The 72,089-nt window shown below is 41.4% G+C and overlaps 1 protein-coding gene and 1 non-coding gene across 2 annotated transcripts; both read left to right on the top strand.

Moving 5' to 3' along the window:
* The first annotated feature begins 22,033 nt into the window (after positions 1–22,033).
* On the top strand, positions 22,034–45,682 carry SERPINB5 (serpin family B member 5). The gene is made up of 7 exons (XM_057699535.1): positions 22,034–22,190; positions 28,998–29,172; positions 31,896–32,033; positions 34,173–34,290; positions 37,059–37,201; positions 41,427–41,594; positions 43,875–45,682. The coding sequence occupies exons 2-7, from the start codon at positions 29,005–29,007 to the stop codon at positions 44,265–44,267; spliced, it is 1,128 nt and encodes a 375-aa protein (XP_057555518.1). The 5' UTR covers positions 22,034–22,190; positions 28,998–29,004; the 3' UTR covers positions 44,268–45,682.
* Positions 39,646–39,718, top strand: TRNAK-UUU (transfer RNA lysine (anticodon UUU)). The gene has a single exon. It is a non-coding gene; the product is annotated as a tRNA-Lys (tRNA).
* Positions 45,683–72,089: the final 26,407 nt, after the last annotated feature.

Genomic DNA, 72,089 nt, shown 5'->3' on the forward strand with positions numbered 1-72,089 from the left:
AGACTGCCGTATCCCCTGTAGGGCTGCCATGACCTGGTAACCCCAGAGAGAACCTCTCTGTGGAGCTTGCTGTATCCCTGGGCCTCCGCCAGGATTTGAGGTCCAGGCCCTGCCTGATCCTGGATTCTGAAACTTCAAGGGAGACTTTATCTCCTTCCACCTCCAAACGACTTGCCAAGGGATAGACGGCTTGTGTGACTCCCACACCAAACATTACCTTCTTGCATCCTTTCCAGACCCTCTTCCTCCTTCCTCCCAAATGAGAGGGATTTAATTTTATTGGAGTAGGGGTGGGGCCTAAGGGAATGAGGTCTGTTCTATGATTTCTCTTTTCACATCTTTTCTGCCTTACTCCTTTCAACACCTTTGTTCTCTAGTTGAGGCCATGCTGGGGCTGGTGGGGGGGCCTGGGAGTGTACATGAAAGATGTACATGAGGGTGGGAGACACATGCAATATCTTACAAAGCTTCCGTCTGTGTTCACAAGAGAACAGAGATTCTGAAGTGGCCCTGCGTGGTAGGGTCGTGGGTGGAGCGACACGGGTTTTGGGGAGCAGTAGAGCTAGGTGGAGAAATAGGGGCAGAGGTTTGCACCATCAGTGATGGCAGGTGTTGGAACTGAGGGGAATTGAGTCAAGAGAAGTGTTGTGGTAGGAGGAATTCAGAGTGGACAGAACTTAACCTACATTTATGAGCTGTCTGCACCATTGCTCTAAAAGTTCATTTCTTCTTCTTCTCCTCCTTCTCCTTTTCCTTCTCCTTCTCCTTCTTCTTCTTCTTTTTTCATTTATTCAATTTAAAAGTGTTGTGGTTGGAAACAGATTGTTATTTCTTGGGCATTAAAACTTTCTTTTAACCCTGAGTAAATGCCTAGACACTTGAAAATGCAATAAATTAAAAGCAAGGGATAGCTTATAGAAATATTCTCTCTCCTCTCTCTCTCTCTCACACACACACACACACGTGCACACACCCCCAGTATGTCTGAGCGGTCAAGGTGAGGGAATGTCTCTTCAAAATGTGCTGCCTGAATGAGGCACTGATGATGTCACTCACTGGCAGTGAACTCACAGGGGCCATCATCAAGGCTGACAGGAAGTTAGAAAAACGAGTCCCTAGGGAAACACGGTGCTCTGCTTCTAGTTCCTTGAGATGTAAATATGTCTCCGGAAATGAATACATATATGCTCTGTTTCTCATCACCGCATAAAAATGTATCTCTGAGGTGGAGTGGATGCCCTCATGGATCTGTGCACTCAGCATTCCTTCCTCAAAGGCACAGTGCAGGAGTCTCATTCCTGGGGTGCCTGCGGACCAGAAATGTGATCTTTAAAAAAAATGTATCCCCAAATTCCTTCCCCGCCCTTCTTCAAAGTATGAGTTCATTGTGTTGAGCCAAGATTGAATAAAGACAGGGCTTGCCCCACGCCCTAATGAGACGTTCTTTTTAAATGTGTAACAGAAATGCATTCGTTCCTAGAAACTGGAATCCGGCAATGCTCTTGTAGGGGCTTGTTGGGACGATCCTTTATTGGAACAAACTTCACTGGGAACTGTGCCCAGTCCCTGGGCAGAGAAACCGCCGATCACATTTGCATCCCAAAGCCAAATATCTTGTCTTATCAGGAAATGAATGAGTTCTCCTAGGCTTTTTGTGGGAGCAGAAGAGGGGGTGGAATTGACTAAGATGAGAAAGAGGAAGGAAGACTTGGAGAAAGAGAGGAGCAGATCCTCATTAAAATGAGAACTTCTCTAAAGCTGAAAAGTTCTTGAAACTTGAGGGGTGTTCCGCTTTCCAATGGAACAATTTAAATTCAAAGGTCTGTAAGTATATACCCTATTGGTAACAGACTCAGATACGAGAAGTGCCAACTCATGTGGTAAGTGTAATTTTAGTGCTTGAAGAAACTACCAAACTACCTTCCAGAGTGGCTGTGCATTTGCAATATACGAGAGATCTACTTTTTCCCTGTCCTCATCAGCATTTGATGTTGTCACTATTTTTCTTTTCTTTTCTTTCCTTTCTTCCTTTCCTTTTCTTTTTCTTTCCTTTTTTAAATAAATTTATTTATTTATTGGCTGTTTTGGGTCTTCTTTGCTGCACACGGGCTTTCTCTAGTTGCAGTGAGCAGGGCTACTCTTCTTTGTGGTGTCAGGGCTCTTCATTTTGGTGGCTTCTCTTGCCGCACAGCATGGGCTCTAGGCACGTGGGCTTCAGTAGTTGCGGCACACCGGCTCAATAGTTGTGGCACATGGGCTAAGTTGCTCCTCGGCATGTGAGATCTTCCTGGAGGAGGGATCAAACTGGGTCCCCTGATTGGCAGGCAGATTCTTAACCACTGAGCCACCTAGGAGGCCCCACTATTTTTCTGTTTTTCTTTTAGTTGTTCTAACACATGTGCAGTTCCACTAAATTGTTAATAATGCAACAAAAACATTATCCTACTGAAAATAAAGTTGTCTTCAAGGCTTAATGTGGAAAGTGGGGAAATTTGACAAGTTCAGGAAAAAAAATCCACAAGAATGTAATGTGATAAATATCAATCTGTAAACGTGAAATGCAAGTATTTCAACAGAACCCCGCGTGCCTCCAAGGGGAGCACGTCCCTGAGATTTTCTTCTTTCTTCAGTGAATCTGGCACATCATATGTTTCATTTTTGAGTCTCTTTGGTCTCCTGCACTACGTCAACATTCCTCAGTCCTCTTTAATTTTCACGTTCTTGACACTTTTGAAGATGACAAGCCAGTTACTTGGTGGAATGTCTCTTAGCTTGGGTTTGTCTGATGATTCCTCATGATTTGATTCAGGTTTTTGTTTTTTGTTTTTGTTTGTGTGTTTGTTTTTCAGGAATATCACAGAAGTGATTCTGTGTTCTTGTTGCATCCCACGAAGTGATACATGGACTTCAATTTGTCCCATTACTGCTGATGTTAACTTTAACCCCTTGATTAGGCCCATTAAAAATAATATTCTTTTACAACAGTTTTCGTTTCACAGCAAAATTGAGAGGAAGGTGGAAGAAGTCCCACATACCCCTCTCCCCATACATGCACAGACTCCTTCATTATCAACACCCTTCACCTAAGTGGGATATTTGATATACTTGATGAACCTACGCTGACACAGCATAATCCCCCAAAGTCCAGACTTTTACCTTAGGGTTCACTCTTCGTGTTGTACATTCTGTGGGTCTGGACAAATGTATAATGTCATGCATCACTCATTATAATATCATACAGGGTATCTCCACTGTCCTAAAAATTCTCTGTGCTCTGCCTATTCTTTCATTCCTCCTCCATCTCCCCACCCCCTGGAAACCACTGATCCTTTTACTGTGTCCACACTTTTGCCTTTTCCAGAATATAATATAGTTAGAATCAAACTGTAGGAGGCATTACCTGTTAATCTGCATTTAATTTCCTTCATGTCTTCTTATGGTCTGATTGCTCATTTCTTTCTAGCACTGAATAATATTTCATTGTCCAGATGTACCACAGTGTATTTAGGCATTCACCTACTGAAGAACATCTTGGTTGCTTCCAAGTTTTGGCGATTGTGAATAAAGCCACTACAAACCTCTTGTGCAGATTTTTGTGTGGACATAAGTTTTCAGCTCCGTTGGGTAAATACCAAGAAGCACGATTGCTAGATTGTATGGTAAGAGTATGTTTAGTTTTGTCAGAAATTGGTCCGTAGTTTTCTTTTCTTGTAATATCTTTGGTTTTGGTATTAGGGTAATGTATTAAAATATTAAGGTATTACCTTAATTTGGTATTAAGGTAACTTCATAGAATGAGTTAGCAAGTATTCCTTCTACTTCTGTCTTCTGGAAGAGGTTGTAGAAACTTGGTATAATTTCTTTCTTAAATATTGGGTAGAGGGTGTGCAGAGGGTAATGACTTCTGCTGCTGGTGGGGAGAGGGAAGGGAGGAGACTGTTGGGTCAGGAACTGTAGGAAGAAGACTTCTCAGTTGAGTTAGACCTTAAAGATAGTTAGGTGTTCACTGGTGGAGGGAGGGGAAAGGAAATATTCCTGGTGTACTGAAGGAAATGGTGCAGAAGCAGGGAAATAAGCGTTCCTCTTGACCAGAAGAGGGGCTCCAGGTCTACTTGCTGAAAGCCAATACACTGCAGGATTAATTCCCTAAAGGACTATTCTTGAATAAATTCAATGAATATAGATATGTATGTATATATGAATGTATATGTATGTACATGTATATATGTGTGTGTGCATGTGTGTATACATGTAGATGAAATTCTAATGGATATATTGGTGAATATATTCTTTGTGAATAAATATATTACTTCTGTGTCTTTTCTCTCCTTGAGCTGGAGAGGAGGAAGACGTTCAGAAGAGGAGAGGGAAGGTGTGGGATCTCAGCATATTATTAACTCACATTCCTTCCCAACTGAATAGGCAGCTGTGTCTCCCACCTAGTCTTTCACGTTGAAATGTGACAGTTAAATTGGTGTAGGAATGTCCTCATCCTGAATACAGATTTTGGATCAAGTATCATTCAGTTGGTCCATTCTATCTGAATGATGGAAGTGGTGAAAGTCTACATGAGTGATCCCCAAACCTCAGAACACTTGAAAAGATATAACAACAGATGATTGAACTTGGTGTACCCCCCCAAAAATAATAAATAAATAAATAAAATTAAAAAAATAGAAAAACAAAGATATAACAAAAAATCATCTTTTCTAGGGGTGAAGCTCAGAGAACAGTTTTTTCAACTAGATTTGGGAAACATTGGTTACACTCCAACACTTTGGGTCTTGAATTTCAGTATACATTCTAATTAACTGAGGACGTTTTTAAAGATGGAGATTTGGGGACTCCTCCCAGAAATTCTGACTCAGAAGGCATAGGGTGGCCCCACCCTAGAATCCCCATTTTGCAGTCAACCCTGGTGATTCTGTTAAAACTGACTCCTAGCTCACAATTTGAGAAGTGATTCTCAACATTGGTTGCTACTTAGAATTGCCTGGGAACTTTAAAAAAATACTGATGCCGGGGCCCCACCTCTGGCTCAGTTACATCAGATTTTCCAGGGGTAGAGCTAGGAAGTTGTCTTTGTTAAACGCCCCCAGGGAATTCTAACATGTAGCTTGAACAAGGAGGATCCTAGCTAAACAAGGAATATCTAGGGTGAGGTTGGCATTTGATTGTGTACCCGGAGAGATTGGTATTTATTTACAATTTAAGATGTTTATTTATACCTCACAACAATTCTGAGTTCCCACTTTATAGGTGAAAAATCTGAGGCTCAGAAAAGTTGTATAATTAGTCTGAGGACATATATTTTATGAGTGTTGGAACCAGCACTGGATTCTGGGGCCAAAGATCTCTCATAATATATCTTGCTGCCTCCTTCCACTGAGAGATGCTATGGAAAAATGAGAATAAGTTTGTTTAATTCAGTTTTGAAATTAAAACTAATTGATGACCAAAATGTCTTTGTATAAGGCATATATTATGTTTTATAAGCTTAAGTGGGTCATGTGCCTGTAACGTGATGAACGACTAACTAATGGGACACAGTCTAGTCAGTTGCTGACTTACAGACATCTTAGCCATGTGAAAGAGGGTGAGGTCTGTCCCCCCAAGGCATGCCAGCGACTTTTGCTGGAGAACCCCTTCCATGAAGACCAGTCAGTTTCTCCCCGGCAGGGGCTACCTAGAACAATTACCACTTGCTCTCTCCAGTCCATAGCTGTTTTGAATCTCAGTGGAACATTAATTCATGCATAAAAATGGAGAGAATACTTAATCCCTTGTCCCATCCTTCGTGCTGTTTCACATCTCTGACACAACCTTTATGGGGGGGTGTGACCACAGCCGTCATCCCGTCCTCTACCTTGCCTGTGATGTCACTGGCTGCCAGACTAATGCGGCTTGGCCTTGACTTTGGGTAGATTCATGCTTACTCACCAAGAGCTCCCAGTAGCCTGGGGCTTTTTGGATACTGCCATTAACTGCCCTACCCAATGCTCCCTTAACTCACTTATTAGGGGAGGGACTCTCTGTATGGTGCTCCTTTCAATTAAATATAAGACATATATTTTATGCACTCACATAAGTTTTGATTAGGTGCATTTTTTCTTAGTGGATCACAACACAAAAACTTTGATTTTGAATGTAGACTTTGAGTTTGAAAGAGGGCCTAGGGTTATTCCAGGAGCTAGGAATATTCTAGATTTTAGATTTTTGAATAGTGCTCCAAATAACTGGAATGCTACTGAGAATTGCTATTTTTATATGATGGATAATCGCAACCCAAGCCACCCCGCAATGTACGTATGCCTGGTGGAAATTTCTCTTTCTTCCTTCCCATGGTCTGAAGTGACAACTGCAACCTGAGTGCTGAACAGCAGCTCCTGCTGCCCACAGGCTCCTCCCTTTCCATAGTGTAGTGATTGTCTCAGCATCACCGTGTCTCATTTCTTATCTTCTCTCCAGAGGCTCTGAAATAGCCGCCGATTCTATCAGGGAGTGTCCAGCAAAGCATGATCTCCCTTTAACCTGCAATTGGCTTACTACTACTATTTATATGTCACTTGGACTTTCCTTATAGAATTCTTTTTTTAAAAAAATTAATTAATTATTAATTTTATTGGCTGTGCTGGGTGTTTTTTGCTGTGCGCGGGCTTTCTTTTTAGTTGCAGTGAGTGGGGGCTACTCTTTGTTGTGGTGTGTGGGCTCCTCATTGCTGTGGCTTCTCTTGTTGTGGAGCACGGGCTCTAGGCGCGTGGGCTTCAGTAGCTGCAGCACATGGGCTCAATAGTTGTGGCTCACGGGCTCTAAAGCGCAGGCTCAATAGTTGTGGCGCAGGGGCTTAGTTGCTCTGTGGCATGTGGGATCTTCCTGGAGCAGGGATCGAATTGTGTTCCCTGCATTGGCAGGCAGATTCTCAACCACTATGCCACCTAGGAAGCCCCTAGAATTCTTTTTAAAAATAGTAGCATTATTGAGATATAATTCACATACTATAAATTTACTCTTTTAAAGTATACAATTCAGTGTATGTTTGTCTTTCAGTATATTCATAGAGTTGTGCAGCCATCACCACTACCTAATTTTAGAGAACATCATCACCACTTAGAGAAACCCTGTACCTCTCAACAGTCACTTCCCTATTCACCCCAATCTCCCCTCTCCTAGTCCTAGGCAACTGTTGATTGGTTTTCTGTCTCTACAGACTTGCTTATTCTGGGCACCTCATATACACAGAATCATACAATATGTGATCCTTTGTGATGGACTTCTTCCACTTAGCATGTTTTCAAAGTTCATCCATGTTGTAGCATGTATCAGTACTTCACTTCCCTTCATGGCTGAGTAATATTCCATTGAATGAACATACCACATCTGTTCCTCCATTCCTCAGTGGATGGACCTTGGGCTGTTTTCATTTTTGGTGTTTATTGTTAATGCTGCTATGGGCATTCATGGGTGAGTTTTTGTGCATATTTGGGGGGGGAGGGACGGTATATACTGAGGGCTGAAATTGCTAGGTCATACGTTTAACAATTTGAGGAACTGCCAGACTGTTTTCCAAAGCAGCTGTGTCATTTAGCATTCCAACTAGAAATGCATGAGGGTTCCCTCTTCAACACTTGTTGATTTTTCCTCCTTTCGATTATAGCCATCCTAGTGGGTGTGAAGTAGCATCATGTGGCTTTTGTTTGCATTTCCCTAATCACTAATGAGGTTGAGCATCTTTTCACATGCTTATTGGCCATTAGTATAACTTCCTTGGAGAAATATATTTTAAACCTTCAGCCCATTTTAAAAAATTGGGTAGTTTGTCTTTTTATTATTGAGAGACAAAAATTCTTTATATTTTATTATTGAGAGACAAAAATTCTTTATATATTCTGGATACAAACCCCTTATCTGATTTGAAAATATTTAGCCCCATTCTGTGGAGGATTTTTTTTTTTGTCTTTTTCACTTTCTTGATGGTGTTCTTTGTAGCACAAAATTGTTTACTTATTTTTCTTTCTTTGCTTGTGCTTTGGACGTCATAGCTAAGAAACCACTGCTTAATCCAAGGGCACAAAGATTCACTATTATGTTTTCTTCTAAGAGTTTTATAGTATTTGCTCTAATATTTAGGTCAATGAGCCATCTTGAGTTAATTTTTGTATACAGTGTGAAGTAGGGAGTCCAAATTTATTCTTTTGTATGTGGGTATATACCTCTCCCAACACCATTTGTTACAAAGACTATTCTTTATGCCACTGAATTATCTTAGTACCTGTATTAGTCAGCTTAGACTGCCCTAACAAAATAGCATAGACTGGGTGTTTTAAATAGCAGAAATGTATGTTTAACAATTCTGGAGGCTGAGAAGTTCAAGATGAAGGTGCCGTTCCATTTGGTGATATTGTGAAACAAGTTATGTGCCTCCAAAATATAATGGTGGAACAGGCATAGGCTAGACATTCCCATTTCAAAGGGGAGAAGTAGGAAAGAAGACAGGGTCCCAAGCAAGTCCAAAATCTAGCAAGGCAAATTCCATCAGATTTTAAGGCTTATAAACAATGGAAATTTCTCACTGGAGGCTGGAAGCCCAGGATCAAGGTGCTTGCAAATATGGTATTGGTGAGAGGGCCTGCCTTCTAGTTCATAGATGGCTGTCTTTTCACTGTGTCCTCACATGGTAGAAGGGGCCAGGGAGCTCTGGGGGACCTCCTTTATCTGAGAACTAATCCCACCCATGAGGGCTCCGCACTCATGACCTGAACATCTCCCAAGGGCCCCACCTCCCAATACAATCACATTGGGCATTAGGTTTCAACATTTTAGTTTTTGGAAAGGGGGGCATAAACATGCAGTCCATAGCAACTAGTTAATTCAAGTGCTTCTCTGTGCGGCAGCCAATTCTAACTGTATATTGATACATGTATCTGTACATAATATATAATGTTTCTATATATCTATGTGATGTTTTTCTTCAGGACCCTAAAATTTTCTTTCACACTTGAACATTTTCTAGTACTATGACTTAGTAAACATTTTGGCTATCGGTAAGATTATCCAAAGACACCCACACGCATTAGGTGAAAATACACAGCTTATACAAATTGGATTTTAGTGGTTGACAAATGTGTTCTAGATTGGAAAAGACACTGAGAATCTGCGAATAATCACTGTGGCCGCCTACATCTTTCCATACATATGTTTAAAATACAATTGATTTACGACATCAATAGCCCTGTCATAACTGTTAAACATTTTAACTACAGCATTGTAAAGACGTAAAGATGCGATCTAGATTTTGTTTCCCCATCGTGTTCAACCTCACATATAATCCTTTTTCTCAGAGAATTCTAGAAAAAACTTATTTTCATATGCGTAAAGGACTCCTATAAGTTTGTATTCTAGCTTTACACGATTTTTTCCATTGTTATAACACATCTAGGTATTATTTTGACTAAAACCACAATTAGTAATTATAACACATAAGTTTTTGTCTAGAATATCTTCTTGAAAGGCAAAAGCATTGGTTTCTCTTCTCATCACTTGTGCTGTGGGGGTCTTAAAAATTACAAAAATGATAAACATTAATTGAAATACTCGTACATTGGAAATATAAGAAACTGAAGAGAAAAACAAATATTCTATAAAGAGTGGCTACTCTTGACCTTCCTAAAATTATATTGCTTTGCTTACTCTTGTCTTTATCTTCACAGCCAGGTTCCAGAGCTTCCCTTTAGCCCTGCAGAGGGGTTAGGAGAGCAGGGATGGGGGATGGGAGGTTGGAGTAAGGGGCTTGATTCCTTCAGAGCTTGGCTTTGAATGGAAACCACCTGCCCCTGATTTGCCACACCCCACTCTTATTCATTGGAAGGGACAGTTCTTTAGACCCTGACCAGTGGCCCATCCTGGTTTCTTCTTGTCCAGCTGGAACCTCCTAATTCTGTCTAGGCCAGTCCTGGGGCTCTGCTTATTTGAATATTCCCAGTTTCACAATATTTGATTTATTTTCCCCAATTTAATTGCATTAGTGTATAAGTGAAATAAAGTCACTACCAAAATTTTAAATTTCCACCTATCTAAAGTTGCTCAAATAGATTGTTTTCAACCTTTTCAGACTCACAGAATCATTGCAATAATACTACAAAGAATTCCCTTTATGCTTCACCCAAGTTCTCCAAATGTTACCATTTTACCATGTTGCTTCATCATCTCTCTTTTCCACTTGAGAATAACTGCATACGTGTTGCCCCATTACCTCTAAATATTTCAGTGTATTTTCTCAAGGAGATTGTCTTATATATCCATAGTATGACTATTAATATCACGGAATTACTATTGATATAATACAGTTACCTAATCCATGGACCTCATACAAAAATTTCCCATTGTCCCAATGTCTCAGTAATGTCCTATAGAGCTCAAGAAAAAATATTTCCCACCTCCTCCCTTCTTCCTTCCTTGCTTCCTTCTTTCCCTCTACCATTCTTTCCTTCCTCTCTCTTTCCTTTCTTCCTTTTTCTGCTTCAGGATCCAATACAGAATCACACATCCCTTCAGTTAGCTGATTGGATTTTTGTATATAACCTTTATTGAGATATAATGTACATCTAATAAAACGTACCCACTTTTTAAAATGTACAGTTCAATAAATTTTGACAAATGTGTGCTTCTGAATATCCACCACTGCAATAAAGATACAGGACATTTCCATCACCCCAAAAGGTTCTCTTTGCCTCTTCCCATCAATCCTCTGCTCCTGGTCCCAGGCAACACGGATCTCTGTCATTATAGATTAGATTTATCTTCCCTATAGTTTTGTGAAAATGAAATTATACAGTATGTACACTTTGCATCTAGCTTCTTTGGCTCAGTATGTTTTGAGATTCATGCATGTTGCAGCATGTTTTCATTGTTCATTTTAAAAAATTGCTTAGTAGTATTCCTTTTATGACTATTCTAAAATTTGTTTGTTAATCTGCTGATGAATATTTGGGTTGTTTCCTTTTGGTTTTGCAGTGACAAATAAAGCTGTTACAATATTTTTGAACAAGTCTTCTGGAGACATAGGTTTTCATTTTTCTTGAGTGGAATTTCTGGGTCATATGCTAAGTGTGTATATATACATATATATATAATAGGAAAAAACCCAATTGCTTCCTAAAGTAATTTCACCTTCCCATCAGCACTGTATGAGAGTTTCAGTTCCTCCACATCCTTGACAACATTGATGTGTCCACTTATTTTAAGTTTAGCAATTCTAAGAGTGTATAGTGGAATCTCATGGTTTTGATTTATATTTCCCTTACCATCAGCTGATTAGATTTAAAAATCTGTAAATAATAACAACTTTTTTTTTTTCTTGGCACATGGGCTTCGTTGCTCCGCGGCATGTGGGATCTTCCTGGAGCTGGGATCGAACCCGTGACCTCTGCATTGGCAGGCGGATTCTTAACCACTGCGCCACCTAGGAAGCCCAAATAATAACAATTTTTATCATGCATCTACAATATGCTAAACTATGTTTGAGCACTTTACTTGTATTAATTCATTTCATCCTATGATGAAATAACCCTATGAGGTAGGTACTATTTTCATTTTTATTTATTTTACAGATGAAGAAACTGAGGCACAGAGAGGTTAAGCTTTTGGCCCAACTGCTTTTCTTGCACTCTGGTTTTCTCCCCCACCCCCACCCTGTCTCTGCTCCCACCTAGTTTTGAACACTCTTATGTTACTCATTCCTGAAATCTTTCCTTAGGCATAAAAATGGTCTGTCTTCAAAATTAACTCATTATAACTAGTAGTTTCCCCTGCTTCTTGTATCCAGATGCTGTATACTTCTTTCTCTTTTTACCTTTTAAATTCTTTCTTTCTCTTCCTTTTTCAACCTTAAGTATCTGTGTTCAAAACAGTTGGTTAGGAGAGTGTATTCTTTAAGACAGTAGAAGGATGCAACTATAGACTATGCTTGCTCATTTGCCAAGAATTAACCATACAAACTCTTTTAGTACAGTCTCATTTTTGGTTTTCCTGAAGAACACACCAATGCAAATGGAGAATTCACGTCTGCTGCCAGACAATGAGTGCAAAGAATAATGTGGTACTTTTCATCTTCAAAGCTTTTCAGGGCTAATTATTTCTCCCATCTCCCCAAAGAGTAGGTGTTATTAACTTCATTTTAAAGATAAGGAAATGAAGACTTGAAGAAGAGAGGAGAGCAACTTGCCCCAAGCTAAGAGGGTGTCACCATGAAAGTTGAGAGTATGATTTGTGGATGGCTTAATATAAATTTTCATGCCAAGGAAGAGAGGTACTGGGAGAGTCAGAGAAACCACTGACCACTGACTCAATTCTTTTTTTTTTTTTTCTGATGTGGACCATATTTTTAAAGTTTTTATTGAATTTGTTACAATATTGCTTCTGTTTTGTGTTTTTTTTGTTTTTTGTGTGTGTTTTTTTTTTTGGCCCCGAGGCATGTAGGATCTTAGCTCCCCAACCAGGGATTGAATCCACACCCCCTGCATTGAAAGGCGAAATCTTAACCACTGGATCACCAGGGAAGTCACAATTCTGACACCATAAGTGCTGCAGTGTGCAGAGACTGGAGGATAGTCTGGGCCATGGGGATTACCAATGAAACATTTGATGTTGTAAAGTCTGACGGATGGTAAGTGATGAGCAAATATTTGTCAGATGACTAAAAACAAATAATTTGTCACACTTTGTTACTATGAATATCACAAGCACAGAAAACTTTATGCTAGATTCCAGCTCCTCAATGATTGTACACCAGGCAGTTGGAAGATGATGGTGGCTTTTTTCCTCTAAGTTAGAAGTATTTAGTGTATGCTGAATACTTGTATGAAGCAAAGATAGTATTTGCATTAAACTTTGAATATGTTCCATTTGTGCTTGACAGATCACATGTAATTGTGAGACTCCATCAAATAAGAGATGATGTAATTCTCGGGATAGTCTTCTTAATGCCGGGGTTGGCACTCAGAGTTTTCACGGTAGAGATGTTGAAGTTAAAACAATGCCAGCACTTTGGAGCTGGAACATACAAAATTTGTGTTCTCCGCCCAGATTAATTGCTTAGACCCTGGGTAAGATCTCCTCATTAGCATAAACGCCGCTGTCTATGGCGGGAGAGTGAGGGGGAAGCAGCATAAGCAGTTTTCCAAAAGGAAGAAACCCAGAAGCCTCTTTCTGACGTTAGATTAGTCTTATTCGTCACCTCACAACACCTCCGAACCTAAAACCCATCTGATGAGCTTTATGATGACTTGGTAATTTATCTTCTCCTTGAAAAGAACTGCTAAAAAAGAAAAGAAAAGAAAAGAACTACTAATAACTTCTGTGTAGTGTATGTTTTTAATTCAGGAATCAGATGCTACAGGTTTGATCTATTGGGTAAGAAATCTCAGTTTAATTTGCACCTCATATTTCTTCTTTCTATTTAATTCTCAACCCATGTGCCAATTATCCTATTTATTGATTTTTCTTAAAAAAAAAAACTACATTCCTTTTTAGGTCTTTTTTTTTTTTTTTTTTTCCTAACTGAAAGCTAGCCTTGCTGTTATGGCTGCTCAGCTATTAAAGGCATCCTTGTAATCTTTTGGGCAGGTAAAGAGGAAGGATCTTGCCGCTCTCACATAACCTCCTTGTACTCCAAATTTGCTCAAAGGCTCCCTCCACTTTCCTCAGGCTCCTCCCTCCCTGGCTGCTGGTCTCCTGTGAAGTCATGACTGGTAACAGTAGGTAAATACTAGTACACTCATCAAATCCTGGAATACCAAGAGCTTGAAAAAAGGAGGTGTAACACTCCTATCAAGGGTGCATTATGTTACACAAGGAGAGTGAATATAGCATCTTTGTAATACTAAGACGTGGCTTAGATGACAATATAATTCAGTTTAAGGGTGTGCAAGAATCCTGACTCCATAATAGGGGGATGCGTGGGAGTCGCCGTCACAGAGCAGCCCTGACCCTCTGCCAATGAATGGCACTGAGCACAGGGGGCAGGATTGGGCTTGATTCTAACCCAGTGAGTCAGGATGGTGGTTCAGCTTGTGGTGAGTTGTCAGGCTTCCCCTTGAAAATCTCCTTTGAAAAGAAAACTGATAATAAACCTGTAAGGTATTTTCTTTGTTTCATTAATTTTTCTTCCATTCTTCTCCATATTTATTTAAAAAAATTTTTTTTAAGCATTGGAAGGTGGTGTGGGAATTGAACAGGCTCAGGGTTTGGAGTCTGAGATCTGGGTGTGAGAGGGACTCTATCTCCTACGACTTATTACTTAAATTTCTTGTTTTTGTATCTCTTCAGCCAGTCTGTGCCTTTTGGTTAGAGCATTTAATCCATTTACATTTAAATTTCTAATATCACTTTCCTCACTTGTCAAATTGGAATCATAATACATAACTGACTTCGAAAGAGATAACATACATAAACTTTCTGTCGGGGAAAAGGCTGGGTGTGCAATAAAAACCTATGAATTGCAAAACATCATATATAAGTCATCACAGTGATAGCAATGAAAGATATCCATTATTTAATATGAAATATTAAATATAGACTCCCCTCTTCCAGGTCTTCATCCTCCTCTCTCACTACTAGTAAATTCCACTTTTATTTTTGTTTTTCATATTTATTCCTTTGCTGTTGCTCTTTGCTGTTTACAAGACACCCAGACCTAAATGTCGAAAGCGGAAATTTCACATGAATTGTGTGTGTATGTATATGTGCGTGTGTTTGTATATGTGTATGTGTGTGTGCTTGTATGTGTGTGATACAGTCAATTCTTAATTTCTCTCAAGTTTTAAAGGCTATCAATTTTTCTTCCAATAAAAAAAATTTACCCTTTTTTCCTTATATTTACAATATGGGAAAATAATCTCTCTGAGATTTATAACTTCATTACAGCTTTTAGAGAGTAAAAATCATAATAGTTAATATTTATTGGACACTTGGTGGCAGGCACTATTCTAAGCACTTTATGTGTGTTATCTCATTTAATCCTCATGAGGAGTGGCTAATGTCACCCCCATTTTACTGACGAGGAGACTGAGGCAAAGTGAGGTTAGCACTTTGCTCAAGGCCATGGTGTCAGTAAATGGCAGAGCTGGGAACCAGGCAGTCTCAGGTCAGAATCAGCGCTACTGGGAATTCCCTGATGGTCCAGTGGTTAGGACTCAGCACTTCCTTTGCTGGGGGCTTGGGTTCAATCCCTGGTCAGGGAAGTAAGATCCTACAAGCTATGTGCTGCTCAATGCTCATAGATGGCTTCTGTTGGTATGGCATCTGCCAGAAGACTGTAATTTTGAAAACATGAGCTGTGAACAACCAGTTCTGAACCACTGGAAGGATTTCCGATTCTAGGGCCTAGACCCATCGAGTCACAATCTCCGGGGGTTTGGGTTGGGAACGTGCAGTCTGATTGTACTTCCTATCCTGATTTCCTCACTCCCTACCGCCACGTGATTCTGAGGCACAATGATGCTGAAGAACCAGTAGCAAAACTATTTTGATCTAACGGGATAAAAAAGAAAACTTTGATTTACCTACTATAATTTTTAATTCTTTATGTTCCAGAATATTCAAACAGCAACTTTCTTTCTTGGAAGTGGACACCATTTCCTTTCACAATGATCATTGTCTGCACCGTGACATTGTTACAAATAATTCACTGATTTCTTCTACTGGATATCCTCTCATGTGTCCTTTTTCAAATTTAAGGCATGTTTATTTAATGTTTAGTGTGCAAAGCACTGCATGAGTTCTAGGGGATATATAGATAAATAAAACGTGGTCCTGCTCTCCATGTGGCTTAAGGTCTAGGGAGGGATCAGGCTCAAGTGCACATAAGAAGTGGGTGTGAAAGAAGGGGTAGAAGTACAGAATGGGGCTCAGTGAAGACATATCTGGTCTCAAGTTTCTGCATTGAATGGTTTTGGAGCTATAAGAAGCATATCGCGGAGTCCTCCAAGTGTGGGGACAAGAGGACACTTGATGGAAGGAATCACCCTTAAATCCCATCTTAGGAGGTAGAGACCAGGACTTAACAGTTAGCATTGGAAGAGCCTGCCATGGTGCCTCACATACACAGTGTAGGTTGATTCATACATTTCTCCCTTTCCCCTCAAATTCCTTGGAAGAAGCCTCCTTGAGAATTTCCTCCCTTTGCATGTGAGGCTAGTTGACTTCATGCTTCTGAGACATGTGAATTCCCACATTCTCCTTCTCATTTAAGTGGTCCTGTCATCACAGAGAACTAATGCTTATTAGAGGAAGGATTATCTCATATTCCACATAATATAGCCCACATTCCACATTAAATGGGTACCTTTAATCTCAGATTAAACACAAGACTATGGTGTTTAATACAAGTGGATTGTGAACTTATTAAGCGCACTACCTGGATTTAAACCTGGTTCCACTATTTACTAATGTTGGGGCTTGGGGAAAGTTATTCAGCAGCTCTGTGCCTCTGCCTATTTTCCTTTTTAGTTATGAAATGGAATAAAAGCAGAATTTACATAAAATGGTTATGACAAGGCATGTAGTAAAAACTCTTACTCATACCACTTTAAAAAATGTGCACACAGGGACTTCCCTGGTGGTGCAGTGGTTACGAGTCTGCCTGCCAATGTAGGGGACGTGGGTTCGATCCCTGATCTGGGAAGATCCCACATGCTGCAGAGCAACTAAGCCCGTGAACCACAGCTACTGAGTCCTCGTGCTGCAACTACTGAAGCCTGCACGCCTAGAGCCCATGATCTGTAACAATAGAAGCCACCACAGTGAGAAGCCCTCCCACTGCAATGAAGAGTAGTCCCCACTCTCTGCAACTAGAGAAAGCTCGCTGGAAGGGACAAACACTCAATACAGCCAAAAATAAATAAATAAATAAATGTGCACACAAGACATTGTGGGCTTAGTTTTTGCCAGGTGGAGACAAGGGATTTGTTTGTTTATTTATAACAGCTGTATTGAGATATAGTTCACATACTGTACAATTCATCCATTTAAAGCATACAGTTTAGTGATTTTTAGTATATTCACAAAGTTGTGCAGTCATCATGATTAATTTTTACAACATTTTCATCATCCCAGAAAGAAACCTCATGCCCTTTAGCAACACTTCCTATTTCCCCCAGTCTCTACCCCGAGGGTAGGCAACTAATCTACCTTATATCTCCTTATAGATTTGCCCATTCTGGACATTTCCTTTAAAAAGCATATTATGCTTCTTTCACTTAGTACAGTATTTCCAAAGTTCGTCTACGTTGTGGCGTGTATCTATAATTCATTCCTTTCTGTGGCTGAAAAACATTCTATGGTTTGGATACACCACATTTTATGTATTTTTTCATCAGTTGATGGACATTTGAGTGAGACAAGGGACTTGGACGTGGTCTCGGCCAGGTTTCCTCCAGAGCGGAGCGCCGGGTCTCCTCTAACGCTCTATTGCATCAGGTAGCGAGGCAGAGATGGCGGTGGCAACTGAGTCAGCACGCGAGCTGGTGCTGCGGGGGAGGAGGAGGAGGAAGACGGAGGAGAAAGAGGGTCAGGCGTGTCCCCACTTGTGCTCCCCTCCTGGGGCGGGGATCCTCAGGGAGGGGCTCCTGTGCCCCAGGTCCTCTGGCTCCATCCTCCCTGGCCGGGCTCATCTCCAAGGGGTCGCGGGTTGCTTGCTGGTCTGGGGTGTGACACCAGCTTCTGCTGGGTCACTAAGCAGTCCTAGACCTCATCAAGGGAAACTCTGGAATTTCTAACTTCTTAAGAAGCACAATTAAAAAAAAAAAAAACACCTATGTATCCCTTTATTAACAACTAAAATAGAAGGTATCTGCTGTACAACACAATAGTAACTGACTGACAGGAGATTTATTATGCAAAGGCCCAGTTGTGGCAGACAGCTTTTGGGAAGTAACTTGTCAGGAAACATAAATTTTTAATCATAAGAAATGAGATATGATGACTGTAGGAAATTTGGAAGATACAGGAAACTATAGAAAGGAAATTAAAATTCTCTTTAATTTCATGAGACAGAAAAAACTGTTAAAATTATTTCATGCATTTTCTTTGTCTTTTAAGTTCATACACACACATAATTTCTTAATACAAATCATACAACCTAATTGCATTACAGGATGAAACAAAAGTTTCCAAATATATGTATTTAATATATATATATATATTTAACCTACTCTTAGGCAACCTAATTTTGTGAATATTACTCTTAGAAAACATTTATTTAGTTATTTTCTTACAGATGGACATTCATCTAGTTTCTAGTTTTTCTGTTATAAATAATCCTACCATGGCCATTTCTGCACATTAATCATTGACCTTATCTATAATTATTTCCTTTAGAAAGATTTCTAAGAGCTGTATTATTGGGTTGAAGGAGATGGTTACTAAAAAGGTAACATATGGCTAAATTATTTCCCAGAAGAGTTGAGCAATTTGCATTCCTACCAGTTGTACTGAAGTTTTTATTTCTACTGGATATTTTAGAAAGGTAGCATTTTGATTCTTACATTTGTTCCTTTTGTCCTATAAGAATTATACAAGGAAAGAAAATAATAAAATCTTTTATATACACAAATGTTTGAACAACTGAATGTGAAGTCACCAGATCACATAGCTCTGTCACCTAATGAATTAAAACCCAGTCATTTTGCAGAGGTAGCAAATGGACTTGAGGACACAGGGGGAGAAGGGGAAGCTGGGACAAAGTGAGAGAGTAGCACTGACGTATATACACTACCAAATGTAAAATGGATGGCTAGTGGGAACCTGCTGCACAGCACAGAGAAATGAACTCAATGCTTTGTGACGACCTAGAGGGGTGGGATAGGGAGGCTGTGAGGAACGCTTAAGAGGGACGGGATATGGGGATATATGTATACACATAGCTGATTCACTTTGTTGTACAGCAGGAACTAACACAATATTGCAAAGCAATTATACTCCAATAAAGATCTGAAAGAAATAACCCAGTCATTAATAAACTAGTATGCTTAATTTGTATTTCATTTTTACGTCACATCCAAATGTATTCCTTTCTGTCCATTTTCAAGAGTCATTGAGCTCTTTTTGGTTAGGTAAAGGCAGGCTTTCACTCTTTGACCTTTTACATCCAAAAGGAGCATAAGGACAATGGGTTCAACCCCTCCCTCCTTTTTACTGTGAAGGATTCTGAGGTCCAGAGAAGTTAAATTTTTTTTGCCGAGGAGTAATACCCAGTGAGCAGTGGCGGGGGCTCAGAATCAACTCCAAGATGGATTCTCTGTCCCACGCTGTCACCTCTTTTCTCTACAACCATCAACCAATTCTAAGTGATTTGAATTTTCTGCTTGGATTATGCCTTTACTCCCAGTATTAAGGATTTTAAAGGCACATCTGCCGCTTATGCCACCCAGTTATCTGTGGTTTATCTCTGGAATCCTGATCGTTACTTTTTTTCACTTAGTTTTTTTTCCCCTTAAGTTTGCCTCAGTAGAATTTCATGTAAATTCGTGTAAATTAGAATTCATATAAATAATTTTCCAAAACAGGTTGTCGTTTAATATAAAATTTCTTCTAGATGGAATTTTAGGCTTCTCAAACACTGGAAGATGATAAGACAGAAAGCATGAACGCATGTTAAGCTGTTGGATTCTCGAAATGAACATCGTTAGGGTTAAGAATTATAAATCTGGGGTTTTGGAAACTATTTTTCTATCTCAGTCAGAAACTCCAAGGTAAAGTTGCCTTATCTTTCCTGACTCAGTTTCTCCATGTGAAAAAGAAGATAATAGTCCTTAGTGACTGAGAGAGTCTATTGCGTGAGGTCTGTAAATTGTTGGAAACGTGTAAGATTCGGGTTATTCCTCTGCTGTACGGGAGAGCTGTCACAGGATGGGAATCAAACTGATTAGTGGGGAAAAAAAAACACTTGATGATTTGCAGGTATTTGCGGGGAATGCTCAAGAATTTGTGGCTGAAATTCATCTTCTTGGAAGAGAAGAGAGAGGGAGAAAATGATTCTAAGCATGCTGTAACAAAGCTCCTTTGAGTCGTTCCTGGGAGTGGCTGGGTGTGCCAAGCCACCCCCAGCCAGAATGCTGAGTAATCAAGTTGTAATATTTGCAGTGTTTTAACCTACAGGTAAGAAAAGGCATCAACAGAACAGTCTCCTAGGTTATTAAATATTTGAGCTGATGATTACCTTTCTTGAACTAGAGGAAATTATTGCTCGATAAAGTTGTACCATGAATGAATGGATAATTCATTTTTTGAACGGTATTTCTTCCCTTCGCCACACAAAATCTACTCTTTTAAATACAAAGTCAGTAACATGGGTTTCCTGGCAAATAGAAGAGAGAGAAGAAAATTTTAGATTATTTATTTTTGGAATTATAAAGCAAATGCTTCTTCCCATTAACAGGTATATCATTTCCCACTAAAGACTTTTAAAGAGACATTTATTTCTAAGAGTCAGAGTTATGTTTGAACTTCCTTGGATATTGCTGAATTCCTGTCTCTGGAAGTGTTTCTGCCCAGGTTAGACAAGCCCTGAACAGAAGTGCTGTAGAGGGAATTCAGACATCAAAAGGGAGAGTGGACAACAATTTCTGATTTAAGTGCAAGTCTCTTGAAATCCTTGGGTCACAGTAGCAAGCAGGCAGAAGGTGTTCAATAAATTATTGTAGTGAACTAAATGTGAGTATCTTGCACCAGCCTCTTGGCCAGTATAATTATTCCCTGATCCTGTGCCTGCCTGACGGACAGGCAAAGTGCTGATAATAACCACATGCTATGTGCCAGACGCTTTATATACATTGTCTCTTCGTGTATATATATGCCTCATTTTACAGATGAGGAAACTGAGGCTAGTGAGGTTAGCAGTTTCCCTAGGATTTCTCAAGCAATGAGTAGTAGAGTCAGTTTCTCAATTTATGATTCGGCCCTTAAACCCACATTTCCGCACTAGAGCTGGATAGTGTCATTTTCGAGCGGTATCCTGCCAATGTCGCCCTCTTACGACCTTGCCTCTTCTTGCTCCCCTGATGCCTGAAATTCTGCTTTCAGAGTTCAACTCATTTAGTTTATGACTTTGATCCTGGTTCATAATAAAATATCCAGGGCATAGAGAGAAGGGAAGCTATTAGTCACTCTTAGTTTAGCAAAATGAGTGGCTCTCATTCATTTAGCCTACAAACATTAATTGGCTGCATATTATCTATCAAGGCCATACCAAGTGTTGGCATTACAAAAGCGAATGAGGCTTGGTTCTTACCTTCAAGATTCTCCTAGTGAGATAAAGGAGATCGTACAATAAAAGAGGTTATTATGAGATAATGTGGTAAATGAACATTAAATGAGGGAATATTAAATGAGCACAGCAGATAAGTAATTGGCCCAGTTTCACGTCCTTTCCTGAGAACAGATTCAGTGGGAAGAGAGTAGGTCCCACTAAAAGAAGGAGGTGCAGGAAGGCAGGAACACTCTGGAAAATGCAAAGAGCAAGCTCTGCAAAGAGATTTCAGGGCAAAGCTGGGTAATCCTACTCACCATATTTTATTGGGAACCCCATCAACAATTTCTCCCATCAATTTGGTATTCCATATTCTGCCAAATATAACGTATTTAACTTATATATTCTTTTCTTTCTTTTGTGATCACTTTTCTGTTTAATAGCTACCACTTTGGCATCTAGCAGAATGAACTGTGGAGGTGAGGGTGCTTTCCGTGGCACCACCAATCTTGACAAGAATGTTACGGCCATCACATATTCCTTCTATTTTATTTAATATTTCACCTTCCGGTCCCACGTGGGCTACTAGAGTTGCCCTTGTGTTATGTATGCCTGCGCTCAGCCTAAGGTAGGATCCATCGACAGCTCTGTCCTGCCTGAGCATGTTGGAGACCTTTAGAAGCTGTGCAGACAACAGCAACTTCAGCTTGAATCATTTTTTTCAATCATGGACAGGCTGCCAAGAGGCATGAGTAAGAGCCTGTGCAGAAGTGGGTGGGACGGAGGGAGGGCAGGCTGGGCGTGGTCACAGTGGGCGTGGCCCCGGTCGGCGTTCAGGTGAGCTCGCCGGCTGCTTCTGCCCCACAGAGTTGCTTCCACGTCAAGGTCCTTCTGCAACTGGCTTTCCTTTTCCCTGGCCTTACGTTTCCCAGGATCGCTGTAACTTCAGGTAAGCAAAGAGCAGGTAGCAGGGCTGGTGATTTTCCTCTTTTTGGCAAGTCTTAAAAGAAAATAGTTCTTTGAGCTGATTTGGGATGGTGAACAAAGTGGACAGAATGGCTTATTTTCAAGGGTAGGCTGTCGGCTTCAGTACGGCTCTCACCCCCTACATGGGCAGCATTTCCAGTGCCCGGTCCTTTGGGAACGAGGCATGCCATATAGGGAGGGAAATCAGGTAACTGTACAAGGTAAGAATGTGAAGAAATAGTGTGGCCGGGAGGTTTTGGTGTTGGGAGGGCCCCAACAGTGATTCATGGAAGAGAAAGTATTTCTGAGGACATTTTCAGCCTTACCTTGGAACTCAGAATGAGTTTTGCAGTGCTAGTTTCAGAAAGGGTGTGGTACTCAAAGCCTGGAGAAAGTGGACTCTCACGGAAGTGTGTGGCTCACCTTCTTGGCTGGCACCATGGGGTGAGAGTCAGGCTTCGGAACCCTCTCCTGTCTGGCATGTTAAAGCATCCAGTTGACGTCCATTTACTTGCAATCGCATTCTTCCAGCCAGGAAGTAGGGTCCCTCCCTATCTGGGTTTCAAGATGCTTGAAGCAAATTGCAGATTTCAAACGTATGTTCTTGGGTGACTTTTCAAATAGGTTGGCTCATAGTTTCTTCCTCATAGAAGCTACTGTTTTGATGGCTTTCTTTAAGTGTGTCACACTAAAGAGCAGTTTAATACGCCAGGCTGTTCTGTAGGCTCGTAATCAGATTAGGCTGAGATTCACAGGGCTGAGGGATGTTATATATCCTTCAGCTCAGCTCCCCACCGGTTTGTGGATGAGGAGGGGAGGCTCATGGAGGAGAAGTGGCATCCAAAGTCCCCTGGTTTGTTCGGGGTGGGGTGAAGTGGAATCCAAACCTTCAAACTCACGGCTCATGGAGTTTTCCAGGTCATCAGGTGACCATGATGTAGGTCACCCCTGAAGAGGTTTTGAATAGAACAGGGTGTGTCCAAACCTCAGTCCCCACCTGTACATGCATGTCTTTGATGGGTTCCTGGGTGGGTGGAGAGATGGAAGCTTGTCAGAAGAAAGGATTCTCCATGTGAGTCAGCGGGTTTATGTCTTTACTTCCCAGCACCTGAATTCTGCCACTTCAGTCCCTCAGGTTGCGGGTTCACTTTGAGGGTATGAAGTCTCAGCAATCTTGGTCATCCTGGCGTGGCGAGTCTGGCTCTAGTTTACTGTTAGGCAGCAGTGGGATGGCTCAGCGGTCAAGATCAGGCTTCTTAACAGATGGGAGCAAGTATGATGGCTCAGAACATCTGAGTAAAGCAGAGGCTCCCCTGCCATCGGAAATTAAGCAATTGACCTTACTACTAACAGCTAAGTTGTCCTTTCCCGCTAACAAAGCACTTTTCACGTACATTTACTCATTTCATCACTTCATTAATCCTCATGCTATTCTTTCACATGGCATAAGCTGCAAGATCTCCTATTCTGTTATTCTGGCTCTGACTTTTTCCCTTGTGAGTTTAGAAAGCGAACAGCAGAGACTGTGTATTTAGACATTCCATTGTAGTTGTTGTAATAGGCAAAATTTCTCAAGGCATTGCCTAAGGACTGACTCTACCAAAGGGCCTTTATCTCACCCAGAAGGTCTACAGATGGAAAGTTTGAGGAATATTGGCTTAGATGCATTAAACAAGTTAGAAATCTTGGTGCAGGGGCCAGTGAGCAGCCGTGAGGCTAGAGCAGGGAGCTCCTCGCCCCTCCTCACACCCCAATGCATGATCTCCATTCATTTGGGGACTACTTGCCATCTCTGAACTGTCAGTTCTCTCTCGCACACATTTTTGCACGGCTAACTCCTTATTCTTCAGGACTCACTTGTAGTGTGACTTACTGGATATCGCTGTCTCTGAGGAGACCTCACTGAGATTTCTACTATGAGTACGCTGTCTCCCCTAAGGGCTGCATGATAACTTGTGCCCCCCCTCAAAACACCCGTCGCACCTACAGACACATCATGCCACTGGTGACAACTCCTTAGAGGCAGGAACCATGTTGTGTTTACCTTTGATTTGTTAATGTCTAGCTTGGTGCCCGACCGGCATTATTAGGTACTCAGTTAATCCTTATTAAATGGGGGCTTCCTAGGTGGTGCAGTGGTTAAGAATCCACCCGCCAATGCAGGGGGCATGGGTTCGATCCCTGCTCCAGGAAGAACCCACATGCCACAGAACAACTAAGCCCATGTGCCACAACTATTGAGCCTGTGCTTTAGAGCCCGTGAGCCACAACTATTGAGCCCATGTGCCGCAACTACTGAAACTTACGCGCCTAGAGCCTGTGCTCCGCAACAAGAGAAGCCATGGCAATGAGGAGCCCGTGCACCACAATGAAGAGTAGCCCCAGCTCACTGCAACTAAAGAAAGCCTGTGCATAGCAACAAAGACCGAACACAGGCATTAAATAAATAAATAAAAATCATTAAATGAAAGCAATATAATATTGATAGTTTACAACACAAATGGTAGAGAACAAGAGTTTCTTCAAGTAGGAAAACCAGGAAAAAAAGTTTTGTTTCGATAAAAAAAGAAAAGAGAAAACACGTAAGGAAAAAAAAGAAGAAAACGTGTAAGGTATCTTGGCATCTTTAAAGGGGTAACGCAGGACACGTAGAATTTTTAGAACTCTAAAGACTCTTGAAAGAACAAATGCCAGCAAAGATACAATTACTGAGAAGGAAGGTGATAGGTGTGGTCACTGGGACATGGAAGAAGTGAGTGCCAGGTCTGGTTTGGTCACTCTCACTCCATGCGTGGGTGGCCTGGGAGAATCACTTCATCTCTGTCTGCCTCCCTTTCATCATCTGTAAAATGAAGAGGTGGGGCCAGACTAAATCCATTCCAAGGTTTTATCCCCATTTAAAGGTTTATGGCCTTAGGATGTATTGTAAATAATAAAAACAAAACAGGCAACTTTACGATTAAACTCTTACATCTTTTGGTTTTGTTGCATTTGTATTACTACTAGTTAAACTTGCATTTCATGTTTCTCTGATTAAAATACAAGTGCCTTTTAAATTTTTAAGTGAATAAAAGATGTAGTGTTTTCTATGTTGCTGCTGTAAATGAAATTCTCTTTCTTGTTCTAATCATTAGAAGGTTTTCATGAAATGAAAGAAGTTATTTCTGTAACAATGGGATAATAAAATGAAAGACACTGCAGCGATTGTAGCACCCTGAACAGGTCATTAGATATGTAAACTTACTATGTAGGAATTGCTAACCTCTACTCTTGTACCCAGAATTTTCATAGCATTTGCTCATGCAAGATGGTCTTTGTAGGAACCTGACCCTTTTTCCTGGGTGTGTATTACTAAAGTTGCTGAGATTTGTCTTAAGTGCTTCGTCTTGCAGCACGAGGTGGCAGTTGCCCCTGGCCAAATCATCCGTTGAACTATTTCAGACCAGATCAGCTTTACAGTGTTTCTAGGTCACTTGTGACTCAATCACCAAGCAACTGATCAAACTTACCAGGCAACGTTTGATTGATTACTTAGTTGGTGATCATTTGCTGCTATGGACACCTCAGATGTTAGGTGTGCCCTGATTTACATTCTCCAACAGGGACTGAATCTAAGCCTTAAACTGCAACACAGTTTTAATTATATTGTGTAATTAACTGTACTTAAAGCCATGGTGATCTTGTATTCACATAGAGACATTTAGATGAAATGAATCTCAAAATGTTATAATGAATGAGTGAATAATACTTCAGTGGAATGAAATGGCATTTCCTTACCCTCTGATCCACTTCTGGGACCCACTTTTGGGTGTTTGCAGTCAAACTCCCTCAGCAGATTACTCCAAGGCCTTCAACACACAAAAGATATCAAACTAAAGTTTGGTGTAAGTGATGCAAAATTTTGTCCTCTTGGGTGGTTGGAAATATTTGCTGGGAAGAACTACTTGTGTTTGTTAAAACATAATTGGTATGTTTTCATACTATTATTCGTGTGGTTAGACCTTGAGTTGTTGAAGATTTGAGAAGTTTGCAGGGGTTTGGGTTTAGGCTTCTCTATTGGGTGAAGAAATAGCTCATCTAGGCTTTTTTGTTTGGTAGAGAAATAGCTCCTGTTGAATCTTAGCCATAGATGAACTTAGCATTATCAGTGTTAAATTTGCTGCTGGAGAAAGCCAGACTTCCTGTCCTGAAAGTCTGCCTGAGATTCCCCAAACCTTTTAGGAAGCTTCTTTTAATTTCTGTCTCATTGCCCTCTGCCCTCCTCATGCTGATCTGCTTCCCCTGGGAGTTCACGCTCATCTGGTGGCCCCCAGCCCTCCCCAGAGGAGAGAGAATAAGGTAGTGGACCTTAAAAAAATGTAAGATGCTTGCCCTGACATCAGGTTACCTTATAATGAGAACACTGGGTTTACTAGGTTGTACTTATTGGACAAAGGAGGAAGCAGTCATTGGAGATGACCAGTGAGCATGAACGGGTCAACACAACTTTTTTTTTTTTTTTTTTGCTAATAAACTTGTTTTTACAGACTCTGAGATATATCACAATCTTTTCAAATTCCCATCCTACTTAGAAGCCACATGTCCCATAAAAGGGAGAATTCTGAAGAACTATTTGAAGACCAGGGGCCCATTCCTTGATTTTATTCTCATGTCTTTGCATTTCGAATTTCTGTTCAGGTATAAGGTGCAAAATCGAGATCCTATTCATGCATTTGACTCTAATGCATCCTTGGCTCCTGGTTGAGGGAAGCCCTCTGTTTTGAGTGGTGATGCTTTGTCTGACACCTACCTGATGACCTTCAATGTCATGTTTGCTTTTCCTGTCTGTGTGCATGACTGCACAGGGCCTGACCGCCTTGGGGGAACGCTTCAAACCTTGATCCATGCTAGCCATCCAGGGGTAATGATATCAATCCATGCCCCTTAGAAACATGCTATCCTGGGGTCAGGCAGAGCCTGAAGGGTCCATGAAGCTCAGCTTTGCTTCTAGAAAGGACTATTCCCTGACTGCTGGATTTACCCAGGTGCCTTCAAGCTTCATCCATCAGTAACTACTGCACTAGAGCTATATAGATAGATAGACTTTCATTAGCACAGCAGTTTTCAAACTTTTTAATCTTAAAAATGACTGAGGATCACAAAGAACTGTTTATTTTATTTTCCTAATGTTGCTTATATCTATCGGTATTAAATTAGAAATTAAAACTGAAAAAATTTTGAAATATTTATTTACTAATTCATTAAAAATAACAATAATGTAACCATTACATAGTAACAGGGGTAACATATTTTTATGAAAAATAACTGTTTTCTAAATTAAAATAATACAGAGAGAAGAGTAACACTTTTTTATTTGTGAAAATCTCTTTAACATTTGGCTTAATAGAAGACACGTCATACAGCCTCTGGAAAACTCTACTGTGTATTTGTGAGAGAGCAAGAGTGAAAGGCAAATGATGTCCAAGTATTATTATGAAAATAGTTTTGACCTCACGGACCCACTGAAAGGGTCTTAGGGACTGCCAGGGCATCTACAGACACCACGTGGAAAACCTGCTGCTATTTCCACTTTACCCAGCTCCATATTTTTAGCTGAAGCTGCCCTCTCTCTCTTTTCTTTGACTCCCTTTAACTTTCTTAACTGCTCACATGGCATGGCCTGCAGCCCACTTATTTGTCTACATGGCTGCCCAAAGAGATGGAAAACTCAGAGAAAGGGAGGGGGTACTCAGGTGATCCTTATAATACTTTACGTAGCGTATTCCAGGTAGTAGGTAATGTACTAACAACAAAAACAATAACAGCTATTATTAAATATCACTACGTGCCGGGTACCCTACAAAGGCATTACTTACTTTACTGATCTCGTAGGGCTGCTGTAACAAAGTACCACAAATTGGGTGGCTTAAAACAATAGAAATTTATAGTCCCACAGTTCCGGAGGCCAGGATTCTGAAATCAAGATGTTGGCAGGGCTGTGCCCTCTCTGCAAACTCTAGGGGAGAATCTGTTCCATGCCCTTCTCTTGCTTCTGGTGTTGCCAGTGATCCTTGGTGTGTTTGGCTTGTAGGAGCATCGATCCAATAACCTCTGCCTCTGTCTCCACGTGGATTTCTCCCTGGGTGTCTTCACATCATCTTCCCTCTGCGCATGTCTGTCTTTGTGTCTTTTCCCCTGTTCTTAAAAGGACACCAGTCATATTGGATTGGGGCCACCCTGATTAACTCAACTTGATTAAATCTGCAAAGATACTATTTCCCAATAAGGTCACATTCATGGGTACCCAAGGGTGGGACATCAACCTATCTTTTTTTTTTGGGGGGGGGGACACAATGCAGCCCATAGTACTTACTAAATATTAAGTTGAATCTCACAAAACTGCTGTGATTTGACTATTTTCAATCTACAAAAAATTCATTTTTGTGTGGTTTACCCTAAATCCTAATTGAACCAATATGGATAAATAAAACCACCTGATTTTGATCAATGCTGTCAATTGTTTTGACCACGTGCAGAGGCCATCATAGCCGAGTGGGCCTGAATTTGGAGCTTCCAGGCAGAGCTATACACACAAAGGACCTCAGACACTGGAATATTCAGATCTTAGGACATTCGCCCACAAGTTTCTTCACCACTGGCTTTTAAATTTGCATTTACTGAAAGCTCCTTCCTTTCTCTCTTCTACCGAAGACCATGACTTTGACTAGAATTCTTATTGCGTTGGTAGAATGCAGGTGAGAACACTTTAAAGACACTTTAGAAATAACCTCACCCTTGTCCTTTGTTCCAGGCCCACAATGGATGCCCTGCGACTGGCAAATTCAGCTTTTGCAATTGACCTGTTCAAACAGCTGTGTGAAAAGGAGCCAGTGGGAAATGTCCTTTTCTCTCCAATCTGTCTTTCCACCTCTCTGTCACTTGCTCAACTGGGTGCCAAAGGTGACACAGCAAACGAAATTGGACAGGTAAGCCCCACACCCTGTTTCTGCTTTGAGTGGAAACGGTTACGAGAACACACAGGGAAAAAGGAATGAGGCTCTGTGGTCAGAATTGCTTAGGGTTGAGAGTTTTGCCATTTCTAGCACTCTCTTAATCTATTTTTAAATGTGAAAGCTCATTTATCCATCCTACAACCCACGTTTAGAACAGGGACCATGTTGTGGTGGAGAACCCGGGGATCCGCTAGGCAATTACAAGTTTTCCACTAACAAGTGGAAAGTCACCTGACATCGTTCTACCTGTGATATTGTAAGCATCAGTCAAGATGATGTTAGGTAAATGTTCCACTGCAAATATCCCAACCAGAAAGAGTGTAAACCTACACCCCCGTATCTTATGCACAAAATTTATTTACAGCATTATGCTTTATATTAAAATTCAGGCTCAACTGTATTCTACTCTATAATATATTCTACTGTATTCTGTATCCCTATTGCATAGATAGACTATATCCATGTTTATTTCAACACAGAGATAACGTTTAAAATTATCTACCTTTAAGTAAACATGGATAAACAAGAGGATTATTGTGCTTACTTATGTTTTAGAATACTCCCTGGGGTTTGAGTATCCCATTTGAGAAGAATGGACTACGATGATATTTTACATGCATGCACACACACGTATATAGGAGTACGTACACACATAAATAAAAAGATTTGCAAGTTTCTTTTTGGTTATGGTTGACTATCTTTGTAAAGTTCTCAGACCTTCAAAGAGATGATTTTCTATACTATTACATTTTAAGTCCGTATTTACTCTTACTTTATTTTATTGTTTAAAAAATTGAGGTATAATTGACATGTAACATTATGTTAGTTTCAGGTGTACAGTATCATGATCAATATTTGTATATTTTGCAAAACGGTGGTCACAATAAGTCTAGTTAACATCTGTCACCATACGCAGTTACAGTGTTTTCTCTTGTGATGAGAACTTTTAAGATCAACTCTCTTAGCAACTTTCAAATATGCAATATAATCTTATTAACTATAGTCACCATGCTGTACATTATGTCCCCATGACTTATTTATTTTATAACTGCAAGTTTGTACCTTTTGACTTCTTTTACCCATTTCGGGTGACTCACCCTCTCATCTCCCCTACCTCCCAAACCTTGCCATTTACCTTTAGATGGAAAGTGGAAACCTTTCTCATTCCATTCCATTATTACTCTTATGTTGACCATTCTGGTTCAACAGTATCTTTCTTTCCGTGAGCTCATAAGCATTTAAAAAGGGAACATCTTATATCTATAAATCCCCAGAAAATATAAGCCACGAAATATTATTTGTGTCAGGATGGAGAATTTATATTTAAATTGAGTGGGACTTCGAAACTTCCTTTTTGGGAAAAGGAGCTGTATGTTTTCATCCATCCCCTTCTTTCAACTCCATTCCACAATCCCTACCCCATCTTCCATTCCTCGTTTCTCATCTCTCATTAGAGAAGAGACAGAAAAGAGGATATCTGGTAGTGAGTCTGTTCCTTAGTAATAATAATAAAGGTCTTTTCAGTATATGCTATTGTTCCCCCACAATAGTTACCTGGGTTCCTTAACTTTCCGGTCTTTTTGCCTGTCATTGGGCATGAGGGTTACGCACAGCCATGGACCAGCCAATTTGACTGCGTGGTACCGAGGCTGTGTGACTCATTGGCTCACTGTGCCCATTTAGTGATGTCACCTGAGGTGTGGCTTCAGGGCATGGTTATTATGAGTTAGGAGTGAGGAGAGAATCACCTTATCCTGACATCATGTTTTGGGCACCATGGAGCAGAGGAGATGCTGGGCTATTGAACACAAGTTAGGAACAAAATAAAAGGATTTAAGCCTTCCAGAAGATAGTGTCCTAGTTTTAAGTGGCTTAGAATATTACTGTAAAAATACTTGAACATTTTGAATCCATATGATACATTAGGGGTTTTACATATAATATCTGTAATCCTGACAGCACCTCAGAAAAGTAGGTGTTCTCAGTTCATTTTACAGAGGGGCAAGTGAGATTCTAAAGAGTTGAGCAAGATGACATTTCTAGTAGGTACAGGCTGGGATTCAGGGGCAGGACTACCTAACTGTAGCCCATCGATGGCATGGCAGCTGTCTACCATAAATGATGCATGAGCCCATATGGCACTTGTTGGAGCAACTAAAGGGACTGGATAGGCTCTGGCTAGGGACACCTCTATCCTGGAATCTGATACCTATCTAATGATTGTCTCTCAGTATTAATTCCTCTTTTCATGCCTCTAAATTGGATAGAAATTATAACTCAGCTTGCCTCTTTTCCAAGTTTGGAGAAGAGCATGGAGGCATCATTCTGAAGAAAGGGCGAATTTTCCTCATCATTAAATCAAGAGAAGAGTATCTTTATGACGGTATTTCTCAGCTGGGGACAATTTGCCTCCTCCCCTCCCTCACCCCTCCCTCTCTGGGACATTGGGCAATGCCTGGAGACATTTTTGTTGTCAGAAATGGAAGAAGGAGTGCTACTGGCATCTCGTAGGTCAGGGATGCCCAGGACAGCCCCCCACCAACAACATAGAATTATCCAGTCTGAACTGTCAACAGTGCTGAGGTTGCACAGCCTTGTTTTCTGGGAACAACAGAGCCAGGAGATACTCAGGACCAACCACCACTGTGGGAGGAGGTGGTGCTTCATGGGTAATGGATTTTTTTTTCTCTTCACAGGTTCTTCATTTTGAAAATGTCAAAGATGTGCCCTTTGGATTTCAAACAGTAACATCAGATGTCAACAAACTTAGTTCCTTTTACTCCCTGAAGCTAATCAAACGTCTCTATGCAGACAAATCTCTGAATCTTTCTACAGTAAGTGCTTCAGAGCAATTAGCAAGATTCAACTGTTTGTCGGGGTGACATTTTCTCATGGTTAGACCAACAGCTTTTTTCAGTGAAAATCCTTCCTCGGATGCTCATTTATGATTTATTTAAAATAATTTTTTCCTAGTGGAGAGGTTGATTATAGTGGGAATCAATTGCAGTCACATATTTTAACTTAAAATATATAGAAGCTGTGAGTTTCCTTTTCCCTTTCAAACACCCGCAAATCCCACCCTTCCTCTTAGCTTCATCACTGAGAGAAATGGAGAATGGGGTTATTAACTCTCTAACAAATGTTTCTCTGTAGATGCAAGACAGCTCATGATTTAAATCTCCTTGTCTCTAAATACCAGGGCATATAGCCTGGGACAGCATTTTAAGTTCTTTACCTTATTTGTTCATGCACACAATATTCTGATGTTTCTGAAAATCAGTGAGAAAAATAATAACTGTATAAATTAACAGTTTTCATTGGCCATCGGTTTTGTTTGTTTTACAAGGCTGGTCAGGTGGTTATCTAGACAAGGTAGTGGTGGTCATTTCAGCTATTTCTTGAAGGAATCATATAAATGACACTGATATATCCTTAAACTTAATCCAGATTATATCATAGTATTTAAAAAAATACATATTTGAAACACACAACCAACATCTTTGACTGCATAGCTGTTCATCCCCTAGTAATATGGAGTTGATTCAATTTGTGTTTGGATGGTCAGAATCTCAAGCTTTCCAAATCTAAAAGGTAGACTACTGGTTCAATATTTTGCCATCGTTTTATTACTTTTAGCAATAGGTATTTGTTTTTCTGGTGGGGATCTTTTGAGGACATAGGTCATTAGATATTATTGTGAGTTTATTCTTATTGCTTAAAGACACATATACACAGCCATTCTTCTTCCAACAATCACCTGGGAAATTAAAGAAATATTGAGATGTGAGCTGGGTCCTGGGCATGGCAAAAATTTAAAACTCCCCTACATGGTCCTTAGTGATGCTTAATACATCTTGTTGCTGGCAGTGAGGACAGTGGAGGCCCTTCGTCTTGCTGAGTCTCTGGAATGTTCTTAGCTCTGTCAGTAAATGGTAACACTCAGTCCCAAGGGTGGGTTGCAATGAACAGAATCAAATTGGCTAATCCTGTAGTTGCTCTGAAAAAAATCCAAGGAGATCTGTGCTTAGGAAGTGAAGTGACATGACATTTAATCAACCTGTGTTTAGTTTGGTTGAACTTCCACTGAACATTTTGAATTATTTCAAACCGGGAATCGCAAGGAATTTTTTAAAAGGCTGCTTTCCATTGTTCTTGTTGGATGTATATTATCTATAATTTTACTAATAACAGTACAAACAAGTGTGGTCTGAGGAGGGCTACCTGTATCATGACTACCTGGGTGTTTAAAGTGCAAATACCTGGCCTGGGATCACTTGAAGCAAGATCACCAGGGATGGGATCTAGGGTTTTGCATTTTTAACAAGCGTTACCATTAGAAGCAGTGCTCTGTTCTTTACAGCACTGTGTTTCAAACCTTGATGTGCAGATGACTCACCTGGGAATCTTGTTAAAAATTCAGATTCTGATTCAGTAGGTCTAGGGTGGGGCCTGAGATTCTGCATTTTTAACAAGGTCCCAGGTGATGCTGCAGGTCTTGGTCCTAGGACCACATTTTGAGTAGCAACCATCTTTAGAATTTTTATTTATTTTAGTGTGGATAAGATTTTTCTTCTCATAGAGTTCTCTTTTCTGTACATTTCTTTCATCCTAAGACATATCTATACAAATTTACATTACATATATATTTACATTTTAATGTTTCTGAAACTGGAATTCATATTATAATTGTTGTGTGAATTTAGCATAATGTTTCTTTTCTCCCCTCAAACTGATGTTAAAATTGATGGAGGCATTTGATAATTGATATTGTCTTAGGATTGAATGAGTGCAACAATACAAAGAAAATTCATTGATTTTTACATGAGATTTCAATTTATGTAGTGTTACAGATTTTGAAAGACTATCCATAGTAATAGAGATGCAGAAGTCCTGTGCTAGAATTGTGTAACAACATAATGGTTTAACTACAGACTTTAAGGACTTTGTGATTTTATGAAATGGATGTTTTTCAGGAGTTCGTCAGCTCTACCAAGAGACCCTATGCAAATGAAATGGAGACTGTCGATTTCAAAGATAAATTGGAAGAAACAAAAGGTCAGATCAACAACTCAATTAAGGAACTCACAGATGGCAAGTATCTTTTACTTTTTCTGCTATAAATCACTAAATAAATAGACCATATCTTCTCAGGAATCTGCTAAGTATAAAATTGAACATCTGGAGGATTCCTTGAATGTTTTCGGTACACAAGCTAAATGCTTGCCCACCAACCACTTGGATTCCTGGGCATTTCTTGCATTATGTCATCAGTTGGCAGAAATCCTGAGTACTTCAGTTGTAGTCTACCTTGTCGTGCTCTCCCGCGAGCTGCCACATGCCCTTCTGGAGCCTGAGCTGTGCCTCCAACAAAGTACAGCTGTGGGCAAATTCCGAGGCTGGCTTTTCAATCTGGAAATGAAGGGCTTGGAGTATAACTTGATGATCCCTGAGGCCACTTTAGGCTCAGAAATTCTCCACATTTATTAAGGAAAAAAGGACGAAATGTCTTAGGTAATTAAACACACATATAGAACAAGCAGAACAAAACAAACCATGGTGGAAACTTGTCCTTGGTCTCATGCACGACTCTCCATCGCTGTCAGCCCTCTGATAGCCCTGGGGTCCGGGGTCTCTTCCGCAGCTTCTGCCTGGTCCTGCCTCTTGCTCAGCACTTTCCTCAAGCCTCTCGCTTTCCTGACTCCTCCCTCCATGAGCATTCTGTGAGCTGCACTCCTTGCTAGGAATTGGAGGTAAGATGAGTTTGGGTGCAAATCAGTGTTCACGTTCCCCATCCTAGGGGACATATTTGTACAGTATTTGTATAGGGAGGCAACTCTTGGGACACAGCACCTCATTGTGAAAGAGCAAACTGGATTTTTTCAGGTGCTACTATAGTCACTGCAGTCTGGGGAGGGACATACTTCTTCCTCAAGAGAGACACACTCCCTGTGAGAATGGCCAGAGTGGCCCTCTTGCCGCACTGACTCAGGAATGTGATGGAGCCCCTGCTACAACTGCAGGGTAGGGCCATGGAAAGAACATGGTCTGGGAGTCATTCAAGATCTAGATTCGAATCCAGACACTACCACTTATTAACTGAGGTATTTCGATATGGAGCCTTAGTTTACTGAACTGTGAAATGGGACATATATTATCTAATTTAATTTTTACATGGTTGTTGTGAGGATTAAATTAGATAATATAGGCTAACAAATAATACATGACAGCCAAAATAATATACGGTAGCCATAGATACTTATGCACACACACAAATGTGTACATCCATGTATTATACGTTTGTTATTGAAATGAAGTTTCTTTCGCTTCATACGTAAAGAAAAATCTGGTCTAAGTAACACCAGGTTAAGTGCAATTTTAAAATGTATACGCAGAAAGCAACTCCCGTTTAAATTGACGTGGCATGCGGGATCTTAGTTCTCTGACCAGGGATTGAACCTGTGCCCCCTACAGTGGAAGTGCGGAGTCTTAACAACTGGACTGCCAGGGAAGTACCCCAGTTTTGCTTTTAAAATTGTTAACAAATTGCATTTTCTCTCCAAGGGACTCTGTTTAAAAATCTTCATAAATTTGAGGGTTTTGTTTGTTTTTGTTTGTTTTTTGTATTTTTTTTTTTACTGGAGAAGCTAGTTTAGTGAAAATGCTTCTGAATTTGAAGCCAGAAGCATGAGGTTGAAGATAACCAACACTTACTAGCTCCCCACTTCTTCAGTGACACTATTACATATTCAACCTGTCATATAGCGCTGGCAGGACTGGTTACATCATTTGTGGGTCCAAGTACCAAATGAAAACGCAGGGCCCTTTATCAAAAACTGCATTAAGAATTTTAAGATGGTGACAGCAGAGCCTGAAACCAGTGCAAGGCCCTTCACACCTAGTCACAGGCCCAGGAAGTGGGCCTGAGCAGTGCTGTGAAGATCTGAGAGATTAGGTCAATGAAAATCCTTTGCAAAAAAAGTTAATGCTATTCAAAGGGGAGGACAATTTTATTACGGGTTTATCACCATCCAACTGTTTTGGCTCTTGGGGATTTGAGTGCTATGGTAATGACAATTGTTATGGAGCCTGTGATGGTGATTGCTGGTGATCACAACTGGCCTGGAGGCAAACTAAAGGCAACAGTGCCATTTGGGGAGGGACGGAGAGCTGGGGGGTAAAAAGGAGAGCACGGTGCTGGCATCGGGCATGCTTGGCAGCTGAGTGAACCAGGAAAGCCACTTGGCCTCTCTGAGCCTCAGTGTCCTCAATGATGAGATGGGGTTAATGACCTTTGCCCTACAGGATCATCAAGAGGGAAGTGAGATAAGACACTTGGCAGTACCGAGCACAGGGCCCGGTGGAAAGTAAGCTTTCCTGCATTTTCCTTCCTGAGCACAGGCTTTGGAATCACAAAGACCTGGCTTTGAATCCTGAATTCACCCTTGCTCATGCATTATCTTGGGCCAGGGACATAACACAGAGTGGAGTCTCAGCTTCCTTTTGTGTGAAGTGGGGAGAGATGTGCACGTGAACGTCCAGCACAGTGCCTGGGACAGCATGGGCATTCCACAGTGGCTGCTCGTGCTTCTCTTCTTCCTCCTCTTCCTTCTTTTTCTCTCCCTTCTCCCCCCTCACTCTCCTCCCCATGTCTCTTTGGAAAGTCTGGTTGTGGCAAGATGGAAGGAGAGAAAAGGGTCCTTCTAAAATGAGATGGTCTGGGCTACCTGGGCAAAGATGGTGTGGCTTTAGCCAGGGTTAAATGCCCAGTGAGGGGATTTGCATGTGGAGGTGGGTTTGCATCAGAGCTGGTTTGAAAGAATAACCCTGTGCAATTCGTGGTTTCCTAAAATTGTTTGCAGGCCGCTTTGAGAACATTTTAGTTGACAACAGTGTAAACGACCAGACCAAGCTCCTTGTGGTTAATGCTGCCTACTTTGTTGGAAAATGGATGAAGAAATTTCCTGAATCAGAAACCAAAGAATGTAATTTCAGAATTAACAAGGTATGTGGGCTGTGTGTAGCAGTCAGAGGACCCCAGCTATAGATCTGAAAAATTATAGCAACACAGGGACCCTAGGAATTCACTCCAATGAGGAGAAATAAGGCACAGGAGGTAGCGTGCTTTTCCTTAGACAACAGCGGGGTGGGCTGGGGGGTGGGGGGATGGGAAGTGTAGAAAAAGAACCATAATCCAGAGACTCTCACTCTTTTTCCAGAATGTCCTCAGGTCTGATCCGAGTGAGAGTTTACAGAGCTTCTAACACAGTGGGTAAACTAAACCACCAACCAGAAAATAGCTACAGGTATTTGGGACCATTAGTAAGAAAGGAAAGGAAAAGAAAAGAAAAGAAGCCAAATTCTAACATCAGAGGCCTTTGGATCATCATAAAACACTGACCATTTAGAAATCTTGTTCTAGGTTAATAAGCTTCTCTGCGATCTCATTTCTCACCTGTTGATAGTGAAGTAAATGGTTCTGATATTTTAATTTAAAAGATGCTTTGAGGTACTTGTTGGCTGTGAAGGAAAAAGCATAGCTTACTCACCTGCAGCACTTGGACTCATGGGGAAGAATTACAGTAGAAACCTGTATTGCAGGGAAGTCTCACTAATACTATTGAGTGAATAATGAAGCCATATCCCCTACCCCAAATAACTCATATAAATAGATAAAGTGCCTCCTCTATAAATGAAACCAAAGAACTAAGACTGCAGAACTGACCCATTTCGTTAGAGGACCTAGGAAACTCTGGGAATCTACATGATGGTGTGATTTGGTTTCACTTGATGAGATCTGGCTTGGGTTAACGAGACTCAGAACCAGGCATCCGTCAGCACAACAGCGGCAGGAAGCTTATTTACCCCGTAGCTCCTGTGCGTCAATTCTAGTTTTCAGGTCTCTCCCAGCACCTAGAGTACTTAGTATTCATCACATTTTATTTTTGCCAAATATTATCATTGTACTTTCTTAGTGCTAGAACCCAAGAAGAAAAGACCTTCAAGATACAGTCTGTACCTGAATTAGCTGGACTGGCTTCCGTTACTTTTTCTTTGTACCTAAAGAGTTTGTGTTCATATTCCACACTCTCCCCTCCCAAATCCCCTGCCTCAGGTGTGTTTTCCACAGTAATGTCTAATTATTTATTTACTTATCTAGGTCTCTTACTAGTGCATGGATTTTTAAGGGCAGGGATAATGCTTTACCCCTCTTGGTTTCCATAATTCCTCGTCCAGTCCCTGACACATTAGTAGGGGCTCGGCAAATGTTTGTTGAAAGAATGATTGATATGTAAGGATCAGTTTAAACCTTCTCAGTTTTTGGGACCACCATGGGACCCTCTGTGAGATCCATGGGCCATTTTCACTGGGAAAGGACAGTAACCACTGATCGTGCTCCTTAACTACTCAAAACATCCATGGGTGGGAGCCAGGTCCCCGTCCACTTGCTCTTTCTCTACTTGGCTTCCCAGATTACAGTGGTCTTCTCATCGCTTCCTGCCAGGGGCAGGACTGCCCCTGCACACAGGGCTCTGTCTCAGACACAAGCCACCAAACGTTTACTTCTTTAGACTCTGTATTTTTCACATATGGGTCCTTGAGTTTTAAACATGGCTTTTTGACTTCCTTAGTGTTGCCTTTCATTTGGTGCTGAGGTTGAGCATGACTGTCCGCAGCCTCTGCTGTGAGCGGGGAGCCAGGTGTTGGCCCCAGTGACCCGGACACAGAGTAGGCCCTCCAGAGCGTTTGGCTGGGGTTGGCGCTCCTCCCGGGGCAGCGCTGGCAAAGTGGCCTTGAGGATGTTTAAGTGACACTTGAAACATGGTGCTTCTCATACTGGCTGCAGGGCCAGCCCAGAACATCATCAGAACCGGGTAATAGTGAGTTCGCCATGGACTTTTGTGCCGACCACCCTCAGATTTGTGGTTTTTACATTTAAGAAAATGTAAAAAGGGAGAAAGAACGTGTGCAGTTGCTTTATTCTTGTTAATAAATCATAAAGCTAGGTCATGTCGCATCCTGGAGACTCAGACTGTAGGAGGAGAATTAATAAGGATTTAAAATGCCATTGATCTCTCAGCGGTTCAACAAACGAAACAATAAAACACTATTCAAGGCTGCGTGGGGATACGCCCTGCTTTTGAACACAGATGCTATTACTTTTCCTTTGTTTTCTTTGAATTGCTTTTGTCAGCTCCTGAACTTTTGGGGTGATGTTACTAAACCTTTTCTCATGTCCTTTGGTGTCTCTTTTACGGGTCAGACTAAACTGATGAAGTTATATAATTAAAAGTTTAGTATAATACATATCCTGGCAAAGGTGGACACACACACACACACACACACACACACACACACACACACAGACTGTACTGAATATTTTCTGGGATGGTCATTACTTAGTCCCATTTTCAGAAGATATGTCTTAATTTACATTTTAGAAAATGGGCCTGGATAGCTCAGCTGGTAGAGCATCAGACTTTTAATCTGAGGGCCCAGGGTTCAAGTCCCTGTCCAGGCATCAAAAATAAATAAATAAATAGAAAGTGGGATTATTGTCTCCATAGTCAGTGCTGATACACGAAATAGATGACAGTTTTTGGTGGTCACAGCTTATGTGAATTCAGAAACTATTAGTAATCTAACCTGATGGAGATTTTTAGACAAATCTATATCTTCTTTGAGAGAAATACATGGAAGAATTACCAGTTAATTTCCAAAGTACCATTAATTACCAGTTAATTAATTTTTTTAATCATAATTTTGTTTCTGGTTATACATCGAGTCAAAGTCTTCAATTATTTATCAACCAAATATTTAGCGAGCAATTACTATGTGCTGGGATATATACCAAGATAATAAGGCATAGTTTCTGCTTTGACTGCAGTTTAGTCAGGGTGGGGGATGTCACATACATACATATTCCTAATATTGTGACAAGTGTTAATTCTCACATTGTGACAAGTGTTAATATAGAGGTATGTACAGAAAGTAAAATGAGAAAGGTCTAGCTTTGCTTGAAAATAGTCTTGGGTAAGGTCCAGTTTACCTTTTGAAGATCCCAGATAAAAACTTTACTGTAATATTATTCCTGCAGACTTAATACAATGCTTCAAATTTCCTCCCAAAGAGATTCGGTTAACAGGCAAATATCCCATGGGAGGTATAAACCAAGACAATAAGTTGCACAACTTATTTTTTTACTCCTTAGTATGAATTAATTTTTCTTCAGAAAATGAGTCACCTCTGTAGCAGAGACACAAGGTCAGTTATTAATGGAGACACAGAGGAGAACAAAAGTTCTGGGATGCTTCCTGGAGAAAAAGGCCTGAGTGATGGGAGTTGGAAGAGACTTAGAGATACTTTTGTTTATCATTCTTAATTTTTAAAATCATGAAATATTTCAAGCATACAGAAAATTATACAGAATAGTATAACAGACACCAATGTACCAACAACCACCTTTGTAAAATCTTTATATTTTGCCTTATTTCAGATATTTTAAAGAAAAAAGACAGCGAGAATTGCACTGTCCTGTGTAGCCTCTCCCCCATCTACGCCCCCCCCCGCCCAGAGGGAACCATCATTCTGAAATTTCCAATTCCCTCATTCCACTGACAAGGAAACTGAGGCCCAGAGAGGTTAATCGACTTGTTGAAAGTCACAACATCTGTTTATGTCACATCTGAGACTAAAACCAAGGTTCTTATCTCTAATCAGATCAGAGCAGGAAGAGGGGACTGAGGGAGGTGTGACTAAAACTGAAGGCAAACAGAGGACAAAACAACCATGATTTTGTTCTGTTATACACTAACTTTTCCATATTAGGCATTTTATAAAGAAAAGCTATATGAATGGATATGTCGATTTGCACTGGAATTTACTTTCAAGTGAGCTCTACCCAGAATGGTTTAAAGATCTTGTCATTACAGACATCTATAAAGGCTAAGTTAAAGTTTGCCTGTATTTCCAGTCATCCTGTCTTACTGTTAATGTTTTATATATGCAAATGCAGTATTATATTATGTATAGTTCCTGTAATTATAAAGCACATGAATAACTTTTCAAAGGAAGTCGTAAACTCTTGACAGGACAGTCTCAGTTAAGCCATAACGACCTGAAACTATATCAGGAACAAATTTATGTGTATGTGCATATACCATTGTATGTGCATATAGGTGTGTGCATATGTGAAAAGCAAGCACAGCAAATTTCTTCTTCTTTTACAGACGGACACCAAACCAGTGCAAATGATGAATCTGGAGGCCACGTTCTGTATGGGCAACATCGACGGTATCAGTTGTAAGGTCATAGAGCTTCCCTTTCAAAACAAGCACCTCAGCATGCTCATCCTGCTGCCCAAGGATGTGGAGGATGGATCCACGGGCCTGGAGCAGGTGAGGAGGGCGGCGGGGGTTCAGCGCGCAGGCGCGGCGGAGCCAAGGAGACACGCGCAGCACTTGTGGGGCTGCGGAAGGGGATCCGGCAGCTTTGCCTTACAATTCACTTGCTCAATGGTCTCTAAGGGTTTCATGGTTCTTAGGCGGCCTTTCTCCTCAATGTTAAAACAGCTAATATGTATTTGGTGCTTATAATGTACCAGGAGCTGTAAGTTCCCCATGTGCACGGGCTCATCTGATTCTCACCGCAGCCCCAGGAGTCAGAAACTATGATATAATATTACCGTACTCGCGTTTACCAACGAGGGTCCAGAGGCGCAGAGGGTAGGTTACTGGTCAGTGGTTACAAGCTCGTGGGCGGTGTGTAGAATCAGAATGTGAGCCAAGGAAGTTGGAATCTGTGTTCTCAACTGCAGGCTAGAACCCCTGTTGTTAGCATCTTGCGTTAGTGTGGTGCATATGTTACAACTGCTGAGCCCGTATTGACACAGTATTCACTCACGTCCACAGCTGACTTTGGGGCTTGCGCTTTGTGTTGCATACCCCACAGGTTTTGAAAAGTTCTTTTAAGGCACACACCTATACGAGATTTTATTATGCTTTTATACAGGTAGAGACACAAGGTTTAAATAACAGTAGAGGTTTGGCCTGCCTGGGAATGACTTTCTAGCTTCCCCTCTGCTCTGTCAGCCCCGTGGAGCCCCAAGGCCCGCTGTTCTCCCTCATACCTGCCCTCCGGGCTTCCTGACTCCCCTCCACCTGGGCCTCCACCCTCCGCCAGGAAGGAGGGGCTCTTTGACCAACCCAGGATTCACCTGCTTCATTTCCGCTCACACCTCAGTTACTCCCTGACTTTCTAAGGATGGTCTAATTTGGTCTCCATCCTGCCTACTACTTTGGTTCTCAGTATGTTTTATCCATCACTTTATAAACTGAATCATAATTCCCATCTTCATTCTTCTTCTGTTCACTCTTCTCTTTTTTACTGCACTTCATGCCTTGGTCTCATTTTTTTTTTCTTGCAGCCATTATTCAGCTGTCTCACACTTTACTTCCTTAAAACACCCTCGCACCATTTTTTTTTAAAATTAAAGTACAGAATGAAAAAAAAAAATGATCTTTTGAGTCTCAGAAGGTATATTCAAGGATACACATCATCTTAGTTTGCTAGGGCTGCTGTAACAAAGTATCACAAACTAGGTGGTTTAAACAACAGAAATTTAATGTCTCACAGTTCTGGAGGCTAAAAGTCCAAGTTCAAGGTGTCTGCAGGTTGGTTTCTTCAGAGGGCTGTGAGGGACAATCTGTTCATCCTAGCTTCTGGAAATTTGCTGGCAATTTTGGCTTTCCTTTGCTTCTAGACACATCACTTCAATATCTACCTTCACCTTCCAAGGCATTCTCCCTGTATGAGTGTGTGTCTGTATCTGTATCTGGATTTTCCTCTCTTGTAAAAAGGACACCAGTCATATTGGGTTACGGCCTAATGACCTAACCTTAACTAATTACACCTACGAGGACCCTATTTCCAAATAAAGTCATATTCCAAGGCACCATGGTTAGGACTTCAATATGTGAATTTTGGGGGGACACAATTTGACCCATACAATGAAGGAAAAAGTTGTTTTTTCTTCTTAATGACTTTTGATTTATGGATGAATTTTCTCCTCTCTTTTCACTCTCAGGTGGTAAATGGCCAAGAGACTATACTTTTTTGGCTCAAAAATTCTAGTTACTTATGACAATCTTTTGGTCTTGATAATTTGTCTTAAATCAAACAGTATCCATGAAAAAATACGCATCATAGCTTAAAGGCAAGAGAATCCAATGGTTCCCTCCCCCATTAAAAAAACTTGTAACCAGCTTGTGACCTTGTCATCTGCCTGATTTTTATAGGTTTCACTTGAGTAACTTCAGTGCAGGATTGCCCCGTGTAGTAGCAGTCAAGGTATTATCCTTTTCTGTTGTACATACGTTTCTCCTCTAACCAGGGGGAGATTGGAAGGGCAAGGAGCACTTTAAGATTTGCTCAGTGAAGAATTTTATGACTAAATCATTTTATGCCTCATTGCATATCTCTCATCTTAAAAATAAGCAACTGAAATGGACACATTCACCTCCTATGACCTTAAAGAATGATCCTAGACAGTTCAGATTCTCATTTTAAAAAGAGTAACTTTAGCTTTGAGTTATGAAATTTGATACCATGTCTAGGGCATGAATATTCTAGATTTCCTAGTAGTGAAATTAAAATTTCCTCTCCTTTTTGTCTTTCAGATTGAAAAACAACTTAACTCAGAGACGCTCTTGCAGTGGACCAATCCCAGCACCATGGCCAATGCCAAAGTCAAACTCTCCATTCCAAAATTTAAGGTGGAAAAGATGATCGATCCCAAGGCTAGTCTGGAAAACCTAGGGCTGAGAAACATCTTTAATGAGAATACATCCGATTTCTCTGGAATGTCAGAGACCAAGGGAGTGGCCCTCTCAAATGTCGTTCACAGAGTGTGCTTGGAAATAACTGAAGATGGTGGGGATTCCGCAGAGGTGCCAGGATCACGAATCCTGCAACACAAGGATGAATTCAATGCCGACCACCCCTTTATTTACCTCATCAGGCACAACAAAACTCGAAACATTATTTTCTTTGGCAAGTTCTGTTCTCCGTAAGTGGCAGAGCCCAGGTTAAGTCCCACCTGACTTCTCTGTACACTCTGCATCCAGAGAATCATGTTCTAAATACAATAAATTGTTAATATTGCTGGGTCAGGAAGCTGCTCGTGCTCACAATGATAGGCCTTTTTTCCAATCATTTTTTGTTGTTGTTCTTTCCCTCCCACCCCCTTAAAAGACAATACTTTTTTTTTTTAAAGTTCTTTATTGGAATATAATTGCTTTGCACTCTTGTGCCAGTGTTTGAGGTACACCAAGACAATACTTTTAATGAAAAGGAATCACCTTAGAGAAAAAAATATGTATTCATTATTTGTCAAACTATCTAGGGTTATTGGCAGGAATACTGTCTTTCACAAAAAAAAATTCCTATAAGGAGGATCGGGAGGATTTTATTACCAAAGCTTAGCCTTCCTTCACTGGCATACAGAATGTTCCAGACATTCTCTTTTCCCTGAAAGACTAAAGAAACTGGTACACGGGCTTCACAAAACTTTCCTGGGAACAACGAAATTGGGCATACGTTCAGGCGACTGTACGTCCACAGGACAAATATTTCTTTCAAATTCTGATTTTTGGGGATTTTAGAAAGATAATATGTCACACATACTGTATGTTCCGGATCTCCATTGATAGAGGCTGGAACAGCACCCTATAAATCAACACCTTAATATTTCTGCCACAAAGTGTAGAATATTTGCTCAAAATAAAGACTCCAGGTAGCCCATAAGTATCAGGTTTTGCTGTCAAATCAGCGTGGCTCCTGCTTATGAAAAAACTTTGTTTTCAGAACTTTTCGAAATTTTGGAGTGTTGGACCTGTAGTAACCAAAGGACAGCACCACAAGGGGAAGTTCAGATCTTATTAAGAATTCACTTTCACTTCTGATAGAACCCCCACCTGGTTGTTGGCTTGGCAAGAGAACACTGGCAGGGAATTCTAACTGACTTACAGGCTTGTGGATGTCTGACCACTAGGGACTTAAATGCACAGGGACTTTCACAGTAGACAATAAAAGAGTGTTACGCGTGTTGAAGGGACTTGTCTCTTTGTCTACTGTGACAGTGGGAGAGGGGGACGACTTTGATGCTGTTAGGAAATATGACTAAAGCTATTGATATGCTCACGCTGCCTGGACATGTATCTTTCCAAAGTCTATGGGTTTAGGTACTGTAGAGGGCTAGTTGTTAACCTACGACAATTGCAGATTTAAAGGTGTTTCTGAGGAGGTATCTATGTGACCAGTTCACGTGTTAATTCACTACAGTAACAGGAAGAAGATTTGGATCTGGTAACAACGATCCCCGCTCTCTCCTCTGGCTTCGTTGTAAATAGGTTCAACTTTCTTCTTGCCCCGAAGGTTCAATATTGAATTTCTTTTATGCTGCTGACAATAAAATATTATTGAATTACATGACTTGCTTTTTTCCATGAAGTTAGATTTACTATTTTGAAATAAAAACAAGCCCTCTATTGACAAAATGCTTTGGAGGCGGCGGTGGGCGGGGGTGTGGGGTGTGTGTGCAGTGGATTGATGTCGAATAAAAAGGCATAAGAGTCATGCCTGCCCCTGTTTCCTGGTCTTCCTTCCCGCCCGTCAGCTCTTGCTTCCTCCTTCCATCCCATTTCATCCCGGGGAGGAAAGGACCAGGGAAGTGGTAGAATGACTCCCAACTACATAAAAGTGTATAATGAAACCAGAGGCCTTGCAGGAGGCCATGGAACTTTTCTCCAGCCTTTTGCACTTTGGGCCCTGCCTCAAAATGTAATTTTATCAAGCAAGCTGTATAGGCCTAAAATGTTTTCTTTTCCCATTAAGTACTGCCCCCCTCCAATGTCATGTACATTTGTTTTAAATCAATTATGGTGTCTGTGAACGTAATACTCAGCACAGCCCTTTTCCTGTCTCTGCGAAGTGCCCACATAGGATGTGTCCCCTCTTGCAATAAATGTTGAGTACAAAGAGTGACAAATGCCTCCACATTCTAAAAAGAAAAGACCCTTTGTGCAGGATTTCTGGGGGTGGCCGAAGCCGGGTTTCCCCACTCCTGGCTCATTGTCCCCCTTTCTCGAGGCCGTGAAACATAGAGTGTGGGATGACTGTGAGAAAGCTGAATGAGCATTTAGAGGAGAGGAGAGATTAGTGCCTCTTTAGACCAAGTAAGCGTTCAGGGAATTTAACGTGTCTCCTGGAACTTAGAGAGCACTGAAATTTGGGCTTAAGTCTTGCCTGGGATAGTCTAAGCCAGTGGTTTTCAGCCAGGAGCAGTTCTGCTCCCTAGAGGACATTCGGCAATGTCTGAGGACATTTTTTGTTGTCACAACCGGAGGAAAGGGTGCTAGTGGCATCTAGTGGATAGACCTGGGAATGCTGCTAAACACCCTACAGTGCCCAGAACAGGGCCCCGCAGCAAATCATAATCACACGAGGGTCAGAAAGCTGGGGCTCTATCTAAAGCACAGATGCTGGCTGGAGGGGTCCCTGAGTCAGAGCAAGGGGAAGGGTCTCCAGGGGGAGTGGAGGGGAGGCTGTCTGCTTGCTGTCAGCTACAGTGAGAGGTGGAGGTAGCCAAGCCTGATTATTTTGACACTTGGCGCAGATGGTTGTTCCAGGGAAGGTGTGGGGGTCTCCAAAGAGCCCATAAGAGCGCCCGGTGAGAAAGAGTTAATATCTGACACTTCTCATACGAGATCCTGGGTTACATGTGCAGCCGTCAAGTTAGGTCCTTACTTCCTCCTTCCTTTGTCCCCACAAGTTAGGTGCTACAGGGAGAAGCAGAAGAGCCAGGGAGACGGGAAAGTCCTGATGGGGGAAAGCGCACCTCCCTTTCCTTTCCTCTGAGGCTAGTGGGCCTGAATCAGATCCCAGCTGTGATGGACGGAGAAGCTTTCAATCAAGAGAGAGACTGGAGTTCTGATTTAGAAGAAACCCGGTGGCTTTTTCACCTCTGAAAATGTGTTTATTAATACAATAAAGTGGCTGGAAAGTGTTAGTCTAGGGACTTTAGTTTAGGGGGTTTGTTCTAGGGGACGGGGAGGAAGAGGCAGCAGAGTGGTCTTGAAGGGCATCGGAATGGAAGAATTAAGCTGCATTTTCCTAACACCTGCCTGGTCTAGTTCACCATGAAACCAGTTATCGCTATACTATCTCATTTAATCATCAAAACAAACAGATGAGGAGGAAACCACAATTCCATCTCATAAATGAGAATACTGAGACACAGACTAGATATGTAATCGACTCAAGGTCACAGAGTTAGTGGAAGCTGACGGCTGGATTTGAACTCATGCAGACTGAGCGGGGGTGCCTAACATCTGTACTCAATGCCACCACCTTCCAACTGGTACCAACCCTTGACAAATGGCCGCTGGATGCAACTGGAAGAATTCCTCTCTCCTCTATAATGTCTCCATTTTGGAGTTTTCATATATTTGTCTTATCTCCACAGTCCTTTTCTCGTCAACCCAAACATCCCTAGATGTAACCGGCCCAATTAGGCCCATGTATAGAGCATCATTTATGGGCCAGGTATTGTATGTGAAGATGCTGTATGATGCTTTATGGATGTTACTCCAGTTGCTTATTCTCACAATAACCCTAGAGGTAGGGGCTATGCCCGTCTGTTTCACCAAGGAACACGGGATCAAAGGAAGTGGGTAAAGCCTCCCAGTCGGTACATATCAGGGTTGGGCTGCAGCTCTGTCTGACCCCACAGCCCACACTCCTTCCACTGTTGACTCAAGGCCTTTGGACCATGATTGGGATAGGCTCTCTCTGGATCACTTTGCTGTGATTGGTTCATCACGTGGGACCTCTGGTTGTCCAGTGTTGCCAAAGCCATCAGTCTGTCCCCATCCTTCAGGAAAAGCACGCCAACCCCCTGGGCCAGCCCCTGTGTGAGTCCCCACCAGCACGCCAGGAAAGCCAGACCTCCTTCCCGCCCTGTGGGAGTGCTCAGGGTACCTGGCGGGTTAGCGTATTTCTACCTGAGGTGGTTGCACCCAGAAAGCATCAAGAAGGAAGTGGGATTTTAGAAGGGCCTGGAGCCTCAGTTCAGACGTGGAAAGACAGAGCAGAGGCAGTGATCTCATGAAGGAGACGCATGTGTGCGTTGGTTATGGAAGGAAAAATGAGGTGATTGGTAGGAGGGATTGTGGAACCTGAGGGGAAAGGCAGCAGCCCGGATTGAAACTGTGACTGTGCCCGGCCCTGGTGTCCAGACGGTCTGATGACAGCGGTGCCTGGGGCTGCGGTGTGGACACCAGAGCTGCCTTGTGATGGGCTTATATAAAAATATAGCATCTACGTATTTTTTAAAAATTAAAAAAATTTTTTTCTTCAGTTCTTTATTGGGATATAACTGCTTTACAATGTGCCAATTTCCACTGTACAACAAAGTGAGTCAAATGTATTTATACATATACCCCCATATCCCCTCCTTCTTGAGCCTCCCTCCCACCCTCCCTATCCCACCCCTCTAGGTCATCATCAAGCATCAAGATCTCCCTGTGCTATACAGCAGCTTCCCACTAGCCTTCTATTTTACATTTGGTAGTGTATATATGTCAATGCTACTCTCTCACTTCATCCCAGCTTCCCCTTCCCCCTCTGTGTCCTCAAGTCCATTCTCTACATCTGCTTATTTATTCTTGCCCTGCCACTAGGTTCATCAGTACTATTTTTTTAGATTCCATATATGTGTGTTAGCATACAGTATTTATTTTTCTCTTTCTGTATGACAGACTCTAGGTCCATCCTCTTCACTACAAATATCTCAATTTCATTCCTTTTTATAGCTGAGTAATATTCCATTGTATATATGTGCCACATCTTCTTTATTCATTCATCTGTTGATGGACATTTAGGTTGCTTCCATGTCCTGGCTATTGTAAATAGTGTGGCAATGAACATTGTGATACATATATATAAATATTTTTTTGGATTATGGTTTTCTCAGGGTATATGCCAGGTAGTGGGATTGCTGGGTCATCATCTATGTATTTACACACACACACAGGCACACACATCCCTGGGGATGGGATTACTGAGCCATGGATTATGCAAATATTCAGCTTTGGGAAATACCACCAAACAGTTTTCCAACGTGTTCTACCAGTGCCTCTCTAGCTTTCGTTACTATTTTTATTACATCATTATTATTAATAATTATTTCTTCCAACTGTAACTCTTATCAACCCCACTGCCATTCTTGGAGTAATTGCAAATCAGACACTGTGCTAAACATGACATATATTATAATTCAGCTTCCACAACTATCCTATGAGGATATGTTTGAGGCCAAAGGAACTGAGGATCAGAGATGTGAGAAAACTTGCTGAACACATGAGGCTAGTAAGTTGTGTTGTTAAGATTTAAACCCCAGCTCCCTGACTCCAGAGTCCATGCTTATAATCTCTGTGCATTTGGATACATTAAAATTTTTCACTAGGTATCATATGATATCGTTTATTCATGGAATCTAAACAAATGATACAAATGACCTTATTTACAAAACAGAAATAGACTCACAGCCATAGAAAACAAGTTTATGGTTATCAAAAGGGAAGGGGTGGAGGGATAAATTAGGAGTTTGTGATTAATATATACACACTACTATATATAAAATAAATAACCAACGAGGACCTACTGTATAGCCCAGGGAACTAGACTCAAAATCTTGTAATAACCTATAATGGAAAATTATCTGAAAAAGAAGATATCTATATCTATATCTATATCTATATAGCTGAAACACTTCACTGCATCCCTGAAACTGACACAACATTGTAAATCGACTATAATTCAATAAAAATTAAAAAAAATTTTCTTGTTTACATTAAAATGAGATATTATGTAAATGTAAGACAAATGAATGTAGATAAAGAGAAATCTTAGCTAAATATTTACATTATAAGCAAGGCTTCTAGGAATGTTTACTTTCCAAGCATTCCTGGTTAGCTATTACATTTTTGGAAAATTCTGAGCTTTTTTCCCAGGGGTCACATTCAGTCAACTATGTGCCATTTGCTATTAACAGCACATTTGAAAGGCGTCTCTTTTTAGTTTCAGCTCTCAGACCTGAAACTGCTTCTACAACATTCTTGCCCTCAACCCCACCCCCTGTCACGGGAAGATTCAGGAGATGGGCGTCTCCCTGTTCAATGGCTCTGTCCCTGTCACCATCTCCACCCTGCTCCAGTTAGGGCTTTCAAGAGGGGATCAACGTGTTTTTACTAACAATAAAAGACTATTCCTGACCCAGGTCCTGCCACAGAAAAAGTAGGTGGCGTTATTCTCCTCTAGAGATGAGATCCAGATGTGTCCCTGGAACTTCTCCCTGCCTTCCAGAAGCCTAGCCTGAGCTTATGGACTGAGCCCTTCCTGTCTCTCCCACAGGCTCTCCCACAAATGACAAACAGCAAAACATGCTTTTGATTGATGGGAAAAGAGCATCTGCTTGGGCAGGTGATTCGTGTGTTTGAGTTGTCGTGGCTGTCTCTTAGACCTAACAAAGGCGTCTTTGCTGATTTTTTAAAAAAAATCACTCAGTGTTTCTGAAAGTGAGTCCAGAGGAACAGTGGTTCTGTGGGGATGAGGAGCTGCTATGAAAATAAGAATCCATGGTTAAAAAGTCTTGTAAAGTTTGGGTTGACCAAAGCTAAACAGGGTCTGCGGTTCTTTTGAAGCTTTTGAGAAGTCAATCAGTGTGCTTTATGACTTTGTGGGGGAGGGTGTGGAGACTGGTTTCTCAAATCTGTAGGACCTTTGCATCTGCTGGTTACACTGAACCTTGGAGGACTTTTGTTTTGGGGAGCAAGTTCTGGGAAAAGTAAATTTACCAAAATCAATTTGAGGAGTAAACCCTCAATTTGTCAGGTTGCCACGTGGGTGCTGGCATGAGAGGTGGTAGGAAGCTTGGATTCCCGCTCCACGCCACCCACCCTTTCAGGGGCTGGGGTTCCACGTGAACACGAGGGAGGGCATTTATCTCAATGATCTCTGAGATTCCTCTTGACACCAACAGTCCCCCGGCCGAGACAGATCTCTACCTGAGCCAGTCCTCACCTTTCCATGTACACAGAGCCAACCGCTGCTTCCGTCCCGCAAAGCATGGTCAAGGGTCTGACCGAGCTGGTTTTCCTCTTGACTTTGGGAACCAAGGTTGGCCTCCCCAACGTGAGGAGGCATGACGGCTATGGCCCCCACTTTGGCAGAAGGATGGAACACTTGAGGTAGAGACTCTCCTTGCCAATTCTAGGACCTCCATCAGGGGCGAAAAGCCCCCCCTTCCAGCAGTTCCAGAAAGGAGGTTATTAAGGGAGGTGGAAAGGGTCAAGGCAATGGAACGGGCTTCCTGACATCATATAGTTGTTTTTTTCTGTCTAGTTATAAACACAGACCTGACTCTTTTCCTGCAGGCTCTCCAGTCTTTTACTCCTTATTTGGGTTCCCCCTACATGAGCACCATTGCATCCGGTTCTGCAGATTGGTCACTGTACAAGGACACCCTGCTGAGAGGGTGAGAGGGAGCTGAATCAGGCTGGCATTCCATTCACAGGGTGATGCACCAGGAGGTGGGCTGTGTGGGTCTGAGGAAGGGTCACTCCTTTTGAATTCACACACAGGTGCTGTATAGGCTTGCTCAGTACTCAGTAAAATTTGTAAGAGAAATGAAAGCATCATCATGTCATCGTTATTACTACTATTATAATTACTGTTGCAGATATCATCATCAATTCAGTATTTTACTTTGGTAAGATAATGATCCTTAGGTAAAATTAGGCCAATTAAAAGTAGATAGATTTCCCCTTGTATGCAGTTGGTGGGAATGTAAAATGGTGCTGCCACTAAGGAAAACGGTATGGGGGTTCCTTCAAATACTAAAAGCAGAACTACCACGTGATGCAGTAATCCCAGTTCTGGGGTATATATCCAAAAGAATTGAAATCAGGATCTCCAAGAGATATTTGCTTTCTCATGTTCATCGCAACGCTATTCGTAATAACTAAGAGATGGAAACAACATAAATGTCCATTAGTGGATGAATGGATAAAAAAAATGTGTATACATACAATGGAGTATTACTCAACCTTAAAAAGAAGGAAATCCTGCCATATGTGACAACATGGATGAATCTTGACATTATACTCAGTGCAAATAAGCCCTTCACAGGACAAATACCACATGATTCCACCTATACGAGGCATCAAAAATAGTCAAACTCACAGAAGCAGAGAGTGGTTGACAGTTGACAGGGCCTGGGGGAGGGGACATGGACAGCCGTTGTTGATGGGTCTAAAGCTTCAGGCATGCAGGATGCATGTGTTCTAGACACCTGGGGGACATTGTGCCTACAGATGACAACACAGTAGCGTGCACCCAGCAATTTGTGAAGAGGGTAGATGTTCATCTTAGGAGTTCCTACCACAATTGAAAAAAAAGAAGTAGATAGATTTTTAGGAGCAGATAAGCTGATGAGAAATAGATCATGTTTATGAGGCTGTAACTGCCCAGTGGGGAGGCCTGGGGAGGAGTGGGGAATCTCGGCGTGTACTGAGCACTGGCAGCAGCCGGGACTGTCGCAGTGAGCGTCCTGCTGGTTGCGATGACCAGAAGAGACTGGACTCGGTTCCTCGGCTTCACCCTCACCTCCTCCTCAGGCAGCCTGTGGTCCAAAACTGGTCATTGCCATCCGCACCGAGTGCCGACGCTTCTTAGGGAGGATGCATGGATAAAGGGAGTTCTCTGCCTGAGGACGAGAGCTTGGACCCTGAGGGAGTGGGCACTTTGTGTCCTGCACTCACATAAACAGCCCTCCCTCCTTTCTCAACAGCCTGGAGTTGATGGCTGAGTTCGATCCAACACTGAAGGCAGGTAATAGGAAGATGGGATGGGCTGTTTTCCCTTGTCCTTAATTCTCCTTCTTTGCTGACTTAGGGGAAAGCAGGAACTAAATGAGTCAGATAATTAGGTCAATGGCTTTCCAGGTAGAGAACAGATTTTCCCATCCATGGGGAGGCATCATTGCAAGTTGCTGGCAGGACAGTTGGCCTGTCTGAGCTGGTGAACCTGAGACCCTGCTGAGTGCGGTTTTCTTCGTCATAAGATTCATCCCAGTGGGAACCATGAGTGAATCGAATTACAACAAGAAGCGAATGAAATCTGCATTTCTCTTTTCAATAATTTGAAGCACATCAGGCTCAATAATGAAATATTTCTTCATTAAATAAAATTGTATTGAGCATCTAATAGGCAAAGCTCTTTGCCCACCTAAATATGAAACTAACTTGACAATCATTTCTTATCACCATCTGGTCCACAAAGTTATCAAGAAAATTTTCATTAACTGAATCATTCATTTATTCATTGGATAAACATTTATTGTCTTAGACACTGACCAAAAGGTGTGGGGTGAAAAACACGAGTAAGGCACACAGTCATACAGAGAGTGAACAATCAGGGACTTCCCTGGCGGTTCAGTGCTTAAGACTCCGAGCGGGGGGCATGAGTTCGACCTCTGGTGGGGGAACTAAGATCCCGCATGCCACGGTGGGTCAACAAAACAAAACAAAATAAGAAAGAAAATGAACAATCAGCTATGGTGGGGGAATCAGAGTGTTCACTGGAGCGCAGAGGGAGGGCACCCAGCTCAGTCTGAGGGACCCTCCAGGATCTGAACTGAGTCTTCAAGGATGAGCAGGGGCTATTAAGGTGAAGCAAACAAGGGAGGGAACAGCATATGCTGAGCAGACCAGCACGGGCTCAGGCCCAGTTGTTGGATGGAAAGTATGTGCGGGACTCGTGAGAATGGAAGCTGCTTATTTCACTCAGCACAATGCCCTCTGGTCCATCCACGTGGCAAAAGCCAGGATTTCTTTCTTTTTATGGCTGAATAATATTCCATTATATATGTACACCACACTGAGGAGGGACTTTTATGTAGTACTGTAGGAAATGTCACTATCATGTGACTATTTTTCTAAATTAATGAACTCATTTTCAATTCCAAGATTGTCTTTTTTTGCGTGAGTGTGCACAGAGGCCAGGGAAGCACCAGCTGTAGATGTGTCAGTTCCGTTGGAAGAAGAATGTCCCAAATAGTTAAGTGATGGCAGCTTTATATCAGTGTCAGGAGCTGTTTCAAGTAAGAAATCATGTATCGTAACTTCAATCATGGTTCCTTTTTCTTTTGTCTGGTTCATAAAGCTTTTGGAATTTCCATCTTTCAAATGAAAAACATCTGAAAGTATTATGAATTTAATAATAAATTTAGTTAAGATGTTTCAGCATTAAAGATAAACTTATTTATTTTTCTAGTGATAACAAGTAGAAATTTTGGTGACCTCAATGGTATAACGAAAACCATTTTCTAAACTTAGAAACACCCTCATGACATAGCAGTAGAGCTGAAATTGGTTGCGGTCTTCATAAAATTCATAATTGTGTCCAAATATGCTGTATTATTCTACCAAAATAGAATTTGCATTTGTAAAAGGTGTAAATTTTCCAATGTGTACACAAAGTAACTATAGAATTCTTTGTGAATACATCATCAGTTGGATTTTAGAAATACCTGAATCTTTGAAGAACTATGTTGTAAACCACCTCATGTCCTACAATAGTCTAAAGATTTTGTTCTTGTTTTTAGAAAATGAATCCTTTACCTTTTGCTTGCATTTTGTTCACTATTGGGAGAAGTCCCTAATCAAAGCATATAAGGAACAGAGAACCCACAAACCTCAGCTTTTGGTGCTTTTGGCTAATTGTAATGATTGAAAACAAAACTTGCACGGGAAGACATTTAAATTACTGAAAAAGAAAGGGAGGAACTAAACAAATCTAAGAACAGGAGGTGCTCCAATGTGTACAAGATTTAATTTTGAAATTCTTTAGCTGTTCTTGTGGAAAGTATCTTTTGATAGAACTTTCTTAAATTGGATACATTTATATTTCTTATCAAACAGAATAACACTGAGCCTCTCAATTTTGCATAATCTAAATTGGATAAAACGTTCAGAAGAATCATAAATTGAGGTAACTTATTTGACATGTTTTGGCTTGTTGGATAAATGTTCTCTGAATAGAGACACAGAGACTGTCCCTGTGACAATACTGGAGCTGGGTTATTTAAGCGTTGAAATAAAGTCTGAATTGAGAGTATTCCTCATGTCACAGAATTTGCTCTGAGCTTAACAGGTACTTCAGCACCTGGAGAGAGACTATTTTCTCTAGAATTTAAATTTTATTAATCATCAAATGCAACATTGAAGATAATTCCTGGCAACTTTATGAGAGTTAAAAATAGATCATATTGAAAAACTACTTTCTTCAGAGAAATGCTAGTGACAGATTTAAAACACTGCTTAAACTACACGACATAATGATTTTGCTTATGTTTATGTTATTTTTTTAATGCTCAGATAATTGATTCTAGGAAGTTCTTTCTCATATTTTGCTTGTGTGCATAGACACATTATTTTAAAATAAAACTTTATTTTTGAAAATGGCTTTTTCCAAATAGAAAATAGAAACCTGCAAAGCCCACCTATAAAATAAAATCAGTTTGTCAAGTAAAGATTTCATATATGTATATGTAGGTCTGTATTTTAATTAGTTTTGGTGTCCTTTCCATTTTCAAAAGTGTCTGATTTGGAAGATTAACTATATGGTCACCCTTTCCATAAAAGATAATATGAAAAAAATTGTCTGCTCCTGAAAGTGTCAACGAAGACAAAAGATAAGTGAAGCCCATGTAATGTGATGGAATAGTCAAAATACTGTCAAGGAAAAAGCTTTTAAATGCCCAGTTCTTCATCTCTGCGTTGGCCTTGGGTGAGGTGCTTTTCTTTTCTGCTGAGTGAGGCTGTTTCTGGTTGTCATCTCAACCGTGGCACCGTGGAAAGGGTTTGTTTCCATGTCTGGATTTATGTCAAGACTGAGATAAAGGAACAGCCCCATCAAGTAGAGTTGAGGACAGGAATTCACTGGAGTAAGATTCTGGAACCGGAGGTGTCTGAGAATGCATATAAGCCTTGGGAAGGCAGTGGACACTTCACAGGGCAGGGAATCTGGATTTGATCCGAAACTTGTGCATGTTTTTAGGAGCTGAGAGACCGCAGGACTCCTCGATCCCTGTTAGTCCGGGTCCGAGAGCTTTCTATCATTTGCAAACCCTTTGGAGGCAGTTCAGTGTAAACAGGCTACTGGCTTAGGATCTGACACGCCACGTAGTAGTCCTAGCTCTCTCACTGGAGAGCTGGCGTAAATTTTGGGGAAATCAAACTTAGCCCTTGTGGCCTGTGTTTCCTCTGTAAAATATTGTTTCTAAAATTCCTTCCAGCAATCAAGAAATCGGTCTTCTCGCGTCTGTTCCTCTTACCTTCCACTAGATGGCGCTGTTCGTTACACTATAACGGTGCTGCTCAGGGTCTCGCACTAGCAGTCTTAACAGCTTTTCTTTAAGACACGTCCACTCAAGCGGTGCTTGGGACCTTCTGCCCCTGCTTCTCTGGGGACTTTCTTAAAATGCGTGCTTCCCCTTGCCTCCAAGACACAGCACTCTGCAGTTTTCCCTGTGCCTGTCCCTTAAATGTTAAAAATCCTTTTATTACTAGGTCTCCTCGCTGAGTTCCGGCCGCATATCCAGCGCCCCCGTGGACACCTACAAGTGACACAGACACACCAAGTTAAGGACTCACGCTAAATTCACCTCCTCTTTTCCCGTTCCCCTTCTTTGTGTGTGGCCACACCACTCAGCCAGAGGTCCAAACCCGACTCATATCATTTTCCACAATAGTTTCCCGCCTTCATCCCAGGCAACCAATCACTACATTCTGTTATGTCTCAAATTCACCTACTTTGGACTTCCCTGGTGGAGCAGTGGTTAAGAATCCACCTGTCAATGCAGGGGACTCGGGTTGGATCTCTGGTCCAGGAAGATTCCACATGCCGCGGAGCAACTAAGCCCCTGCGCCACAACTACTGAGCCTGTGCTCTAGAGCCCTTGAGCCACAAGTACTGAGCCCATGTGCTGCAACTACTGAAGCCTGCATGCACCTAGAGCCAGAGTTCCTCAGCAAAAGAAGCCACCGCAATGAGAAGCCCACGCACTGCAATGAAGAGTAGCGCCCCCTCCCCAAACTAGAGAAAGCCCGCATGCAGCAAGGAAGACCCAACGCAGCCAATAAATAAATAAATAAATAAATAAAAAATTCACCTACTTCTTTGCTGCTACTATCCTGTTCCAAACTCCATGTCTCTCCTCTGAATAATAGAAACAGATTCAAATTGCCTCCTGTTTTTCTTTTCCTTCATCCATTCATAGTGCAGTCATATATACATATATGTGATATATACACATATTGCATATGCATCTATATATACATATATATTCTTGTAGGAAGAGATATTTGTAAACAAATGTATATAAATATTTTATTTATTTATAATTATCTCCTCCTCACCCTAGTGTAAGGACCGTGAGGGCAGACATCTGGTACATTTTGCTTTGTGCTGTATCTCCATGCCTACAACAGTGCCTGACACATAGTAAGTGCTCAATAAGTATTTGTTCAATGGACAAATTCACTGCTGAACCAATGATCATGGCTAGAGGAATGCTGTGTGTTGGTTGTCTTAGATATTGGTTGTATGTGCTACTTATAGGGCTGGGGGTGCTCCGAGGGACATCATCAAATATTGATTTCCATGCTCCTCATTTTGATGACAAATATGAAGTCTGTTCTCTTTGATGACAAAGGACCCACCGCATTTGGGGGCTAATTTTATGCATAGGTGAGTTAGGCACTTATATACCTCTGGAGTCATCTAGCAGGGTAGGACCCTCAGACTGAGGTACATGGAGGACACCCAGAGCTTTTTTCTTTTCCCATCCCCTTCTGGCACTGTGCCTTGAATTCCAATAATTGTGCCACTCCTCAAGGGACATCTGTAATGTAAAGTCATTTAAAAACATTATCTAGCTGGGAGAGGCAACTCGTTAGCTCTGAGAATGTATAAGTAGTGGCTGGTTTATCTGGTCATTTCTTTATCATTCTCTGGTATCTGGACGGTTCTGGTTTGGATGAGGGTGTGTGTATAATGAGCTTGAATAGGCTGGTGGCAGGGTGGGGGCACCGGGCATTTGGAAGCCTGACAGAGGAGGCTTGAAAATGAGAAAGGCATCTCCAAGGATGGGCAGGGCAGAGAAGAAAATCTTCCGTTTTATAATTTTGCTTGGGTCTGGTTGTGCTGCTAAGGTTGTGCTTTCAGAATCTGCGGGTTCCCGTATTTCATCAGTTGTGGTGATTTCTCAGCCACTGTCTCTTCAAATTTGCCTCTCATCTGTTTTTCTGCTTCTGGGGCTCAAAATAGAGATCTTTTAGTTCTATTTCCCACATCAATTAATCTTCTTTTTATATTTTCCATCTCCATACATCTTTACACGTTATCCTAGGTTATTCTTCATATCTATCTTTTATGTCGTTTCTTCAGCTATGTCTACCTTGTTTAACCCTCTATTCAGTTTTTAATTTCAATACTTATATATTTAATCTCTAAAATTCCTGTTTGGTTCCTTTTCAGATATGCCTTGTCATATACACTTGTTCATTCTTGGGACTCTAACTTTTATTTTGCTTTTTAAAAAACATTTTACATATGGCTATTTTATAGTCTGTATATGATAATTCCAGTAGCAGAAAACCTTGGATTCTAAATCTGTTGTTTTTGCTTCTGCCAACCTTCTTTTGTGGTAGCTTATTCCTTTGTATGTTTGGGGATATTTTATTGTAAAACCATAGTTGGTTGTTATTTATTAATCTGTGGGAATACTGGAGGCGTTTATTCTCACATGATTTGCATTTTCCTTTTCTGAGGGCCAGGGGGTGCTACTGAGCTGTAATTGATCTAGCAGCCTTTCAGCGTCCAAAGCTTAATGTAGCAGTCCAGGGATCAGATATCCCATATTTTGAGTCTGCTTACACTTTAAAGCTCAGATTTCAGCTCACAAGTTTTTTTTTTTTAATATTCTGAAACCGTGTTGTCCATTATGATAGCTACTAGCCAGCTGTTGTTAGTAAATTAAGTAAAATTAAAAATACACTTTCTCTGTTGTGATAGCCCCATTTCCTGAGATCAATGGCCACATGTAGCCAGTGGCAACTGCATTGAACAGCAGAGACACAACACGTTGCAGACATTTCTACTGGACAGTGCTGTTCTTGACCAACAATTTTACATCCTGGGAGCCCAACCATGCTTTAAAAATTATGTAGAGGGAAGGTCCTTCAGAGTAGCCAGTATTCCACACTGCCAGAGGCATAATACAAAGATTAGCTTATGCATCTTCCTCTTGATACCAGTGCAATAAACATGGAGAAATAGTAGAGATTTTTATTAGGAGATAGAGTATGATCATCTTGTTTATGAAGAAGAATCAGTTAGACAGCACTGTAGCAATTGCATCGGCGGGAAGAAGGATCAGTAGCAGGAGATACAGCCAGGAGGCGATGGCAGGATTCTAGGTGCAAAATGTTGAGGATTTAAGTCAGTGACAATGGAGGGGAAGGGAGAAAAGAGACGAAACATTTGAATGAGTTAATCTTGGTAAGATGTATTGAATGAAGAGAAAGACGAAGAGGAGAGTGGAATATGATTCAGGTTTCTTGGTGGGTCCATAGCCAGATGTCATTATCAAAATAGGCAATATTACAGAAAGAACAACTTTAGGGGAGAAGATGATGAGGTCATTCTTTGTCATTTTGTGTTCAAGGTGCTCAGCTTTGCACAATGGTGTTTACAGGTACTTTTGTACCACCTGGAAAAACCTACAGTTACCCGACACTGGGCCAAGGGGAGCCCCCACAAACAAGTAGTGCACACGGGGTTGGGGAGTGAACACCTACTCTGGCCCCTCCTGTGATATCTGAGCCACTTGACACTGAGGAAAACTGGAAGACAGACAGCTCCAGGACCCATTCTGTGTTGGACGCCGCTGTCTTTTGCTTCCCATGAATTTATCTTGGATTTCACAGCTTCTTTACTTTCAGTCTTTCTGGACTGCATCTTGTATCCTGTGTTACTCTGATTTACCCCCACAGCCTCTTGCAGGAGATGGTCCTTCATGCTGGCCAGGGATGCGAGCAGGGTGCATTTAAAGATGAATGTGCAGAGAAAAGGGGTGACAGACAGGCACTCAGTAGGAGATAGGAAAGCTGGTTGGAGGCTGATGCAATAAAGATAATGAAGGTTTACACCAGGACAGTGTCAGGAGGACCAGAGAAGAAGAGAGCGGATGTGCAGAAATTTGGAGGTAAGGCGAGGGCTCTTGATGTCCGATTGAAGGCAGGGGTGGGTAGAACAGAGAAATTAACAGACTCTTCAAGATTTTAAACTTCAGAGAATGAACCGATCGTGAGGGTATTCTACAAGACATAGGAAGAGAGCCAGTTTGGAGGAAATAGATTGAATTCAGTGGCGGATGTGTTGAATTTGACATGTTGGCAGTTTTCTATGGACCTGAAGGTCAGCACTTCAGCATGAAATCGTGTATTGGAATATTCTTTCATAAGCATAAACAGCTGGTAAAGTACGGCTGTGTAAACTGACAGAGGGCTGTGTGTGTGTGGGAGAGGAGAAGTGGCTTAGAGTGGAAGGGGGAGTCCAAATGAGTGAAAAACACAAGTATGCAATTAAATAATAAAATAATATATCATTCAGCAACTTATGTTTTACACATCAGTTTGGTGCACAAAATTGCGTTACCTTCTTTTCACGCTATTCAAATTAAATGACCCTATTGTTCGTCATCTTCCTTACAAATGACTTTCTTTCCTTCTTCCGGTACTCCCTCCCATGAGAGTTTAAAAACCTGCAGAATGCTAACTTGCTCCAAGGAATCATTGCTGGTGACCATACCATTGAAAAAGAAAACGAAAAAGCCATCTAAGTCTGCAGAGGAGTCCCATTCTATCTCCATGGTTACTGTTCTATAGAAACAGGTATCCTGGGTGCCATGACATCGTCATGTGATCTAGGTGGCCTGGGCATGTAAAGCACCACCCTGGTTACCCCATAGCCACAGGTCATTCCTGTCCACGGAAGCAAAGCTCTTTGGTGACCTAAGGCTGCAACTCCCATGGCTGCTGCGACAGTGTTTTGGGGACAGGGGGTGATGTCTCAGTCCCCATCATTCTTCTCATTTGTGAAGACCACTGCACCACAGGTCCGGACTCTATTCAGTTACTCTGCCATTATGTGGCTGTGGTTTGTTTTTTTAAAAATATTTTATTTCTTCTTCTCCTTCTCCTTCTTCTTCTTCTTCTTCTCTGCATTGGGTCTTCGTTGCTGCATGTGGGCTTTCTCTAGCTGTGTTGAGCAGGGGCTACCCTTTATTGCAGTCTGCGTGCTTCTCTGTGCTGTGGCTTCTCTTGTTGCAGAGCATGGGCTCTAGGCATGCGGGCTTCAGTAGTTGCAGCACATGGGCTCAGTGGTTGTGGTGCATGGGCTTGGTTGCTCCACAGCATGTGGAATCTTCCCAGTCCAAGGATCAAACCCATGTCCCCTGCATTGGCAGGTGGATTCTTAACCACTGTGCCACCAGGGAAGTCCCTGGTTTATTTGTTAATGTACACACACACCACCATTCTTCTTAGGGATGCCACAGGATAGCCAGGTCTGGACTTGCCCTACTCCCCATGTTTCAGCTTTTGAAGCAGAAGATGACCCTCTTTCCCTTGGATTTCAGGACTTGGTTCCATATCTTGTCCTAGGATGACTCATATTTCTCTGCTCAACTTGTTAGACATCAATAAAAACAGTATTGGCCAAAGTCAGAAATTGCTATCATGCTGCTGCCTTCAAAATGTCTGACCTTCAAAGAGTTGGCCTCAATGACTGGTATTAAGTTACATCAGTCAGGAAATTCTTATCAGGCTCTCACAGGTTATGTAACACATTACGCTCATGGACTCAGGCCCTCAGGTGACAAGTGTGTAATTAAGTGAAGTATGTACACGGAAGGGCAATAATTAGAACAGTGCCTTTAAATGGGTTAGAGAGGAGGAGAATGAGTAGACTCTGAACAGCTCAGAAACTCAGATTATATTTAATAAACATTTCCTGGTCAGCTACCAAGTTCCAGACACTTCCACGTACATTATTTTGTCACAAAAAATAGGATTCATACTTAGGCATATACTGCGTGGCAGGGAGAAACAATAATTATTTAAAATCAATAACATTCCCCAAGGCACTGTAGACCTCCATCTTTCATCACAAACTTTGTTGCCTGCAGGGCAGAGCAGGTTGCCCAGAGGTGCAGGGGGCTGCCAGGGTTGGCGAAGCCCCAATCCTTAGGAGAGATCAGTCCGTGTTTGCTGATAATAATAGATCCATGCACACAAATAGATTACGAGTGTTCCCTTGGGTCTTTAATTTTCTCTCACCTTACCGATCCTGGAATCTGTAAGTTTGAAATGTCCAAGCCTTTCTTAGATTCTAGTAAACTATGGATTAGTAATTTGTGCAGACTTCACAAGGAAGGAGGAAAAACTGCTAAAGATATAGGCTGGGTCTTTAGTTTTCAAAATCATTCAGGGGTGGACTTAGGTGGCCCAGTGGTTAAGAATTCGTCTGCCAATGCAGGGCACATGGGTTCAAGCCCTGCTCTGGGAAGATTCCATATGCCACGGAGCAACTAAACCCATGTGCCAGAACTATTGAGCCCATGTGCTGCAACTATTGAAGCCCACGCACCTAGAGCCTGTGCTCTGCAACAAGAGAAGCCACTACAATGAGGAGCCTGTGCACCACAATGAAGAGTAGACCCTGGTCTCAGCAACTAGAGAAAATCCATTTGCAGCAATGAAGACCCAACACAGCCAATAAATAAATGAAATAAATAAATAAACAAATTTAAAAAAAATCATTCAGGGATGGACCACCTTAGAATTTTCACTTTTAAACTCAACATTGCTTTTTGGATGCAAAACACAGGCATATAGTTTTGGAGGCAGCACAGATTCAGAGTACGGAAGACATGGGTTTAAATCACATTATTTAGAGTTCAGTGAGCTTGGGGGAGTCAGCCTCTGTGAGTTTCCATTTCCTTATCTATAACATAGAAATAAAGGCCCCAATCTCCTATTGAGGGTTAAATGTGATAAAACAATAAAATATCGAGTTTGAGCCTGGTAATAGTAAAGCTTCAACAGATATTTGTGACTTCTGCTTTTTCCATTCTCCTAAGTTAAATACCATTTTATACCTATTTCTAATATAAGTAACTTGCAACAAATGCCAAAGGTTTAAGAAATTATTTAAATGGAAATCATCATATATATGAATACTTCATTTCTGCGAACTGGGGAAATATTATTTAATTGTAGTCAAGAAACATTTTTAAAAATATTTTTTATTTATGTATTTTCATTTATTTATTCATTTATTTATTGGCTGCATTGGGTCTTTGTTGCTGCTCACAGGCTTTCTGTAGTTGCAGCGAGCAGGGGACTACTCTTCATTGTGGTGTGCGGGCTCCTCATTGCCGTGGCTTCTCTTGTTGTGGAGCATGGGCTCTAGGTGCGTGGGCTTCAGTAGTTGCAGCACATGGGCTTAATAGCTGTGACACACGGGCTTAGTTGCTCCAGGGCATGTGGGATCTTCCTGGAGCAGGGATGGAACCCGTGTCGCCTGGATTGACAGGTGGATTCTTAAACACTGCGACCCCTAAGAAGTCCCAGGCGAGAAAGATTTTGATTCAAATTTGTGACACCCAGGACATTGTGGTGGTGCAGCTTGAGAACCTTCAGCAGCTGTGATTTAGGAATGCTGCTATTCCATCTCACGTGGTAGCCACAGAATCACATAATTCCCATTGATTTAAAGGGTTATTTCCGCAATCTTGGGAATAGCATCATTGTAATTAATACAAACCCATCATGTGGTTCTTAAGGCCTGTGGGGCTCTCGCTGACTTTTGCCCCTTTATTCCTTATATGCTACTGGGTAAGATTAAAGACATCATTTTGGTGGTAGACACCCTACACAAATATAGGACACAATTATATTAGTTCAAGAGACTCAGGAGTTGCTTATTTCTAGCTTTTACTTACAAATTCACATAGCCCTGATAGTCTCTTTCCCAAGTTTGAAGATACTCCCCATTGGTATGTTAATGGTTGTCCATCAAGGCCAAGGGTGTCTAGAGGAGGCACATATATTATAGGAAAATTTCCACTAAGCACTAGTTTATCAGACCAGCTAGTTCACACACGTTCCACTTTAAAGGGAATGGTGGAAAGATTGGGGCCTGAATGTTGGGGGTTTGGGATATAGCAAGAGAATGCTGATTAGGGAAATGGTATTACCTGGTGGAGTCCTGGACTGGCTGTCCCAGGAGCAGAGGGGATTTTGTAAGTGGAGATGAAAGTCTTGGAGGAAATTTGCCTGCCCTACAGTTTTGCCTTTCACCTCTCCCTGTACTCATCCGTGAATCAGGATTGTTTGAGATTAAAAAGATTGTCTCCATGGTTGATGCAAAGGATTCTTGAAGTCCAGTATGAAGAGTTTGCTGGGAGGGGGTAGAGTCAAGATGGCAGCATGGGAAGACTTGGAGATTGAGTCTCCCCATAAATAGAACAGTTGCCGGAGGCTGGCAGGGGACCTGAGGCCCAAGCAGACTGCAGGAACCCCAGAGCAACCGGGTAGGACCTGGGGGAAGTCAAGGGGGTGGAGGAGGGGAAGCCGGATGGGACCGGTGCCCCTGGGGGGTGGCTGGGTGAGGGGGTAGGTTCCTTCCTGGAGGGACCATTGGGGGCTGGGGAGATTGGGGGAAACAGCAACTGGGTTTCTCCTGCCCAGGAGGCCAGGAGGGCTACTGAGCTCCCTGGCTTTGGGGCCTGCTGGGCTCCCCAGCAGGGTCCTCCACCCTCCAGGACCCTCTCTGGGCTGCCTGGGTCCTGGGGGTGTGGGAAGGAGGGAGGAGGGATGAGGAGGTGGAGAGGCGGACAGGAGGGGGTGGGGGCTTTGAGATTGCCGGACAGGGAGGTGAGAAGGCGTTTCGCCTGCCCTTTTGGCCAGGGAGGCTGACTGGGCTTCTGGGCCTGGTCCTTCACTCTCTGGGCCCCCTCCAGCTGCTTGGGACCTAGGAAAGTGGGGGGCAGGGCAGAGGAAGAGAGGCAGACAGGGACCCTACGAGACTGGGAGATCTGCGGAAGTGCCGCAGGCGTTACCCTAGCGCAGTTGGCCCTGGGAATTGTGTTGGGCATCACAGTCTGGTCTCCTGTCTTTCAGTCCCCCCTGCAGCTGTGAGGGTCCTAGGGGAATAGGACAGAGGGGGTGAGAAAGAAGAAAACCCAAGGGGGAGGGACCCTCTGAGACTGGAGGACTAGGGGAGGTGCCTAGCATTTCTCTCACCAACTCAGGCCCAGGGAGCCTGCTGGGTACCTTGACCTGCTGGGTCATTTTCTCCCAGGACCAGAGGCATTCCTGGGCCCCTCTGCCTCATTGGGTGTAAGCCCCATTCCCCACCACCCCCAGGGCCTTTTCTGAGCCTAGACCCTGCCCATTGCCTAATTCCGCCCCCATCTCCGCCCTTGTCTAAGCCCTGTCCCTACAGCCAAGGGCTTTTCTGGCTTTCTTTTTTCTTTTTCTTTTCTTTTTCTTCCCACCTCCTCACTTAGGCTGTTGCAGTTGTTTTACCTTCCAATTATTGCTCCATCTTTTTTTTTTAAATTTTTTCTAAAACATCTGTTAGTTTCCTAGTATCGTATTTTATATCTTGCTATTGTTCTACTGTTCTCCCACTTTTAAAAAACATTTTTTTTCTTTCTCCCTGCTCCACATGGCTTGTGGGATCTTGATTCACAAGTCCAGTGTCAGGCCTGAGCTCCTGAGGTGGGAGCTCTGAGTCCAAAACATTGGACTAACAGGGAAACCCAGTTCCCAGGGAATATTCTTCAGAGTGAGGTCTTCCAGAAGTGCTCAACTCAACACCAAGACCCAGCTATACTCAACAGCCTACAAACTCCAGTGCTTGAAACCTCAGGCCAAACACCCAGTGGGACAGGAACACAGTCCCGCCCATCAAAAGTTGGGGGAAAATGAGATGACAAAAAAATATGTCACAGATGAAGGAACAAGGCAAAAATACACAAGACCAAATAAAAGAAGAGGAAATATGAAAATTGCCTGAAAAACAATTTAGAGTAATGATAGTAAAGATGATACAAAATCTCGATTAAAAAATACAGAAAATAAAAGAAACAGTTAATAAGGACTCAGAAGAACTAAAGAGCAAACAAACAGTAATAGATAACAAAATAACCAAAATTAAAAATACTCTATATGGTATAAACAGTAGAATAACTGAGGCAGAAGAACAAATAAGTGAGTTGGAAGATCAAATGAGGGAAATAACTGCCACAGAGCAGGAAAAAGAGAAAAGAATAAAAAGAATGGAAGACAGTCTCAGAGACCTTGGTGACAACATTAAACACACCAACATTCAAATCATAGGCATCCCAGAAGAAGAAGAAAAAAAGAAAGGGTCTGAGAAAATACTTCAAGAGCTCATAGTGGAAAACTTCCCCAACATGGGAAAGGAAATAATTAATCAAATCCAAGAAGTGCAGAGAGTCCCATACAGAATAAACCCAAGAAGAAATACACCGAGGTGCATATTAATCAAACTAATGAAAATTAAACACAAAGAAAAAATATTAAAGCAGCAAGAGAAAAGCAACAAATAACATATAAGGGAAAACCCATAAGGATAACAGCTGATCTTTCTGCAGAAACTCTGCAGGCCAGAAGGAAGTGGCAGGATATACTGAAAGTCCTGAGAGAGAAAAACCCATAGCTAAGAATACTCTACCCAGCAAGAATCTCATTCAGATTCGACAGAGAAATCAAAAGCTTTCCAGACAAGCAAAAGTTAAGAGACTTCAGCACCACCAAACCAGCCTTACAACAACTGTTAAAGGAACTCCTCTAGGCAGGAAACACAAGAGAAAGAAAAGACCTACAAAAACAAACCCAAAACAATTAAGAAAATGGTACTAGGAACATACATGTCAATAATCACCTTAAATGTGAATGGATTAAATGCTCCAACCAAAAGACACAGACTGGCTGAATGGATACAAAAACAAGACCCTTCTATATGCTGTCTACAAGAAACCCACTTCAGACCAAGGGACACATATAGACTGAAAGTAAGGGGATGGAAAAAGGTATTCCATGCAAATGGAAGTCAAAAGAAAGCTGGAGTAACAATACTCATATCAGAAAAATTAGACTTTAAAGTAAAGACTATTACAAGAGACAAGGAAGGACACTAAATAATGATCAAGGGATCAATCCAAGACAAAGATATAACCATTGTAAATATCTATGCACCCAACATAGGGGCACCTCAATACATAAGGCAAATGCTGACAGCCATAAAAGGGGAAATTGACAGTAACACAGTCATAGTAGGAGACTTGAACACCCCACTTACATCAATGGACAGATCATCCAAACAGAAAATAAATAAGGACACATAAGCTTTAAATGACACATTAGACCATCTTGACTTAATTGATATTTATAGGACATTCCATCCCAAAACTATAGAATACACTTTCTTCTCAAGTGCACATGGAACATTCTCCAGGATAGATCACATCTTGGGTCACAAATCAAGCCTTGGTAAATTAAAAAAAAATTGAAATCATATCAAGCATTTTCTCTGACCACAATGCCATGAGACTAGATATCAATTACAGCAAAAAAAAATGTAAAAAATACAACCACATGGAGACTAAACAATACGCTATTAAACAACCAAAAAAATCACTAAAGAAATCAAAGAGGAAATAAAAAAAAAAATACCTAGAAACAAATGACAATGAAAACACAACAACCCAAAACCTATGGGACATAGCAAAAGCAGTTCTAAGAGGGAAGTTTATAGCAATACAGTCCTACTTCAGGAAACAAGAAAAATCTTGAATCAGCAACCTAACCTTACACCTAACACAATTAGAGAAAGAAGAACAAAAAAACCCCAAAGTGAGCAGAAGGAAAGAAATCGTAAAGATCAGATCAGAAATAAATGAAAAAGAAAGGAAGGAGACAATAACAAAGATCAATAAAACTAAAAGCTGGTTCTTTGAGAAGATTAACAAAATTGATAAACCATTAGCCAGACTCCTCAGGTAAAAAAGGGAGAAGATGCAAATCAACAGAATTAGAAATGAAAAAGGAGAAGTCACAATGGACACCGCAGAAGTACAAAAGATCATGAGAGACTACTACAAGAAACTATATGCCAATCAATTGGACAACCTGGAAGAAATGGATACATTCTTAGAAAAGTACAATCCTCCAGGACTGAACCAGGAAGAAACAGAACATATGAACAGACCAATCACAAGTATGGAAATTGAGACTGTGATTAAAAATCTCCCAACAAACAAAAGCCCAGGGGCAGATGGCTTCACAGGCGATTTCTATCCAACATTTAGAGAAGAGCTAACACCTATCCTTCTCAAACTCTTCCAAAATACAGCAGAAGAAGGAACACTCCCAAACTCATTCTATGAGGCCACTGTCACCCTGATACCAAAACCAGGCAATGATGTCACAAAAAAAGAAAATTACAGGCCAATATCACTGATGAATATCTATGATGAATATCATAGATGCAAAAATCCTCAACAGAATACTAGCTAACAGAATCCAACAGCACATTGAAAAGATCATACACCATGATCAAGTGGGGTTTTTCCCTGGGATGCAAGGATTCTTCAATATACACAAATCAATCAATGTGATACATCATATCAACAAATTGAGGAATAAAAACCATATGATCATCTCAATAGATGCAGAAAAAGCTTTTGACAAAATTCAAGATCCATTTTTAATAAAAACTCTTCAGAAAATGGGCATAGAAGGAAATTACCTCAACACAATAAAAGCCATATATGACAAATCAACAGCCAACATTGTTCTAAATGGTGAAAAACTGAAAGCATTCCCTCTAAGGACAGGAACAAGACAGGGGTGTCCACTCTCATCATTATTATTTAACGTAGTTTTGGAAGTTTTAGCCGCAGCAATCAGAGAAGAAAAAGAAATAAAAGGAATCCAAATTGGAAAAGAAGAAGTAAAATTGTCACTCTTTTCAGATGACATGATATTATACATAGAAAACCCTAAAGAAGCTTCCAGAAAACTGCTAGCACTAATTGAAGAGTTTAGTAAAGTAGCAGGATACAAAATCAATGCGCAAAAATGTCTTGAATTCCTATACACTAACAATGAAAGGGTAGAAAGAGAAATTAGGGAAACTCTCCCATTTACCATTGCAACCAAAAGAATATAATACCTAGGAATAAACCTGCCTAAGTAGGCAAAAGAGCTGTATGCAGAAAAGTATAAGACACTGATGAAAGAAATCAAAGATGATACAAACAGATGGAGGGACATACCATGTTCTTGGATTGGAAGAATCAATATTGTGAAAATGACTATCTTACCCAAAGCAATTTACAGATTCAGTGCAATCCCTATCAAATTACCAACGGCATTTTTCACAGAACTAGAACAAGAAATGTTATGATTTGTATGGAAACACAAAAGACCCCGAATAGACAAAGCAATCTTGAGAAGGAAAGATGGAGTTGATGGAATTAGGCTTCCTGACTTCAAACTATACTACAAGGCCACAATGATCAAGACAGTACGGTACTGGCACAAAAATAGAAAGGTAGATCAATGGAACGGAATAGAGAACTCAGGGGTAAACCCAAGCACATATGGGCAGCTTATCTTTAACAAAGGAGGCAAGAGTATACAATGGAAAAAAGACAGCCTCTTCAATAAGTGGCTCTGGGGAAATTGGACAGCAGCATGTAAAAGAATGAAATTAGAATACTTCCTAACACCATACACAAAAATAAACTCAACATGGATTAAAGACCTAAATGTAAGGCCATACAGTATAAAACTCCCAGAGGAAAACATAAGCAGAACACTCTATGACATACATTAATGTAAGATCCTTTTGGACCCACCTCCTAGAATCATGGAAATAAAATCAAGAATAAACAAATGGGACCTCAGGAAACTTAAAAGCTTTTGCCCAGCAAAAGAAACCATAAATAAGACAAGAAGGCAACCCTCAGAATGGGAGAAAATACTTGCCAATGAAACAACGGACAAAGGATTAATCTCCAAAATATATAAGCAGCTCATGCAGCTTAATACCAAAAAAGCAAATAACCCAATGCACAAATGGGCAGAAGACCTAAATAGACATTTCTCTAAGAAGACATGCAGATGGTTAATAAACACATGAAAAGATGCTCACCATCACTAATCATTAGAGAAATGCAAGTCAAAGCCACAATGAGGTATCACCTCACACTGGTCAGGATGGCCATCATCACAAAATCTAGAAACAATAAATGTTGGAGAGGGTGTGGAGAAAAGGGAGCCCTCCTGCACCGTTGGTGGGAATGTAAATTGATATAGCCATTATGCAGAACAGTATGGAGATTCCTTAAAAAACTAAAATAGAACTATCATATGACCCAGAAATCCCACTACTGGGAATGTAAGTTTGTACAGCCACTATGGAAAAGGGTTTGGAGATTCCTTAAAAAATTACAAATGGAAATACCATATGATCCAGTAATCCCCCTACTGGGCATATACCCAGAGAAAACCATAATCCCAAAAGAAACATGTACCATAATGTTCATTGCAGCACTGTTTACAATAGCCAGGACATGGAAACAACCTAAATGCCCATCAACAGGTGAATGGATAAAGAAGACGTGGCACATATATGCAATGGAATATTACTCAGCCATGAATGAAATTGGAATATATGTGATGAGGTGGATAGACCTAGAGACTGTCATACAGAGTGAGGTAAGCCAGAAAGAGAAAAACAAACACAGTATGCTAACTCATATATATGGAATCTGAAGAAATGGTACTGATGAACCCAGTGACAGGGCAAGAGTGGAGATACAGATGTAGAGAATGGACTTGAGGACACGGGGCTGGGGTAGGGGGCGAAGGAGAAGCTGCGATGAAGTGACAGAGTAGCATAGACATATTTACACTACTAACTGTAAAATAGCTAGTGGGAAGTTGTTGTATAACAAAGGGAGGTCAACTTCATGATGGGTGATGCCTTAGAGGGCCAGGACAGGGTGGGGGGAGGGAGTTGCGGGAGGGAGAGGATATGGGGATATATGTATAAATATAGCTGATTCACTTTGGTGTACTGCAAAAATATATTCCAATAAAGAGCTTAAAAAAATTTGCTGAATCGTTGCTATTATGAACAACAAATGCTGTGCTTTCTCTAAGGGTGTGTCTACAAATCAACTGGTGCAAATTCTAGCTCCTGGGTGATATTTGAAAATGAAGATGATTCAAAAAATAAGAACTATGGCAACAACCATAATAACAGCAGCAAGAGCAAAGCCCATCACCATTCTTTTTTTTTTATACATCTTTATTGGAGTATCATTGCTTTACAATGTTGTGTTCGTTTCTGCCGTACAACAAAGTGACTCAACTATGTGTATGCATATATCCCCATATCCCCTCCCTCTTGAGCCTCCCTCCCACCCTCCCTATCCTACCCCTCTAGGTCGTCACAAAGGACCAAGCTGATCTCCCTGTGTCATGCAGCGGCTTCCCGCTAGCCATCTATTTTACCTTTGGTAGTGTATATATGTCAGTGCTGCTCTCTCACTACGTCCCAGCTTCCCCTTCGCCCCCTGGCATCACCATTCCTGCTTTTTAGAA

The sequence above is a fragment of the Hippopotamus amphibius genome, chromosome 11 (assembly GCF_030028045.1).
Source record: "Hippopotamus amphibius kiboko isolate mHipAmp2 chromosome 11, mHipAmp2.hap2, whole genome shotgun sequence".
Classification (NCBI taxonomy): domain Eukaryota; kingdom Metazoa; phylum Chordata; class Mammalia; order Artiodactyla; family Hippopotamidae; genus Hippopotamus; species Hippopotamus amphibius.

What these genes read in the sequence shown, in the direction of transcription:
- SERPINB5 (XM_057699535.1), top strand. Translation starts at nt 29,005, where the DNA reads ATGGATGCCCTGCGACTGGCAAATTCAGCTTTTGCAATTGACCTGTTC. An exon ending in AATCTCTGAATCTTTCTACA is followed by an intron (nt 32,034 to 34,172) that starts GTAAGTGCTTCA and finishes GATGTTTTTCAG; the next exon opens with GAGTTCGTCAGCTCTACCAA. An exon ending in AATTAAGGAACTCACAGATG is followed by an intron (nt 34,291 to 37,058) that starts GCAAGTATCTTT and finishes AATTGTTTGCAG; the next exon opens with GCCGCTTTGAGAACATTTTA.